General features: G+C 41.5%; 2 long non-coding RNA genes across 2 annotated transcripts in view; both read left to right on the top strand.

The window, feature by feature from the left end:
* Positions 1-6,741, top strand: part of LOC117074873 — a 21,569-nt gene extending 14,828 nt beyond the window's left edge. Inside the window, exons 4-5 of the long non-coding RNA XR_004433743.1 lie at positions 5,124-5,207; positions 5,842-6,741. This is a non-coding gene — a long non-coding RNA (uncharacterized LOC117074873). The remainder of the gene's footprint in view (positions 1-5,123; positions 5,208-5,841) is intronic.
* Positions 6,742-14,477: 7,736 nt separating this feature from the next.
* LOC117075188 lies at positions 14,478-49,007 on the top strand. Its single transcript, XR_004433875.1, has 3 exons — positions 14,478-14,613; positions 48,150-48,338; positions 48,787-49,007. It is a non-coding gene; the product is annotated as an uncharacterized LOC117075188 (long non-coding RNA).
* Positions 49,008-72,089: the final 23,082 nt, after the last annotated feature.

Here is a 72,089-nt window from a genome sequence, read left to right as displayed (position 1 = left end):
CCTGAGTTTATGTTAATGAGGTGACTCACAGTGAGCCCCTACATAATTTCAGGATGGGGGCTGGTCATGCTGGAAAGGTCAACTGTGTGATTAGAGAGTTGGTGCTTTGAGCCATGTGATATTGGTCTAACCTCCGGGAGGGATTGGGAGATGGAGTTTAACCACTTGGCCAATGATTCAATCAGTGATGCCTACATCATGAAACCCCAGTGAAAAGGCTGGACACCAAAGTGCAGATGATCTTTCTGATTGGTGAACATGTCAATGTGATGGGAGGGTGAACCAACCTGAGTCCATGGGGAGAAGGCATGGAAGTTCCACTGGACCCTCCCAGACCTTGCCCTGGGTATTTTTTTCGCTTGGCTGGCTCTGATTTATACCTTTTATGTAAAACTTTTATCCTAAGCATAGCACTTTACTGAGTTCTGTGAGTCATTCTAGTGAATTACTGAATTTGAGGGGGCTGTGGGAACCCCCAAATTTACAGCCAGATGTGTAGGTGGTCTGAAGACCCCTGAACTTGTGGCTGGTGGCTGAAGTGAGGTAGTCTTTTGGAGGCTGTGCCCTTCATCTGTGAAGTCTGCACTGACTCTGGGTGATTAGTGTCAGAATCACATTGCAGTACTGTGCCTCCCCAGGGGAAAGCATGTGGACTCAGTCACGGAGCAAGTGCCGTAGACGAGACCTGGTTATACAATGTAGAAAACCGAGAGTCACAGGAGATTGGAGGCATAGCTGATTGTATTATTTAGAAAGAGTGTTTCTAGGTTTTTGGGTAGCATGGCAGCAAGGAGTTTTTTGTTTGTTTGTTTGTTTTTTTATAAGCAGAAATAGTGCTCACTTTATGCCTGGTCATACTTTCCTTTCACAGTTTTTGTGCTTCTGGGTTCTTGAATTTGTCCCCTGAAAATTCTAGAATACTACATATTTTCAGGCTAAAAAATATGACTTTTTCTTTTGTCCCTTAGAAAAGGCAGAGAACAGCCCTTGGGGATAATAATGACGCCATTTCTGCTGTGGTTGCTTGTAGTTAAAATTGTGTCAGCCATTTTGACCCCTGATGAGATTTATGGTGGCTTAGATCTCTGTTGGAGAAATGAGTTTCAGGCAACAGACAGGAGGGAAAAGGTCTCAGACTTAGAGCATACTATTTTAGTGAAATGGGGAGAAAATTCACCTGAGCCTTTGTTTCTTTTTTTTAATTTTTTTAGCTGTAGAATCTGACTGTCCCCATTCTACTCTCCTTGTCTGCTGCCAGTGTCACCAAGTTCCCTCACAGGGGACACTGGGTGGTTCCACATTTAACACTAAGAGCTCCCGTGACGTGCTGACCTCTGGCTACGTGACAGGTTTCCTAGCCAGCCCCTTCCAGACCCTTGCTTTGTTCCTCCTTCTAACCTTCTCAAATCAGAAGTATCTCTGTTTCACAGATGATGAAACAGCAGCTTAGAGAAACTGAGTCGCATTGTCAGTGGTACCTGCTTAGAATGCCACAGTGATCGTAGATGAGGCCTGCCCAACTTCTAGCAGAGTGACTCTTAGGGATGGGGCAGGCATTATATCTGGTGCTGGAGAAAAATGATGACAAAGACCCTGTTCTTATCCCTCCAAAAAGCTTACAGTGATATCAGAGGGACTGACCTTTATCTTTTGATCAAAGTGTAAGTTTGGAGTAACCATCAGTAGAATGAAGACTTTAATTAAATACATAGCCTGTTGCTAAGTCAGGTAAAGAGATCACCAGAGAGGGTCCCCAACAGCATCTTAGTTTAGAGGCAGCTTGCCTCTATCTCTTGAACCTTTTGATCTTTGTATTGCAGCACCTAGCACGATGCTTTCCACATAGTGTGTATTCAATAAATATTTCTTGAATAAGAGAGTGGATGCCTAAAGCCTAGTGTTTCCATATTTGAATCCAAGCAAGCCATTTCCTGTCTCTGAGAGGAACAGGTACCCATGCGCAGAAGCACAATTCTCAAGGAAAATTTGTTTTGGAAGGATTCGGCTCCCAAATGGTATTACTTAGTGTTTCGTTCCTTTTTTACAAAAATACTTAAAGTTTTTCAAAGTCCAAATTGGCTGTTCATTTGTGTAACTAAGTGACACATCGTTTTTTGTTTTAACCTCCTGAAAAACAGTAGTCAAGTGGGTGGGGCTTGCTTGAAAAAGGAATATGTGGACTCAGAGATTACAAGCTTTTGTTATGTAAGAATTTATAAGATTTACCATGGTTTCTGGTAAATGCTGGCACATGTTTGTTTGGCCCCAGGCTCTGTAAAAGCACTGAGCTGCTTCCTGTCTGATGTTGCTGTCCTTTTTTTTTGGCAAGGGAACAAGACATAGTCAAGTCCTGCAGGGCTGGGGCAGAGCAGAGGTAGGTGAGTGCAGGGGAAGGTACCAGCACCCACTCTCTTCACCCCATTTCTTTAGTTTGTATCTGCACTTAGAAACTCTTTGAAAGCATGTTGAAGTCTCTTGATTGCATGGTGAGTCAAAACTCTGAGGGTGGACCCTTGTGGGCATTTTCCTCCCTGTTCATTGCCACCCCCATACCCAAGATCACAGGATGGAGCTCAGATACGGGGTGCTAAATTATTGCTACTGACTAACTGCAACATCTGCCACAAGTGCCAGACACTCCATAGGGCAAGTTTGTGACTATAAACTTATTTAACCTCTACTGGAACACTGTGAGGGAAGTATTGTTATCCCCACGTTATAGACAGCAAAACTGAGACTCAGGGAAGCTGAGTGACAATGTCTAGCTAGTAAGCATCTGGACTGCATAATCATCCCAGTCTCCTGACTTTCTGTTAGGGACTCATTCCACAACCGAGAATGTGACCTATTTGGCCTGGGGCAAAACAGTGGGACACTGACTGGGAGGGAAAAACAGCAGGACTCTGACTGGGAGAGTGTCCTGCAAAACAGCGGGACACTCTCCTTGGAATGGACCCATGAGGCATGAAGGGATGCACTGATGCACAGGTGTGAGGGTTCAGAGGTCTCTAGATAGGCTGTGGAGGTGAGGAAAGGCCTGAGCTGACTCTGCGGTGCAAAGAGGTGGCAGCCAGGCCTGCTGGATGCTGAGCCTGCCTCATTCCATTCTGGGAGACTAAGTAGAGAAGCCTGGAGGCTTCTTCCCTCCATTTGGAGTTTGAAGAAAACTCAGAGTAAACAGCACATGAAACCTAGCTGAACTTGTCATTATAAGCCCATAAAAGGTGAAGAAACAGTTGAAGGATGGGGAAGAGAGAAATCAAGGGACTCTTGGTGTAGTCTTGTTGACCGCTGGCTCCTTATTTATCCGTGTCGTGTCTTCCATTTGTCAGGCTATAACGATAGTAGCTTTTATGAGTAAGCAATTTTTTAATGAACTTGTTCCAAATGTGGATTCCATTCTTGGAACTCTCTGTGCTCTGAAGCAGCTTTATAATTATTGCCTTCGGTGGAATAGCCAGGCTGTATCAGGCTTTTATGTAAGCAATTTCACTCGGTTTGCCTCTTCCTCTTTCAGCTTCAAACAAGTCAGATGAAGGGGTGGAAATATACAATAATAATAGCTTTTTAAAAGAGTGCTTATTATACGTTAGGCATTGTCCTAGGTGTTACGCATTTATCTTTTGTATTTTATCCTGACATTCCCCAGGACTGATGTATTTTACTGCCCCCATTTTACAGATGAGGAAACTGTGGCTCAGAGAAGCTGAATAGTGTCTAAAGTTCCTCAGTGAGTGAGTGATGGGAACAGGATCTGAACACAGGTCTGTCTGGCCACACAGCCTGTACTCTGATGCCTCTGCTGTACAGAGTGGACTAGAAGGGCTGTTCGTGCCAGTGTATTCCAGGTCAAGCTGGGAGTAGGAAGAGGAGCTCAGGACACTCATTAATGCTGTGAAGTCATTTGCCATGTTGGCCCATGCAAGAGATGCTGTAATTAAGTGCTGATGGCTCAGTAATTATAGATAATTTTATGGTCTTTTGCTTTCATAAAGAGAAATAGAAAAGTTTACAGAGCTCCCTAAACTTGTTGTTGCCCATAATAATGCTACCTCCTGTCTCAGCCAGTGACTGTACCATTTATCCCCAAACTCAAAATTTTTTCATAGGGTAAATTGGCCTCATCTTTGCGACATGGACTGTTACCATCCTATTCAAAACCCAGATTCCTTCCCAGCTAGATTGAGGCTGCTTATGAGTCCCTGCTTCCAGGACTGTCCCCTTTCTCTCCATCCTGCGTGATGTTCACAAGTACACAGGGCCAACATGCTATTCTATCAGACCCATCTGCTACTGGAGCAATGCAGGCCACAGAATGGCTGAGACCAGCTCTGGAGTCAATTGCAAGCTCAGATTTCCACTTCTGTACTTGCTCACTGTATGACTTTGGGCCAGTTATGTAACCTCTTTGAACCTCAGTTTCTTCATCAGTAAAATGGGAATAATAATTAGAAGGATGTCTATTAGATAGGGTTATTGTGAGAGTTAAATAAAATGGTGGATGTAAAAATCATTGGCTCAATAAATTCTAGCTATTGTTATTCTCTCAGCTCTTACCTGAACTCTTCAGTTAAGAATTGGGAACCACTGTCAGCTGGCTCTTAGTACCTCGCCTAATTGTAACTGATGTTCAGGGTGTACCAATAGTTAGGCTGTCTTGAGGACTCTGTCTCTTCATGCATTGTCATTTGCAACGTCTCCTTATGGAGTAAGCGTGTAAATTAGCAAAGTTTGCTTTGGAGAAGGCTCCTCTGTGTCCCATTCCTCATATATTTTCCTTGGTGCACTGGCTCTCTTCTTGTACCGGTTGCCCTCCTGCTGACCCCTGGCCCCTCAAAGTTCCCCAAGGAACACCCAGGCGCCCAGGGCCTTACCTCTTAATTAAGACAGAGCCAGGTCCTGTGCAGAGATGGGGATATTTGCTTGGTTTTGACCCAGGAGTGGGTTTGTTTTTCTCTAATTAGTTGGAAAATCGAACTTGATCTATGAAGAAGGCAGATTTACAACTTGAGTGGGTACATGACTGCCTGAGCTTTGTTGTAATAAAAGGTAAAATTACTCCTGTGGGGGATTGGGTGGGCATTGAGCTGGTTTCTAATGGCTGTGTTCTCTCTCATTTTCAGGGCCTGAGTGAAACCATCCAGAATGATCAAATAGTCCCTCCTAGTGAATAAGTTTGGGGAGCCGAAGAGGAAGACGATTGAAGGGTTTGCTTTTTCTTTCCTTTCACTGAGACATGATAATATCCCTCTATACATGGAAACTTGAGCTATTTTGGCTAGTTTTCAATGAAAGGTCATGTAGATAACATATCCTCAGGACAGATGGCTACCAATGTGGCCTCCACCCCACCCAGGGGGAAAGACTATTTCTCTCCACCTTTTTTTCCAGCTTTCCTTTTGCTGCTGTTGATTTACTTTTGTTCTGTTTTGCTGCACCATTCTCTCTGCTTCCCTTCTGCTCTTTGACTCTTGCTACCTATTTTTATATTTTTCTGTGTCTCTTCCTCACTCTTTCTTCCTCTCTTTCTCTTCCCTCCACATCCTGTTTGCCACTGCATCTCATTCTCTGTCTTATTTGCTTCCCTTCCCCTCGGGATCTTATTTTTGGCACTCCTCTACTTCCTTCTCCCCCTCTGATTCTGGTTCATAATATCTTGAAAGAGCATTTGATAACGTTTGCCTGACCCTGCCTGACACTGGGCAAGTAATTCTCCTCGGGCAGCGTTTGCTGTGGTCTGTGTGTGATTGATGAAAGCTGCTCAATTTGCTCTTCAAAGCTCTGTTTATGGAGAGCTTGGATGCATTTCCTCAGGATTTTACTTCCTTTTTTTCCCTCCAGAAACAAGTCCAAATTATAGGATAAAACTGGAACACTTCCCATTTGTTCATCATCTTCACAGACCCCTTAATGCTTGCAATAGAAGGACCAGATTGTACGTGTTCACCTTTTAAAAAACTGTTCTTCTTGGAGTCCTCGTGCCAGAGATTTTAACCCACAAAAGAAGTTATTTGGGTGACCTTTAATTTGAGTACGACCACTTTCAGCCCTAAAGAAGACATTTAGATTTGGACTCTGGGTACCAAAATGGAAGAAAAATGCTAATGCTATTAATACTAGAATCTGAGTACCTGTGGTATCCTGGCTACTCAGGAGAAGTTCATCATAAAATGAAAGACATAAAATCAGAAGAATTGTCTGTATTTTCTGTTTCTGGAAAGAACAGTGGTTCAAGTGTTTTTTCCAGTATTAACTATACTGGATCCCACATGAGAAGATGAGACATATTTTTCACCTAGCTCAGGTTTCCTGTAGAGCTGTTCCTATTTTTCAACTCAAGAGAGGACTTATGCACCTGCACTAGGTGCTTTACACATTCAACTGCTTGAAAAAGGGGTAGACTAAGTAATCTGCAGAAGTTCCTTCTAGTTCCTAGATTCTCTGATTCTGAGGATCTAATGCTTTAAGTGTGATAAATATATTGCAATGAAAGGATTACCAAGTTTCATGCTAGAATTCCTGAATTTAAATGCAGATTTGGACAATTATGACTTAAATTATCTTCAGTAAAGTTTTACAAATAGTTTCAGGTTTTGTTCAACAGCTTTAATGAGGGATAATTTACATATCAAAAAATTCAGTCATTGTATGAGTATAGTTCAATGATTTTTAGTAAATTTATAATTGTGCGACTATCACCATAATCCAGTGTTACAACATTTTTAATAAAATTTTTGACCTATTTTCATCATCTTAAAATTAAACTCATGTAGTGAATTGATTGCAAAAACGGCCGTAATTCTTCAACCTATGGTGGCATAAGTTGGTTGCGCCTTCCACTGAGAGATGGAATTGATTTTCCCAGCCCTTGAATCTGGGACTGGCCTTGTGACTTGCTTTAGCCAAAAAAGTGTGGTCCAAGTGACGGTGTGCCAGTTCTAAGCCTTGCATCAAAAGGTCTTGCATGTTTCCATTTGCTCTTTGAAACCCTGCTCTCTTCACCATGAGTGTAAGTATAGCCTGCTGGAAAAAAAAAAAAAAATCATGTGAAGAGAGGCCCCAATCATTCCAGCTGCTCCATGTTAGGCCATCTTAGATCAGCTTCCCCCACCTTCCCTCCAGCTGACCACAGATACATCAACACCCCTCATGAAGACTGGCTGAGCCCCATGCAGATAAGCAGAATTGGCCAGCCAACATGTAGACCCACAAGAAAAAATAGAAGGTTATTGTCTTAATCTACTAAGCTTTTGGGTGGTTTATAAAATGTCATCATTGTGGCAATCAATAACTGATACAGAATGGCCATAGGGATCAACTTTTTTTTAAAGTCATGAAAACATCTAACATTCTGACTACGTCGCACAGTATGCCCTCACTACATTTAAAAAACATTCAATTTAATAAACATATATAGAGGCCTTCATATATGAAAAGAACTTTGGAGTTGTGAGGGATGTGGAATTGAAACAGAAATGATATAAACCCTTAAGGAGTCAGTTCCAGTGGGAAAAAATAGATACTTACACAGAGAGCTATAATATAGGACAATCTGTCCATCTATTACAATATTTATGTTGAAGTGGTCCCTCCATTGTCTGCAAATAACCATGTTCTTCTTTTCTTGGTATTTCAGTTTGTTCCAAAATGTGTTCAAGGAATATGGTTTATTGAAAAACTCCCCAAACAGCACATTGACAGAAATTAAGTTTTATTGGTATGTCCAAGTACAGTGTTTGCATTTGTAGAAAATAGTCTTTATGGCAGCTTGGCCATGTGAAATGTTTTATGAGCCAGGGAAACAGAAAAGCAGACATGAATTTAGAGCCAGGGTTGGGAGGAGAATAAAAAGAGGAGAAAGAGAGGTGGGTGGGAAAGTCTTGATTTCTAAAATAAGCAGAAATTTTAATTTCAAGAATGCCTAACAAATAGAACATTGCCTTAGCAGCTTGTTTGTGCTCAGCTCCAAAATATTCTAGAGGTTTAGGTGGCTGGGATTGGGCTGTGGGAAGAGGAAGAAAGAGTGGGGGTTTTGGCAAACAGGACCTTGGGCAGCAGAAGTCTTGTGGTTGGTTGATCTTAAGCAGGTTCTCTGAATTCCTTCATCCTCTCCAGAAGCCGCCCATCTGGGGAGTTTGAGAGCACAACACCGGGCCCTGGTTTGGAAGACAGGGGCCCTACTTCTAGTCCTAACTTTGACACTGAAGAACTATTGCTGTGTGACCATGGACCGGTCACTTTTCCTTTCTGGAGGCTGACCTAGGTGATTTCTAAGGTCTCTTCTGCTTCAAATAGTCTGTAAGTTCACGCCCAATGCACCCACCACATTAGAGGAGGAGACTAAAATCAGAGTGAACCAAAGTAGATAAGAAGGCCTCTGACAACACACGTGGGACTGTAAAACATGGAGCTGTTCGGAAAACCAAGACACAGGTTAATGGGTAAGCCCCGCAGATGTGGACCCACCCTCCACTTCTCCACTGAAGGTCTGGAGTCTGACCATGCCTGTCCCAAGGACTCCAGAGGTCTTGGATGCTCCCTACCTGTGACCTGCCCACTGGGCCTATCGAGTGCACCCTCCCTCTCCTCCTAGAACAAGGTGTTAAAGGATTTTCTTAAAATGAACTTGAGTTTTAATGAGTGGTTGTTTAAACAAAGTCAAATATTCTTAGAAGTATGATGGGAAGGGTGAGGTGAGAAGGTGTTTTTTTTTTTTCTCCAAGCAGTGGAAATAACAGAAAGGCAAAGAGTAAATAAAGAGATCTCTCTGCAGCAAGGAACTCCCTGAAGCTAGATGTAAACCAACACTCCCAGGCTGACTAGGCTCTTTTTAAAATGACAACTGTGGATGATCTCAGGGCAGTTTTGGGGATCCGTTTTGGGGAGACAAAATCCTTGTCATCACCTAAGAAAAACCCCTGGGAGGTGGTGAGGGAAGAAGCAAGAAGTGGCAAAAGCCCCTGCCAGGATCTGAGTCACCAGAAGGTGACCTCCCGTCCCCTGCTGGGAGGAATAAATTCCTGACTGCAAGTCTTCAAATCCTGTCCACCAGCATTTCTCCAAGGAGCCTACGTGAAATAGACAGATGTTCTACTATGAAGTTGTTTGGCTTCCAACCATGGGAAGGGCTTCTGAAAGGAGGAGGCTCCTGTCCCCTATTTGATTAGGATAGCAATAAAGAGAGGCTGTGTGCGTCCCCAGTGTCCACTGCAAGGCTGTGCTGCCAGAGGCTAGGCCAGGGATCCTTCGTGAAATGTGATTACACGAAGTTCCCTTTTCACCTCAAAAAAGCAAACACTACAGATGCTCCTCAATTTATGACAGGGTAAGCTGAAAATATTATAGATTGAAAATGCATTTAATACACCTCACCTGCCGAACATCATCTCTTAGCCTAACGTGTCTTAAACATACTTGAACAACGTTTGTGCAACGTACAAGAACATAGCCCACAATTGGGTAAAATCATCTAACACAAAGCCCATTTTATAACGAAGTGTTGAATAGCTCAGTAATTTATTGAATACTGAACTGAAAGTGAAAAACAGAATGGTACGCGGATATCTGAAGTATGGTTTCTACTGAACACACGTTGCTTACATGTCACTATAAAGTCAAAAAATTGTAAGTCAAACCATTATAAGTTGTGAACTGTCTGTATAAATAGCACTGTTCAGATCATTGTTTGTCTTCCATAGTGTCACAGTCTGGTCTGTGCATTTCTCTCTCTCCTTTTTCCGACACAGGTCACTCTCCAACACCACCAATCTCCATCTCTGGATCAGTGAAGCCCTGAAAGTCAGTACAGTTTGCACCTACTTAGGGGCATAAAACATAAAAATAACTTTTTTTTCTTTTTTTTTTGACTCACAGATTTCATGGGCCAGGGATTTGAACAGGGCATGTCAGGGACTGCTTACCTCTGCTTCACAACATCTGAGCCTCAACTAGGAAGACTCCAAGGTTCTAGGGAATTCAAGGCTGTGGGGGAGTGGGATTATGAAAGGTTGATTAATTCACAAGTCGGTCAGGTAGTGCTGGCTCTGGGGTGGGACTCAGCTGTGACCTTCAGCACTCTTACACATGCTTGCTCCAGACACCTGAGCTTCCTTTCATTGTGGTTTCAAGGCAGCTGAATTTCTTACACCGTGGCTTGGGGTTCAGAGCTCCAAGCCATCAGAGATATTGGTCTCTGGATTTAGAGACAATGACTAAAGGCAGGAGCTTGAACCAGGTGATCACCCAAGATTCTTTCCAAAATGAACAGTCCATGAAGAGGACACAGTGCCTCTTAACCTTAAAGAAGGCTGAATCTTCCTGACATCCATGGGGACAGGGATGTTGATGACAGGTTCTCTCAAGAGTCAGCTTCTAACATTTGCAGGAGCAATAAGTAAGCTCTGTGGATCCTGTTCTCAAATGTTCCAGAGAACAAGATGGAGGTTGCAAGGTCTTTTATGAGTTGGCTTTGGAAGTCATGGAACATCAATTCTGTCACTTTCTTTTGATTATAAGTAAGTCAGAAGCTTGCTCAAATACAAGAGGAAATGATATAGGCCTTCCCTCTCTCTCTCTCTTTTTTTTTTTTTTTTTTTTGAGACCGAGTCTCACTCTGTTGCCTGGGCTGGAGTGCAATAATGTGATCTCAGCTCACTGCAACCTCCACCTCCGGGGTTCAAGTGATTCTCCTGCCTCAGCAGCCTGAGTAGATGGGATTATAGGCACGCACTACCATGCCTGGCTAATTTTTTGTATTTTTAATGGAGACGGGGTTTCATCATGTTGGCCAGGCTGGTCTCGAACCCCTGACCTCATGATTCACTCACCTCAGCTTCCCAAAGTGCTGGGATTACAGGCGTGAACCACTGCACCCAGCCGGCCTTCCCTCTCTATAAGAGGATTGTCAAATAATTTGCAGACATGTGGCATTTTTATTTAAATTTTTTTATCTTAATATAGTTTAGTTTTTTGGAAAGTTGTAGATTCATAGCTAAATTGAATGGAAAGTGTAGAGATTTCCCCTCTACTCCCTGCCTTCACACATACATGGCCTCCCCTGTCCCGTCCAGCGGGATTGTTAACACAGACCTTGGAGGAGGGGGTGGGAATTTAGAGAGACAAGAGACACAAGAAATGGAGACAAGACAGTATCCTGATCAAGTTTCGTTTATTGAGGGCGTTGGTACAGCTTATATAGGATGGTAAGAAAGAGGAAGTGCGGCAGAGCAGGTGGGGAGGAGAATAATGAGAGACGTCACCAGGCGCATGCTCGGTAGACTTAGTCTTTCCCTGGCGCGGGAAGTTATCTACACGCACGTGGGAAAAGTTTGCGCGAGCGGGAAAAGTTGATGATGAAGAACTAGGAAGTGCGCCATCTTGTCTCCGCAATGCGGAGCTTAAGCAACAGAGGCCGCGGCAATCTCCGGGCCTCACGGCTCAGGACACTCCCCATTATCAACATCCCCCACAGAGGGGCCCATTTGTTACAACTGATAAACCTACACTAACACATCCTTATCACTAAAAGTTACACTGTGGTTAATTCTTGGTATTGTACAGTCTATGGGTTTGGACAAAAGTATAATGACAGGTATCTACCATTATAGTATCATAAAAGTAGTTCACTGCCCTAAAAGCCCTCTGTGTTCTGCATATTTATATTTTAAAACCCTCACAGTAGCCCACATTGCCTAACCCAAACTAGGCCCTGCCATCACTCTCTGTTGATTTCTCTATAAGGAGCTCCCTCTCCTCCACCTCTCAGATCCTAGGAAACTTTGGAGATGAGCATGGGGAAGTTGCTAAAGTGCTTCTTGGTTCTTTGGCCAAGGTTGAGGTTAAAAGTAGCTGGTCTTCTGGGGGAAGTCCTCCTTTTCTTTGCTTTTCCCCCATCCCTGCCTCTCCACCCCACACTACCACTTGTGATTGTACCAACGTTCTGCTTTGCTTGACTCTTTGGTGAGTTCCCGGGAGTGGTTTCCTATCATTTTGTGTGTCCTTGCAGAATAAATTAAATGCTAAGGATCTGTATACAGGCTCAACACAGATATCTTCCTTGGTCATATCTCCATGCCAAGCTCTTGTCTCACCATACTTAACTGAAACGGTTTCTCCTTCATGGTGTGACTTGGGGAGAAAGACTGTCAAATATGTTCTAGAAACATCGGCCTGTCATGCCTAGGATGGCACCTGGCAATAGGAACTTGCTTTCTTAATGATTGTTGAATAAATTAACCCTGGATTAGATGTGCTCTGGATGACTCATGGGCTCTGATTCAACGTGATTCACCAGAGGATTTACAGTCATTTGACCATGGAGAGCCCTGTATATCTCCAGAGGGAAATGAGCAGTGTCTATGTGTTAAGGTGGTGGTGGGGAATGTGGATGTGTGGTTTTGGGATAGGGGATGGGTGTGGATGGTCCTGTGGTGTGGTATGGTGAGTCAGGGCCAGCAGCAGTACTTGCCAACATGCTTATTACCTGGCCTTCTGGTAATGTGCCTCTGCTTCCACATCTCCAGAATTTGGAAACTTTACTGGACACAGTAAAGTGTCCTCCAAGTGTCAGGCCACTTGTTGAGTTTCCAGGAGGCTCAGATCACTGCTGCTTCCTTTTTTCCTCCCTAAGGTGTCTGCATAAATCACCAGAAATTCTCTGGATAAGCTGACCTCACTTGAAGAGACCTATGTGTAAAAGAGAAGGTCTAGGTTTGTAGGGTCAATGGGAGAAATCATCAGAATAACCACGTTAGTAATATGCTGGCTAGAGATGCTGGATTCCCAGGAAAACACAGAAATGATACGCTCATGTGTTTCTCATTTACAAAAAGAGAGAAAAAGAGAAAGGAAGAAAGGAAGGAAGGAAGAAAGGAGAAAAAGGAAGAAAGGGAAAAAGGAAGGAAGAAAGGAAAAAAAGAGAAAAAAAGACTTCCAGGCTTCCTTGCAGCAAGGGAGCACTTGTTGGGACAATACTTCCATGAAGGAAAGGGTCTGCACACTGACAGCAAGAGTCTTCATTGCTCTGAAATAAGCTTGCTCCTTTTGTGCTTTTTTCTTCATTTTCTGTGCAAATCCACAGCCCTAGGTGAACTGACTCTCTTGCCTATGTGTCAGCATTGTGGAAGGCCTTTACATATGTCACCTTCTCATATCAATGATATCTCTAAGAAATACGGACTGCTATTTCCAATTAATAGATGAGAAAACTGGGGCTCAGAGAAGTGAATTAAATTGCCCAGAACACACAGCTAATAAACAGACGAACCAGATTGTTTATTCATACAATAAACATACAAGGCTATGTAGTAAGCTATGGAGAGGGACAAAATGAATAACATGAGTTAGTTCTACAGAAAGTTTACAGCCTAGGTGAGAAAGATGGGTAATTATATAACAATATGGTAAAGTGCATAGGTAGAGCTACACAGAAGGCCTTGGGGGAAAGCATCAAGAGAGGCATCTAATGCAAAGGAGGAGGTCAGTGGACACTTCCTGGAGGAGGTGATGTTTGAGCTGAGTGTTAAGGATAAGTAGCAATTAGCTCAGTGAAGAGAGGCTGTGGAGTGGGAGAGGACATTCCAGAAACATTAGGCACATGTTTTTGGAATGGAATGCGATAGGCACCAAGCCTACACATACCAAGAAGATACAGTCCTTTAACTGTCTCTTTTAGTAAAAAAAAAAAAAAAAAAAAAAAAAAAAAAAGTAATTGTCAATACTCATTAAAAAGATAATTAAATAATATTTTAAATGGTAAGTCATGGAATGAAAATATGGCAAAGTATGTGGAACCATAAGCAGTTCTATGTTGCACTGTGGCTAGTCTTACTGGGGTTTATCCGACTTGAAAATACACAAGCTCTTCCCACTGTGCCTCTTCTCCTCAACAAACTGATTTTGGGGGGCTTAGCACATGTAGTATTTTATGCAGACCTTGGGCTCCCATTTCTCATTCTTTAAAAGTCCCTTACGGAATTAGCAGAGCCTGGAAAATTTTACTGGAACTTACTTCTATGTTGTAACTTAGGAGGGGCTCAGCCCTCAGAGTTCCCTCTGGGGTTAAAGGGGATCAGGAGGTACCTGTCCCAAAGGCCCTTGGTTACCTGAGAGAAAGTCAATTTGTTTCGTAAAGCTCCGTGGCTGCCTCACAGCGTTTTGGAAGCAGTAGGCCAGAGATCACCAGGAAACAATGGTGCCTGGGTTCGCTGCCACAAGCAAGGTGTGATGAGTCAGAATGAAGCAACAGTTACACACACCAACAGGTCTAGTTGGCAACAGGTAAAGATATTACCTCAGTGAAAAACCAGAGCTGAAAACAGGTAAGGTCTAACTGTGCCAGAGATCTGCTGTGCTCCTTCTTTTTTAAATGGCTATGATGACAGTGGGGGTGGGGAGCAGGGGGTTGGGAGGTATACAATACATGCATTTAAGTTTCCAGCCACTAAGTAAACAGATCTTGTTCCTAAAGGATACTCTTTCCATGGGCCATACTGTTTTGAATTCCTTCCTTTAATAAGTCTTCTCATGGGGTCACTTGGAGAGGACTGGAAGATGGAGACTCTTGGGATCCATCAGGAGATAGCTTATCCCACAACCCAGGCCTAATGCAAACAGGTAAAGTTTCTGCCCTGCTGGGAAGGATAACTATGACCAGATTAAAGGGGCCCTTAAAAGAAATTCCTTCTTGTATTGGACCTGGAATCATAAAACTAGGAGGTGGAAGTGACTTTTGTCATTTTACAGGTCAGGAAACTGATTAAATAGGGAAATGATTTGCCCATGGTGGGAAGTAAATTCAACATAGAACCAGGATAAAACCCATCTCTTGACTCCAAACCCAGTGCCTTGGTCTGCTTTCCTTGTTGCTCTCTGCCCGTTGTCACAAAGTTTCAAATACTATTTATTTAATTATCTTTTCAATGAGTATTGCTAATTACTTTTTTTTTTAACTAAAAAAAGACAGTTAAAGGATTATATCTTATTGGGTATTTGTAGGCTTGTCGCCTATTACATTGTCTAATACAGAATTGATACTAAACGTTTCAATTGAATTGATACTGACGTTTTTACGTCCCTACAATATTTCTACCCATGAATCTGCACATAGAGATCCCATTGGGAGCTGAGCCTTGGTGGATCATTTTGATTTAGGTGGGACCTTATGTCTAACAAATCTTTCTGTCCATTATCTTGCCCAGCCCCCATTCGAATATAGCTATATTTTCAGGGTTATTTTTGCATTCATAATTCTTGACAAGAAAATCCTCCCATCTAATCTTTGCTTGATTTCTTTGTTTCAGGAGATTATCTAGCATGTCTAATAGAGCAACAAGTCATGTCCTGTGGCTCCAGGCCTGGTATTCCATAGCATACCAAAATCAACCACAAGCCTTTGCCTCCAACCTCACCCATATCAAGGGCAGAGATGAGGCTGACCCCTAGGGAGGTGGAATTTATAACCAAATGATCATGCTCTTTCTGGGTTTCTGCAGGGTTCCCCAGAAAGGTAGCATTCTTGGGTTATGGGGTACAGAGAACTCTGAGATTAATTTTCAGTGATGCAAAGCCAGTGTAGAACTACGAAAAAATTGCTCACCTGAGGGTTACTGGAATATTGGTAAAATATTACTTCTTGCTGAAGAAGCACAGGGAACTTCACCCAAAATATGGCTCTCTGGTATAATGGGTATTTTAAATTAAAGGTCTTTTGAGATCAACAGATGCTGGAGGAGACTTTTACCCTATCTACGTAAAGACCAGACGGACCCACTAAGGAGAACAATTGTTTTACCCTCTCTACTCGCTTCTGTCTCTCAGTCCTTTACTTCTGCCATAGAGAAGGATGAAGCTGTTCTCTGAAATTCCCTTATCTGCCTAAGATCTATACCTACCAAAGACGAAAACAATTACTTCTGATCCCTCCTCTGAATTTTCATTAACTGAACTCATGTCGCAGGAAGAAAGACAGAAGTCTGTCAACCAACATGGGCAGACTTTTGTCACAAACTACTCTCTGCTCTGTGGGCCCAACAGACTTTCTCCCAGGCCATTGTATATTCTTCACAGCTGTTGAATTGCCCTGAAAATTATTTACTAATCCCCCTAAAATCATCCACAATGTCCCCGTCCCATTCCCTCAAGAAGCAGGTGTACAAACATCTGTATCCCATTGGGATACTGGGAACTCACCCTGTGATTCTCGCATGAATGTGAACAAATATCCATGCCTTTTCTCTTATTAATCTGTCTTTCATGAGTTGATTTTTCAGTGAAACTTCCAGTGGCGAAGGGAAAACTACATAGCTATTTAATTTACTCACCTGGGATAGAAAAGAAAATCCTAGCAGATGATTTAGGTCAGTGGTATCCAAACTTTTTAGTCAGGAGAGCACATTTTAATCTGAAAACAAGTATAGTCCTGTAGATAAAAATACATTTAGGAATGCATTGGTAGAGCAAATGCTTAATAGCAGACAGAGACTACTACCTTTAAAGGAATTTGAGTTCCATTAATCATAACCTTATCTATGTAATATTCCAAATCTGAGTTATTGCTTTCACTCTGTGTTTCTGCAGCTCTCTCTGCCTGTTTTACCACTGGACTGGAACCTCCATGAAGGCAGAGCAGTTTGACTTATTCCCTATTATATGCTCGGCACCTACCACAGTTTTTGGCACAAAGCAGTACTTTATGTGTATTTGTAGAATGAATGAATAAAACCATTAGAAGTATTAGAATATATGTGTGTGAATCATGCTATTTCATCAACCTATAAGCACTGATTCATGCAAATACAGTGCTCCCATAGGATCGCAGGGTCCACAGATTAGAAACCACGCATTTAGATTTATATCCTTGTCCCAATATTTTGTTCCATTTTCCTCATAGGGAGCTTATGGGTCAGTAGATCACAGACATTGGTCTCTGGATTTACAGACAATGACTAAAGGCAGGAACTCGAACCAGATGATCTCCCAAGGTTCTTTCCAAAATGAACAGTCCACGAAGAGGACACAGTGCCTCTTAACCTTAAAGAAGGCTGAACCTTCCTGACATCCATGGGGACAGGGATGTTGATGACAGGTTCTCTCAAGAGCCTGCTTCTAACGTTTGCAGGAGCAATAAGTAAGCTAATCTCTGGCAGCCTCTAGGCGGTCTAGTTGCTATTTCGACCCCAAATGGACCTGCAAAGGTACTTTGCCTATTTCCTCTGTCAACCTATTTGTGCAGAGTGTTGATAACTGAAGTGACACACAGTAAATACTCTTTGTCTTGCAAGACATTTGCTGGCAGTGGAGATAAGGAGGGAAATGCAGGAGTCGAAAGAAAGAATGCTTAGCTTAAACTGTGTGCATGTATATGTGCCTCTCAGTGTGTGTGTTCACGTTTAAATGATGACCTCTCTCTTCCCTCTTCTCGCAACAGCTCCTTCTCTTGATTCTCCTGCGCTTGAATTTCTGCACTCTTCAAAGATAGAATGGCATTCCAGGTGTGAACAAATCAGGGAGGTTTCCTGTTTAAGATTCAGAAATTCATAGCCCTGAGGAAGTGAGTAAAAGAGAAGAGGAGAGAGAAAGAGAGATGAAAAACAGAATCTCTGCCACCTGCTATTTAGTGATTAGCTTCCAGATAAGGAAGGCAAAGATGCATTCCAGGAGCTCGGGACTTGCCCAGACAGAACTCAGAGCAAAGGAGGGCTTGCAGAAAGGTGAAGCCAGAAATTACAGGAGGTGGCTGGGCTACCGAAAGTACCATCTATAAATTTTCTTTCCAAGCTCCTCCATTTCATGAAGCTCTTAAAATTGTCAGTTCCTCGCTTCACTCTCTTATTGATCCTGCCTCACCTGGTTTGGGGTATGTAAAAGATTCTTATAAAGACTAGCTCTTCCACTAGCCATGTAACCCTGGGCAAACCACTTACCTTCTTAGATACAGGCCTAGTGGCTGCTATCTCATGTGTTTAAATAGCTTCATCCAAATCCGTATGAAAAGAAGCCAACAACATCAACACACATACAAACAAAAAAATAGCATAATTCTGGGAAGAAGCCCTGATGTGAGTTTGCAGGTGAGCAGCCTCTGCTCTAGTTCTTACTTGCATACATGCCAGGCCGTTTGACTCACCCACAACGAAAAGCAAGTGCTTATTCATGCTTATTCATTCACTTACAGAGGAGCAGGCTGCTCAATTTTGGTGTTTTCCCTTCTCAGTGGAAAGGAGTGAAAATAATTTCTGCACAGCCTCTCCTTCTGTTAAATATGTTACCGGAAAGGAGTCACGATCCAGACCCCAAGAGAGGGTTCTTGGATTTTGTGCAAGAAAAAATTCAGAGTGAGTCCACAGTGCAAAGTGAAAGCATGTTTATTAAGAAAGTAAAGAAATAAAGAATGGCTCCTCCATAAAGAGAGAAGCCCTGAGGGCTGTTGGTTGCCCATTTTTATGGTTATTTCTTGATGATATGCTAAACAAGGGGTGGATTATTCTTGCCTCCCCTTTTTAGACCATATAGGGTAATATAGGGTAACTTCTTGACATTGCCATGACATTTGTAAACTGTCATGGTGTTGGTGGGAGTGGAGCAGTGAGCATGACTACAGGTCACTCTCATGGCCATCTTGGTTTTTGGCTGACTCCTTTACTGCAACCTGCAACCTGTTTTATCTGTAAGGTCTTGATGAACTGTATCTTGTGCCGACCTCCTATCTCATCCTGTGACTTAGATACCTCAACCTGTCTGGGAATAGAGCCAGCAGGTTTCAGCCTTATTTTACCCAGCTCCTATTCAAGATGGAGTTGCTCTGGTTCACACACCTCTGACACTTCTGCATGTGGCACCTGTGGCTGCAAACATAACCCCAGATTCTGAGCAGAGGGGCAGGAGGCTGTGTACTTTTCAGGATTGTATGGCCTCTTCCCTCGTTAGCCTTTCTTGCTGTCTTTGTTCTTACGACTGAAAATGTCTTGTCCTTGACAACCACGATGTGTTCAATTTTTCAACACCATGAGGTCAGCACATTGCCTTCTAGCCTCTAGAGCAGGTAAAAGCCTTGACAGATACAAGATCAAATTACTAATTCACTCTGATTATCATTTTGCATTGTCGCCTATAAAAAAATCAGTGTGGAGCCATGAACAGTTATGCTAGGGTAGAAAATAAATACCCTGCTGATTAAAAACTGGAAGTCACTAGCTTTGAAATTTCTCCAAAAATAGAGACCCAGATGTCATGTAAACTGCAATCAAAATGGGCTGTAAAACTCAAACTGTAGACATTGCCTTGTAAAGCGTTCACAGATGTAGCAGCAGAAGAAATTCTCGCAGCTTAGAAAAGCAAGACTTCTGCTTTTTTTTTTCTTTCTGTCTCTCTTTTTGTTTTTGAGGGGGATGGTAGACAAGATGAACACCAAACTGTTCATTTCAATATGCAATTTGCCTCAAAGAATTCTGACTTAATATATTTTCTCACCAACCTAAATCCAATTCAAAAAACATTTATTGAAACCCGAACAATCTACTTTTGGTTGACAAGTGCTAATAGGTGCAATGTTACCCCTGTCAACTTATAAGATCACCTACTGAGCTTGGAGTCAAACAGGAAAAAGGAAATTGAACTGGAGTTTGAATGTGTATCTTCTAAATTCTCAGCCATAGCTGAATGTGTATCGTGCTCAATGAGAAACAAATTGCATTGCTGGTTTTTCTTTATTTAAAAAAAAAAAAAAAACTAAAATTAAAGCTGGAGCATGTTCACATCTTAATGTTGGATCTACTTCTAATGCAGATGAGATATATCTGTATGAAAAAACAAATGAGGCTGGGTTCCGTGGCTCAGGCCTATACTCCCAGCACTTCGGGAGGCTGAGGTGGGTGGATTACTTGAGGTCAGGAGTTTGAGACCAGTCTGAGCAACATGGAGAAACCCCGCCTCTACTAAAAATACAAAATTAGCCAGACATGGTTGCATGCTCCTGTAATCCCATCTACTCGGGAGGCTGAGGCAGGAGAATCGCTTGAACCCGGGAGGCAGAGGTTGCAGTGAGCTGAGACTGTGCCATTGCACTCTAGCCTGGGCAACAAGAGTGAAACTCTGCCTCAAAAAGAAAATTAAAAAAAGAGAAAAAAGAAAAAGAAAAAACAAATGACACCAGAGAATCTTTTTCAACACCTCTTTGCTTCTTGGATTAACCATGTATTTCCAATGAAAAATAACAAATAAAACTGGTTTTTGACCCTGTTTTATATTTCTACGGAGACCAGCCCTCTACTGTCTTGAGTTCCACAGATAGGTGGATTTCTCTGAGAAACTTAACAACACCATGTCATTTTTAGTTTAAGAGCTTTTGTCAGGAGTATCTAATAGGTAGCAGGCAATAGCAGAGTGTGAGTGAGTGTATATGGGTGTGTACACTCCCTTATGTGCACGTGTATATTATCAAAGATCATGTACCACTACTGGACCAAAATTCAACACCGCCTTTTGGATAAATCAGACAATGTAGCCAAATGGTTAGTCCAATATTATCTCCTTTCACTCTTGCTTTGTAGTTAACTAGGAGAATGTGGCCATTAATTGTTAACATTCTAGACCTCATTGGCCATCAGAGTTCATATCAAAGATCATCTCCTTCCTTCCTCTCTGTGCAGACAACTTCTGCTGTATCTGTAAGGCACAACCAGAGGTCAATTGCTTTTCAGTTCACTCACTCATTCTCATATACAGTAAGAAATAATGAAGTACCAACCCTGTACCAGGCAGTCCTCTAGGAGCCCGAGATACTACAGAGAATAAGACAGAGAGGCTCCTAACCTCATGGGGCTTACATTCTGGTGTGAGAAGACAAACAATAAACAAAATAATCGCAAATAGGTCTTACACCTTAGGTCTCAGTAACTACCATGGAAATTGAAAAAACAAAGTGACATGATAATCAATGGATGTGCATATGTGGGGAGCTCTTTGGGTGGGGATATCAGAGAAGCACTCTCAGAGAAGGTGATGTGTGAAGACAGCCAGGCAGTAAGGGTGGGGTGACATGCACACTGTTGCACCCAGAAAAAACAGTAAAGGGCTAGCAGCTCTCAAGGTCAAGTTTTGCATACTCAAGTGAGCTGGCCCCACACCACATTCCTACAGAGGAGATTTTCTTTTCTTGACTCATTTGTAAACCAAGTGGGAAGTTGCACTCTGAAAGGGATGAATGTGAGGATCCGAAGCACTTTATTAAGGAAAACTAAACGTTGCTCTTAGATATGAGGAATTTGCTGGAGAAGTTGAAAAACTTAAGGGCTCTGGTCCCATCTTTGCCAATAGCAGGTAATGTACCACTGGGAAGCCCCTTCTCCTCTCTGACTTCAGTTTCCTCTTGAAATGAGTATGTTGGATATCTAATTCTCTTCCAGTGCAAAAAATCTCTGAGCTTTCTAAAAACAGAAGCTAGAGCTGCATATTCCTGCTTGAGAACACACTGTTAACATGGACTCACTCACTAGGACGTTCAAAGCCATCCTGTGCATAAAAACAGCATATGCACTGGAGTGACACTTGATCAACTTCTCCTAGAGTCCAAAGGAGCCATGTTCAGACACTTGATCTCTTTTAACCTCCTCAATTTGGTCTGTGCTATGACTTTAGTCAGTCGGGAGCGCTTTCAACAGGCAACCAATGGAGAGTTTCATGGATAGGCCAGCTCTCCCAGTGCACACCAAAATGAGGCATCTTGTCCATATGCAACTATGTGAGAAGTGGCAGGTCTGAGGGCAGAGATAGATCAGACAGGGGTCCCAGGGTCTCAACCTTCAATAGTGGAAGAGCCCTCCTAACAAAAGTCTGTGGTTAAAGACAGCCCTTTACTATGATCCCCTGGCTTCCTGGCATGAAAGCAGCTTTCTTTGAATCCTGCATAATGGGCAGATAATCTCACAGCCATTTCCTCCTCTGTTGGGTCTGTTGCATGATGTTCTATCAGTACAGAGAGACATTCCAAAGCTCAGAAAAGGTATAGGACAAAGGGCTGTCATTTGTATATGTATTTTGAGCATCTTTGCTAGGTGGAAGAGGGATCTAGAGAGACACACAGTGAATCAGAAATAGTCCTTGATCTCAAAGACATCCCCCCAGCCTAGATTCACATGCAGATACCTACCATTAACACAAGTCAGAGAGAGAGAGGAGGAGTGGACACAATGACAAGGGTGATGGTGGTGAATGAATTGACATTTGGAATTGGTCCTTGGGAATGATTGGGACTTCACAGGTCAGAGGCAGAGAATGAATATTCCTGCTAAGGGAACAGAATGAGTGAAAGCCGGGCACAGCATAGAGCTTCCGGGAAGAACATCAATTTATACAGACTCCAAGAGGAGAGATCCTCAGAGGTTTAAATCTAACCCCTAAGTGCATGACACAAAGGAAGCCAGAGCCCTTTGAAATGCAGCTACTTTTGTCCCTGGTGTCCCTGGAGTTTCCAGATTTTATTCCAGGAGAATCATAGCACCTTCCTCCCTTCTGCATCCCCAACCACGCATACAAGGAACCTACAAGGAGGGCAGGGCTATGGCTTTCAGTCACCAAACTTGCCTCATTTCTGATCAGGGAAATATATATATATATTTGAGATGGAGTCTCACTCTGCAGCCCAGGCTGGAGTACAGTGGCACGATCTCAGCTCACTTGCAACCTCTGCCTCTCAGGTTCAAGAGGTTTTCCCACCTCAGCCCCCTGAGTAGCTGGGATTATAGGCATGCACCACTACGCTCGGCTAATTTTTGTATTTTTAGTAGAGATGGAGTTTCACCATGTTGGCCAGGCAGGTCTTGAACTCCTGGCCTCAAGTAATCTGCCCGCCTCAGACTTCCAAAGAGCTGAGATGACAGGCATGAACCACCGCAACTGGTCAGGGAAATATTTTAAAATTGTATCCATTTTGGAGTTCTGATCGTTGTTTCAGAGTTGGAAATCAACTTTAGTCTCAGGATTCTTTATTGTTCCTCTGCTGCAATTTCTTTTCTGTTATTTTTTCCTTTTTGAAGGCAGGGTCTCACTCTGTCACTGAAGCTGGAGTGCAGTGGTGCTATCATAACTCACTGTCATCTCGAACTCCTGGGCTCAGGTGATCCTCCCTCCTCATCCTCCCAAGTAGCTGGGATTATAGGCACATGACACCATGTCCAGCTAGTTTTAAAATTTTTTGTAGAGACTAGCCCTCACTCTGTTGGTTAGGCTGGTGTTGAACTCCTGGCCTCAAGTGATTCTCCCACCTGGGCCTCCTAAAGTGCTGGGATTACAGACTTGCGCCGCGGGGATTTCTAAATGCCATTTCAACTTTTCTTTCCTCCATCCAGCCATGCTTCTTTGTTGCAGACACAAGTATTTGGAAACTTCCTTTATCCTGTCTCATTTTTGTACCTGGGGCTTCTACAAAGACTGTCAGAGGTCTCGTCACTCTTTATCATCCAGATGTCTCCAAGAAACAAAGCCACACACTTGCCAACAACCATCCTGATCTGATCCTTTGCATATCAGGAAGGCTTTGTCCCAACTGAATTCTACCTTGTCATTCCCATGAATACATTTTTTTCATCTTAGCTCTGTGCCAACCAATTGTTCATATTTACTCTCAATATGTATTTGATGATCACATGGAATTTCACTGCCTAGTTATGTTCTGGTCTACTTAATTTGTCATCTCTATATTCCTTCTCTTGACAGTGGCAGTGTTGCCAGGTAAACAAAGTTCTCTTTTGTTATCACACTTGTGGCCAAATAGTAGCAATAATGGTAATAAGAAATAAGTTGTATCAGGTAAGGTGTTTTATTTTTTTGTTTTTGTTTTTGTTATTATTTATTTATTTATTGTTTTTGAGACAGGGTCTCATTCTGGAGTACAGTAGCATGATCATAGCTCATTGTAGTCTCAGACTCCTAGGTTCAGTGATAACCCCACCTCAACCTCCTGAGTAGCTAGGATTATAGGCGTGTGCCACCAAACCCAACTATTATTATTATTATTATTATTATCATTTTGTATAGAGAAGGGTCTCTCTCTGCTGCCCAGGCTGATCTCAAACTCCTGACCTCAAGCAATCCTCCTGTCTCGGCCTCCCAAAGTGCTGGAATGACAGCCATAAGCCATGGTACCCAGCCTCTTATAGGGCTTTAATAGAGGACCATCACTTCCTTAATACTCAAGCCAACCTGTGAAGCAAATTATCCCATTTTACAAATGAAAAAAACTGAGGCTTAGAGAGATGAAGTGACTTGTTTAAGGTCACTCTAGTAGTAACAGACAGGCAGGGCTCAAACTCTGGACTATTAGATAGAGCTGGTGGATATGAAGTATGCTTTGAATTCTGTGCTGGTCCCCCTGTGCTTCCCAGAGATGCTCTAAACTGGAGGCTCAAACACCAGCGGATTTTAGAATTACCTGGGGTCCTTTTTAAAATGCAGAATCTTCCCACCCCATACCCAGGACAATCTGATTTTGATGTAATAGGGCCCTAAAGTTTGCATCATTTACCCAGACCCTTGATTTTATTAATGCAGGAGCTTGTGATGCGAAATTGACAAGCAAAATGGAGAAGCCTAAGAATACCTTATTTGTATTTACTGTTCATTGTATGTAACTGTGAGTTCATTCAGGGAAGGATAGTTTGTATTCTGCTTTAGTTCTTATAAAATATCACTATAATCTTATTTTAAATGACTGCATTTCTGGAAGAGACCATTTTATCCCAAAGAGAATTTCGTTTCTGATCATTTCAGATGGATCTTTTATTTTAATTCTCCCTTCTTCTCTTCTTTTGATATGACATCATAATCCTCTTCACATCTAGCTTTTGTGTTTTATTGGTGTTTTTTTATGGAATATTGCCAGGCTTAGCATTAATGATGGAGATTTCAGAATTATATTCTAAATGAGAGTAAAATTCAAATAAGGTTTCAAATGGAAAATATGTCTATAAGTATATGAAAATATCTCCTTTTTTATGCAGCTTTTCTTTCTTTTTATTTTTTTCTTTTTTCAGAAGGAAATGCTGGTTTAGGTAGGTATGTTAGGGGGTGAATTTTACTGTTATACATACCATCTTAAGAAATATTCAGATAAATCCTGCTTGTCAGAACTCCAAAGAGGTCAGAGCACTGGATAAAAAATGAGACCAGCTTTGATTTCCTTATGTAAATGTTTTCTCTAGATGTATCTATTACGACAAATGTAATGGTTCTAATAACCACTCCAGACCCATCTAATTCAATTTAATTCCCCATGATCAAAAAATGCAAAACAACTATTTGAAAGACAGAGATTAGCTCTCTTTCTACTACTAAAGGAAATGAGAAAGGTATTAAAGAGATGGAATCTCAGACAGAGCTTCAATATTGATCTCATCTCCCTTAAGTTTGATCTTATGTAAAGTAAGTATACTGAGTGAGGTTTGGTGTAAACTTTCTTTTGTAAGGTCTAAAGAAACTGGAGCAAGCCATCCATATTCATCCCCTCTTTAGCAAGCATATTCCTTCCTACCACTTTCAAATATTTGGATCAATGCAAAGATTTAAGATCAATTTTCTTCCAGATTGCAGATCATTGCCTCATAGCCACATTATCTCACAAGCTGTGTGGTTTACATTCTTGCACACTGAGCTGTCATATTTCACATAAATACCTTCTTTCCATGGGACAAAATATAAACTGTCTCTTTCTACCTAACCCTGTCTTGAGTAACAAAAGAAGCTGAGTTTTGGAAAATGAATTTCAAGCCCAGTCCAGTGGAAAATGTCCTTTGGTCATGTACACTCCTGCACTTGCTGGTACTCTCCTTTCATCCCTTGCCTGGCCCTTAATCCACATTGCATCCTTTATGGGATACTTTTCATCCATCCCTTTCACTTGTTGACTCTGTCCATCCTCGGTGAGCTGGTATAGGAGCTTGTGTATTTGCATTTCCTTTGGGAGCAGCATTCTTTAAGGAGAGCAGGAAATTCAGTGTCAGTTAAAGAATGCTTTTGGTGTGCAGAAACTCTTCTGAGCTCTGGGAGCACACAGAAGAATGAGATGGGTTCTCCTTCTCTTTAAAATGATTGCCTCTAGTTAGAGGCAATGGGCCTAACAAGAACAATAGCTCTGGTGCATCAAGTATTTGTTTCGTGCCACCTTCCCAAACGCAATTAGTTTTCATCTTCACAATAGTCCTGTGAGTTAGATGCTGTTTTTCCCATTTTTCAGATGAGAAGATTTGGGCTCCCAGTTGCCCCGGCCCTCAGTGGGTATGTGTCAAAGCCAACATTTGAATCCTGGTCAGTCTGACATCAACACCTCTTCACTATATGATACGCTGGTTGAAAATATAAATAATAATCGATGACTGAGGCACAGAAAAGATCAACAGAAAAAGAAATTCATCTCCCGGGTCAGAAGGATTAAAGTAGAAGCTGGAAGGCTTTACCCATTCCGGTGTGGCAGTGCCTCCTCTTTTAATGACTTCCCTTGCAGGCAAAATTCTCCGGAAGAATGCTGTTGACATCCTTCAATGCATCATAAATAATGTCACAGGTGCTCAACTACCAGACTCAGTCACACTCCTCTGGAAGCTTTGCAAAAGTCTTCGAACTTAACCCCCTCTCAACCAACGATTCTTCTCATTCTTTGCTCCCCACTATGAGCTCAGTATCATTTGCTCATAGTTTCTAGGTGCTTTGTAAGTGCTCTTAAATTTTTTTTTGGCTTTTTGTTTTTTTGAGATGGAGTCTCTCTCTGTTGCCCAGGCTGGAAGTTCGGTGGCATGATCTCGGCTCACTGCAACCTCTGCCTCCCAGGTTCAAGTGATTCTCTTACCTCAGCCTCCTGAGTAGCTGGGATTACAGGCACGTGCCATCATGCCTGGCTAAATTTTGTATTTTTAGAAAACATGGGGTTTCACTATGTTGGCCAGGCTGGTCTCAAATCCCTGACTTCAAGTAATCCACCCGCTTCATCCTCCCAAAGTTCTGGGATTACAGGCGTGAGCCACCGTGCCCAGCCAAATATTTCTAAAGCAATTATTAGTTCAAATGAGTGCTACCCGCACAGATTCAGGATCTGCTGCTTCTGTGTTGTTACTGTCTAACAATTCTGCAAACTTTTTGCTTGCCTTTTTGTTTTTTGTTGGGAAAGAAAGGTCACCTAAACTTTAGGTTCCTCTAAGGCTGGACTGTGTTTTATTTGTTTCTGTATCCTTGGCCCCAGGTCAATAGGTCCCAGAACACATGTTCATAAAGGTTTGATGGACTAAACCAAATGTGGAGCCAATTGTCCTAAGCTCTGTGACAGGGAAATATAGACCCTCAAATCAATTTAGTCAGCAAAGACTGAAGTGTGGGGATCAATTAAGGTAAGTATAGCTGTAACTCTAACACAAGGCAGAACAAGGTAAACCATCAAAACAGGGTACCAAATGCCAGGGAAGTTCAGAGGTTGGAGAGATCTTATTCGGTGATCTAGAAGGGGGTATCAGAGGGCTTTAGATACCCACCAAACTGACAACAAGATCACAGCTGTTATAACTTGGCACCTTGGTACCAGTTTGTTGTTTTCAATAGTCACAATAGTCATAGCGGGAAGTACAGCATAAAGAAACTTTTTACTTTATACTTTCCAAGTTTGACTGCATTTTTTAAGCAATAAAATTCATTATTCTTGCTACTAAAACAAAAAGGAAAGGACTTCATGGTGAAGGTGGCATATGACTGGGTTTGGAAAACTCTGTGGATAGGCTAAGGGGTGGGGAGGATTATTTCAGACTGAGGACCCAGCACAAAGGAAAGCACAGAGACAGGCAAGCCTTGAAAAGGTTCAGGGAGCTGGAATCAGAAAGGTGAGCTGGAGTGCTGGATGTGGGCAGGGGCAGCAGCAGGGAAGGCCAAGAGGGAAGGTCAGGCCAAGTTGTGTGGGTAAAGATGCTGTCACTGAATTCATTTGGATGAGGGAGCCTCTGGGTCTTCTGAACTGAGCAAGGCACAATCATGGTTGGGCTTGAGAGGAGTCCTTCTGGACGCTGCTCAGACTTGGATATGCACTGACATTGTCCTTCTTCCTTCCTGAGCCTGATGGCTTGTGGCTCCTAAATCCCAAGGGCTGATTCTATTCCATGTACCAGCCCATTCAGTGCTACAACCCAAAGGAGTGACTCGTGCTGGGTTTTCCAAGAAATATGATGGGAGGAGAAGGGAGATGATAGGCACCTTCACAGCACCCCTCAAATCACCTATAGGGGTTCCCCTGTCTTGCTGGTCATGGAAATGCAAGGTGAACATTGAGATTCCCTTGGGTTCATGTGTCATTCTTTGCTTCAGGAAAATAAAGCTTTCTTAAATATTTATATTCTTGCCTTCCTCTCCCATTCCTCTCTCCTCCATTTAAATATGTCTGAAATATAAACACATATGCACTTACATATTCAGCATGGCCACTTACTCATTCTACCCCCTCCTCTCCTATCCTGCTTCTGTTGGGAGCAATAAGGGCAAAAACTCAATTAATTTCTATGAAATTTCCATCTACTGCTTTAGTCAATAACAGACTTTTCATATGTTAGTGCTCTCAATCAGCCACCTCCTGTGGCTTTAATCATTTTCTAACATTTCAGTTTGCTGTCCAGTCTGAATGCCCTGCTTTGGTTTTTTATTATTTTTATTTTAACTCTGAAAGGAAAATTCATTACCTATACCTGGAGCCTGACCTCTTTGTTGATGCCCTTTTACATGTCAAAGTATTTCTTTGAGTAATCTGTTTGTTTTGACCACTAAAAGCTTTTTTGAGCAAAGAAAATCTGATAGCAACAGAAGGTCCCCAAGTGGGTATGATTCTATTTCTGGATAAGGTTCTGAAGATCTTTGTGATAAATGATCTCATGTGTCAACTTGGCTAGGCCATGGGACCCAGATATTTGGTCAAACATGTCTGCATATTGCTGTGAAGATTTTTTTTAAAGATGAGATTAACATTAAAATCAGTAGACTTTGAGTAAAGCAGATTGCCCCCTGTAATGTGGGTGGGCCTCATTCAACCAGCTGAAAACCTTCAGAAAAAGATAAACTTCCTTCAAGGAAGAGAGAACTCTGTAGGCAGTGGCAGGCTGCCTTCTACTCACACTGCAACATGAACAGTCCCCTGAATCTCCAGCCTGCTCTTCTACCTTGCAGATTTGGGATTTGCCAACCTCCTAATTACGTGAAGCAATTCCTTAAAATAAATATTTTTTCTCTCTCTGTGTCTGTGTATACATACATACACACACACACGTATACACATACACACACATATAAGTGTATATATAAACATATATACACACACAACCTATTGATTCTGTCTCTCTGGAGAACCATGACTAATTGACTAATACAATCTTCATGCCTATATTCTGTTACTCCAGAAAGATGACAATTTCTTATTTGATTCAGAAAATGCTTATTAGATATTCACTAAACCATTAAAACAGCTCTACCTTAAATTGACAGTATCCCTTCCACTTCCTCCATTTCCTGCCTAAAAACCTAAATACACGAGGACCCCAGTATTATCTACCTCTCATCTTGTTTCACATCTTTTTATTTTGCCATCCGCAGAGGATAGCACAACTTGGCAGCCACCTCTGATAGATCAGACTTTCACAGCTTTCAGGATCCCTGCCTTCTAGTCAAAACCCTGATGGCTTCTTCAAATCTCTCTCCCATGGGTCCTGTTTAGCAAGGCTTTGCACATCTTCATTTATCTCCTTTGAGCACTCTCCAAGTTCACTATTTGACTTTATTGGGATCTTCACTTCGATCACAGTGATAAATCTGATGGTATTACACTGTGTCCCTAGGATGAAGTCAAGTGTTGGGTATTGCCAAGACTTCTCATAGAAATGTATTCTTGGGTGTGGGGAGATACATCAACTTTAACTATAACAGTCATTACTGTTGACTGAGCACTACGTACATGCTAGACCCTGAAACAGATGATTTACACTCATTATCTCATTTTATCTTGTAGATTAGACAGGACAGACTAATTATCCCCCAATACTCACTCATACGTTTTGAGAAGAAATGGAACCATGGAACCTCTAGTCTTAGCTGGGCCCGTGGCCATCGGGAATACAAGCTAAATCTACCAGCCCCCTACTGCCTTGCATAGAGGTATGGCCATGTGACGAAGTTCTGGCCAGTAGAACGTAAGAGGAAGAGTTAAGTAGAACTTCTGAGAAGTGTTCTTAGAGGAGGGTGATGCATGCTTTGCCTTCCTGCTGGTGGGAGTTTGGACAAAGCGTCTGGAGCTTGCTACCATCTTGAGCACACATTGGAGAAAGATAGAAAGCCAGATAAAAGGAACCTGGATCCTCGAAGATTTGTTCAGTCCCCATACTCGTCCAGAACTTCTTGCATCCAGATTATTTTTACCCTCTTTAACGTTTTAAGTCACTCGGGGTTTTAGAGTTTTTATTATTCATAGCTGAATCAAATACTAATTGACCATTCCCATTTAAAAGAGGAAGAAAGCGAGGCTCAAAGAGGTTAAGTTACTTGCTTCACATTACATAAGTAGAAAGTTGTAAGTGGTGGGGCCTGGTTCTCTCTGATTCCACAGCCAAGTGTATGGCCCCTTCCTGCTATATCATACTTCCTGCTAGTGAGAGCCACCCTCTAAAGTGAACTTCTTGTCTTCTTTCCTGGTTTGACGATTCTTCTAAGCAAGTATAGTTTGGCTGAGTCGCTACTTCCTGGAGAGAGGTTTTGAGGCCCTTTCACTGTCTTGAAAGATGTACCAACCAATCTCTGTACCTGCTCTTCTACCTTGCAGATTTGGGATTTGCCAGCCTCCTAATTACATGAACTAATTCCTTAAAATAAATATTTTTTTTCTCTCTCTCTGTATATACATACATACACACACACATATACACACACACACATATAAGTGTATATATAAATGTATATACATACACAACTTATTGATTCTGTCCCTTCAGGGATCTGGATACACTTATTCCATAGCCACCCAATATGTTTGCTAAGTAGCTCCTTCTTAAACTGCAGAGTAGGGTGGGTGTCTTGCATACCTTGTCAGACCACTAAGCCTGCCTGTCCAAACAACTCTACTCTGCTGTGACTATATTCCTCTGGCGTGTTGGTACATATGCTTCTCCCACTGGCGCTTGAGGCCCCAGCATGTCTGAGAAATTGAATGGCAGCAAGTTTTTTTGCCAAGACCAAAGCAAACATCCCTGAAAAAAAAAAAACAAACAAAAAAACCAAAACAGCCTCATTGCACAGCGTCCTGGCTTTTGTGTGGATCTTCCGCCAGGGAATTCCAAAAACTTTCTTCAGATGCAGAGACCCTAAAGGTCCTTCAAATGCTGAACGTCATTCTGTGCCACAGTCAAAATTACAATCCCAGCAGAGAAAAATGTGCCTGCTTTTCGCTTGTGTGGAATTACAGGGATCCCATATACTGGCTTTGATCCAGTTTACTATGTGATCTTGAAGAGAGACATCATGGTGTGTTGAAAGAGCACAGGGTTGAGATTCTGAAAGCCTGGCTACTGGCTACTACACTGACACTACGTAGTTCAGTCCCAGGCAAGTCACTTAACCTCCCTGAGCATCTCAGCTGTGAGTATTCATTCATTCACCCTGCCCCCACCCACATCCATTCATCCATCTATCCATCCAATTCAATATTTATTAAAGGTGCATTTTTTTAGGCTTGGGGCACACAAAGGTGAACAAGATATGACTTCCCTGCTGAAAGAGATCCCCTGCTACCTGTTAGGTGGTAGCAAATGCAAAATTGTTAATAGATGTGATGGTACTTGAGAAAGCATAAGCTTGTACATACAGTCAAAGGGTTATTTTTAAGTCACAACTTTGGAAACCTCAATTTCTCCTTCCCTTAGGTGGGATCCCCTAATTGTGCACCAGGGACTCAATGGAGAAATAGGCATAGAATTCATGAACTGGGCTATGGAGATTCCTAGCAACTGCTACATCACAGATGGGGCATTTAATAGTTAATGTGACCCATCCTAGGAAAGCCGTGTACTGAGAAGAACCTTGAAACTCTCTGTCTTCAGAGACCCTACCCAAGTTCAGTATCTAATGGGAGCCACAGGTCACAGAATCCTTATCCTTATGATTGGAAGATGTCTTGGTCAGTCAGGAGAGAACTTTCAATGTTTTATTGAAAGCATTTTGCAGTGGGAAATCCTTTCTCTTTTTTTTTTTTTTTTTTTGCCAGTGCCAGCATAATTTAACTATGATTTAATAGCTTCTTTCATTTACTTGTTAAATTATGCCTCTCCATCACCTTCCCTTTGGGTTTTCCCGCCTTTTGGTCCTACAACCTTCCATTATTTATTAATGCTCCATAATACATGATCGAGGTAGGCAGAAAGCAGCCATTTCACAGTGATTTAGGAGACTCCTGGCAGTGAAACAACAGGAACAGGAGCATACGCTCTGAGAGTCTCCCCTGTATTTGCCTTTTTGGAACAGAGTCAGATAGTTCTTAGCCATATGAGTCCTCCCCTCCCCTTCCCATCCCACCCTCCTGGCCATTTTCCTGCCCTGAGCAAATTCAAAATACTTGGCTCAAAAGGACTGGTGAGTCACAGCTCATGTTTTTTTCCAAGTTCCAACTGCTAGGACGAGCCTGCTCCTCAAAGTTGTGCTTAACCTAAAGAGACGCTAAGAGGTAATTTGACTTTCCCTCCCAGGCAGGAGCCTTGTGTGAGATTAGACTTCAGATATTTAATAGTTTGAATCTTGAGGGAATCAATTGTTGAAAGGAAGCCTGAAACAAACTAGGGAGATACTCCTTGCTGTCCTTTTCTTGGGACAGCTTGGCTTGTTTTGACTCAAGGAATGACAGTTATAGGGATGGAGTTAGGATGAGTAGTTCTAGAGTACAGATGGGAAAACAGACGTGTTTCATGACTTACTAAAAAGTATAGATTGGGCCACATCTGCAACTTCATCACAGTTCTGTTTCTCCCAGGCATCAGTGAGGGGCATGTTCATTTGCTGCCCATCTAGGTTTCCTTTGCCTTATCCCTTCCCTTGTGCTTCGGACTAGACCTATTCAGTGACTCAGTGGATGAAGTAGGGAGGCTCTACAGATGTCAGGTCAGAGGGACACCTGGAAAAGTGCAGTGACCAACCCATACAGTTGAAAAGTGGGAGAGCCAGAATTAGAACTAAGCTTCCTTTTTGACTGTAAGCTTTTACTGAGTAGGTTATTATTTTTATATATTTTAAAGATATATTTTATATATTTTTATATCTTTTACAGATAATATATATTCAAGCTCTCAGCAGAGTGTCTGGCATTTAATGCATGCTTGCCTTCCTTTTACTACAGACCACCTAAGTGATACAGTGCTCAATAGGAAGAGTAGTGTTCTATATGGCCAGATCCCTGGAATGAGACTTGGGCCTCATCCTGGTTATCCACTTACTCGTTGGGGAAACTTGGAGGGGCTGCTTTGCTTCCCTGAGCCTCAATCTTCTTATCTGTAAAATCAGAAGATTGAGTTACATGGCCTCTGAGATATTTTCTTGCTGTAACTTTGTTCCTGAAACTGCTTTAGGTTGAGAGTAACTTAGAGCATAGAGCAGGACTCTAGAGTCTGGGGAATGAGTTACCCAAGTGGAGTAAGACAGTCATGACAAGGGCAAAATGCTTGGGGATCTATGATTGTTGTATTGAGTGATGGCCAAATCAAACAGAAGGATTTCTTATGCTTTTTGGGCAGCACAGCCTCTTACTCCCTCTCTCTAGGTCCTAGACAGTATTTGGCAGATACTGCATCATGTCCCCATTGGTTCCCTTTCCAGCTTTTGGAGGAACATGACTACACTAAAGGCTGGGCATGCTTGCCATTCCTCCTTCATCCCTGACTACACTCACCTGCTTCATCCCTCCAGATGGTAGCAAGAGCTTTGGAGCCTAGGCATTGCCCACTGGAGACATGTCCTGATGTTCCCTAGGGGCCTGGGCAGCCATTCTCCATCTGGTGCTTTAGGCTTAAAGTCCAAGCACAGGAGAGAAAATCTGATATAAAACAACAGCTGGAATAGAAATTCTGGTCCCTCTATTTCTCCATGATATTACTTCCTACCCCCAGCAGTGCCTTGAGAGAGGGTAGCAAATGGAATAAATCAGTCCAGAGGCTGGAGCTTTGAGTATCTCCTGTTCACCCACAGTGCTATCTTCTGCAGCAAGCCTGACTTTGTGATGACCTCTGCAATTTCTCCATTTGCATTTCTGCAGTGCCCCGGGTTTGCAATGACACACTCCATTCCTCCAGAAGTTTTCATTCCTGTGGCGCCAAGGCTGGGGAACATCAGAGGGCCAGGCCGTTCTGTAACTAATGTAAATGTGTAATCTGCCTAAGCCTTGACTAATGCATTCCTTGCATTATTAAACACAGATTAAATATATATGGATATTTAAATGTAATGGGTTATTTTCCTAAATCTAGCTATGCTTGATGTTCCTTTGACTTATGCCTTTTCATTGCTCATAATTGTCTCAGAGATCATGAATTACAGGCAGAAAGGAGCTGGAGCTTCCTCAGCACCAAAGACTTTGCTATCCCATTACATTTGCCCAAGAGATGCAGCAGTAGTTTTCCCGCCCAGAAAATTACTGCTGGGGTTCTTCCCAGGGGGATGTATTTTTTTTTTCCCTTCCTAGACAGAGCTTATTTCTCACCAATGATTCAAAAGCTAAGCCACCCAGAGCCTGGCAGATTTTTCAGTTTGTTTCTATTCTACAGGAAGGCTTTTATGTCTGGGGCAAGTTACTGAATAACAAATTCAGACAGAGTCTGTGCCTTCATGCTGGTGGTACCTTCACTCACTCTCCACCAGCTGTACAGACAGTTACTTGTCCTCTACAGGTGCTTGGAGAGCCCCAGTGAATTCTGACTGATTTCCTTTTTTAATCATGCAGTTAATTGACAACATTTCTGCTCAATACCCCAGCCCAATGACAGGGAAACCAAAACTATCCATGACAATGGTATGTGTGAAGCAAAGCCAATCTAAAGCACTTCACATTTGCATGCCTCAGTTTCCCTTTCTCTAAGAGGTAGGGTGCAGGATTGATTCAGATTCTCTCCTAAGATTTTTTAGGTTTTCCCATGGTTCTCTATGCTTCTGAGGAACCAGAAGGGGCAATACAGTCAGACACTGTTCACCTAGCATCATTTGCTCTATTACCGTTAAAATATGTTCCTCCTTGAGTCTTGGTTACAGGTTTTTCATCCACGTCAATCAGTCAATTGATCAGGAGGTGCTGCCTTTGTATCCTGTCTTTATCTGTATCAGTATACTAGAATTTAAGCCACTGTTGTTCAGGAGCCAGCTCTTACCACCTAGCAAGAGCTGACTATACACATGTCTTCCCATCTCCTCTCTCAGTGATATCTTCTTGGTATCTAAAAATCAACCATTGTGGGAATATTTGCACCATGGAAACTGGCCAAAGCTAGAAAGCAGAACTTTTTTCCCTTGAAAAATTGGTTGTTAAAATTTACCAGCACATCACTGCTGTAAGCTCCCTGAGGATGCTGATTAGTTCCTATAGCTCTCTTTCTGTATTATGAAACACGTGTTGGGGTGTATGGGAAGCTTTTGTAGATGAACACAGAGGACATGTCAAGTCACAGATCTTTCCCAGTTCAACTGTAAATATGTTATAATCTCCATTAAGTGCCACAGTCTTTCAAACTTACCTCCTTTCTATAGTATTATACTTCTTCTTTTTTTTTTTTTTTTTTCTGTGAGACGGAGTTTTGCTCTGTCACCAGGCTGGAGTGCAGTAGTGTGATCTTGTCTCACTGCAACCTCTGACTCCCTGGTTCAAGCGATTCTCCTGCCTCAGCCTCCTGAGTAGCTGGGATTACAGGCATGTGCCATCCTGCCTGGATAAATTTTGTATTTTTACTAGAGATGGGGTTTCACCATGTTGGACAGGATGGTCTCCATCTCCTGACCTCATGGTCTGCCTCGGCCTCCCAAAGTGCTGGAATTACAGGTGTGAGCCACTGTGCCTGGCCTACAGCATTATACTCTTGATGTTATTTTTTTCTCACTGTGGGGATATGCTTGATCTTACCATCATCCATTCCTTCATGAGTAGATTCTCCCTCTCCTAGGTGTGTTCATCAGAACTTTCTGAATTAGGAATCAAATGAGTTAAGACAGGAAACTTGTTTTCCATCTTCCCCTGGACTCAGGACAATTATTGATAATCTCCTTCTTCCAACAGGAGAGTTACCAGAGCAAGGTGACCTAAGGCTTGTATGGGAGGAAAGAAAGGAGCAGATTTTGGGATTTTTGGATGAGGAAGAGCAATGCTTGGCTGGACTGACTTGAGCAGACAGCCCACTTGTCAGCTGGACTCATGAAAACCCCCAAAAAGGAAGGGAAACAACCGAGTTCAGTGGTCACAATGTGCAACATTTACTGTCTGTCATACAATCAGCAGCATATGGAATCTCATATATCTTGGGCCTCCTGACATGGACATTCCTCATAATAGCTTGATTTTGGTTGTCTTCTGTAAATGCCTAGTATGGAGCTTGAAGCATAATAGGCCTTCAATAAACATTTATTGAATTAGTGAATAGTTTTATTTACCATCTACAGGTCTCAGGGTTTGGAAAATGAGTGCAGGTTGTGGTTGGAGAGTGGGGAAGGTGTTGAGGGGGCTTGTCCTTTTCCTGAACCCTGCTTTATTCTTTACGCTGTAGTCAAAGTGGTTATCAGGCCCCTCAAAGGAAAGGAGGTAATTCTTAAGATGTGAAGATGCAGGCACAGAAGAAAGGTTAAGAAATGAGGGCCATCAGGCCTTTGTGAGTTGTCAGTCCTCACTCTAAGGGGCCTTTCAATAAAATGTCTCTGCAGCTCAGGTAAGCAGGGAGTTAAGGTCTGAAGAGAACGGAATTTTCCTTGTGGTCGTACAGACTTGTTTTAACCACAGGAATGAACACAAGATTCAACTTGTCCCCTAAGCTATTGTCTGGAACTCCTTTCCCTCCAGCCACCGGTAGCTGAGGTTTTAATGTGACATTTTTCTAAGTATTAGGATTGCTCTCTGGCCTCCTCGTTATAGCTTTTTTGCTTCCCTCCTCCCAGGCTCTCACTTCCCTATCCTTCAAATGCTCTCCTCCTGTCTACCAGGCAGGGGAAGACATACAGGTTTATTTATTCTTTAAAAAATTGTGTGTCTCCTCTCCTTCCTGAACTCTCATCCTGAAACTCCTCCTTGAAACCACAAAGCATCACCCTTACCCCTTCCCAAATCCCAAAGCCCGGTGCAAAGACATCTGAAGGATGATAAGCTAACTTCATACACTATTTGAGCCATCCTAGCAAGGGTTTCAACAGCCTTATCAATACAACCAAAAATATGGGCATATTTTCTTTCAATTAGTTATTGGCCCCAAGCATTAAAGACCTTTGGAGCCTTAGTCAGAGGTTTTATTTTGTGAATTTTTGCTTTAGATTTTCTAGTATCTCTGTGGCTTCCTCTAAGGTCTCTAACCAATCCCAGCCCATCTTCATCCATTTGTCTTTAATGTAGAGGAGCTCAGAAAAAGTTACCCCCAAATTTATTGACCAATTGGGGTGGGAGGAGGTGATGGATTATTTTATGGATCCTCTCCCTTGATTGCCTTGATATTCCCGCTGCATCTTTGTCACCTTTCTGCCTGGTTTCTGAGTTCTCTCTGTGTCCGAGGATGACAAATCGCAGTAGAAAGTCAGCATGCCTTGGAACATCAAGCAACCCGAAAGCTCAGTGCTCACTTCTCCCTGCCAATATTGCAACGGAAAAGGCTTACTGCAGACAATTTTTTAAATTTTCTTTTAAAGCAGCATTAGAGAGATTGAAACAGATTTCTTTCCGAGGCATTACCCTTTGATGAGGTACAAAAAAGGTTAAACAAAAAGCCAAACTTTGGTTTCAAATGTAAGACATCTTTATTCTAATTATAATCATAATGATCTAATGTGTTTGGGATTTAATTATTTGGAATTAGAATAGAAAAAGACATCCTGTAATTACCATTGAACTTATCTTGAGACATAAATCTAATAATTAAACACTTTCAGATTGTATTCAGTGAGTAATTAAAATAGAAAAAAAATACTGTGGATTCCTTTCCACCTCTGTAAGGAAGTTTCTAAAATTATCAATGGATTTCAGTGGAAATATCTAGAAATTATTGTGTATAAAATATAATTATTAACAAAATTATAATTTCAGTTATTTACAGTCTTTTCCCTTGGCAATCAGGTGAGAAATGACGGAGTTAGGAGTTGGATCTGAATGAAAAATATTTCCTTCCTGAAAGATAGCTCCCTGAGCTCAAGTTTCATTTTTATTGTCAGCAAGGAAAGAGAAGTAGGTACTGTGCAATTTTTATGGGAACTGAGTTCTGTTCTCTGATCAGTTTTTGGCAAAAAATAGCAGCCCATATGCTTTCCCCTTTTGGAAGTGGAACATGGGAGTGAGGTTTGTCAGGAGCAGATGCTGCAGCATTCAAGGGAAAGGTCTTGGGAGACAGCAGGCTTCAGGGAATTCAGCTTTGTCCGTGAGGCTAGGCCGCAAATGTCAACAAACCCGATTCATCAGCTTGGGGTGGGGAAGGGGAGGTGCTGGCCAGTGTGGGGACAGTGTCTGCTCAGATGGCATATTCTCTTGGAGCTGAGGTGTACCCCTGCTGCTTCTTGCTCACTCCCATAGGGAACAGAAGTCAGGGTATTGACATTGTTAGGCAGGCAGATCAGAAAGAGGAAAGGAATGAGGGCTTGAGCCAGGCTCATTCTTCAGGTGCATGGCTTATCTAACCGAGTTTGAGTGGGTCAAGTTTTTTCTCCCCAAGTATCGGAAGCCCTTTGACATTCTATGACTATTAAGCCCCACTATAAAATGCTGCTTCCCTGGTGATAGGCAGTCCATTCAATTAAAAAACACCACAGATGAATGCTACCTGAGAACTCAGATTCACAGACAGAAATTTAGACTAGGTCCATGGTGAGGAGGGAGCTGTCAAGGGAGGTGGGAGAGTGCCTATCAGTAACAGCAATAATAGTAATAGTAAAAGCTTCTAGGCACTTTACTCATGCCTTCCTCATTTAACGTTTATACTGATCCTATAAGGTAAGTGTTGTCTCTGTTCTGAAGAAGAGGTAACGAAGACCCAGGAGGCTGAGCACTTAGCCCAAAGGCACAAGTGCTGTTAAAGCAGAGGCCAGATTTGCTACTCACCACTGCAGTACATAGCAGGGTTCTCACATAGGGTATTTCTGGGGTCACACATAGGGCTTTAAAAAACAAAGATTTTGGCCAGGCACACTGGCTCATGCCTGTAATCCCAACACTTTGGGAGGGTGAGGTGGGTGGATCACCTGAGGAGTTCAAGACCAGCCTGACCAACATGGTGAAACCCTGTTTTTACTAAAAATACACACACACACACAAAATTAGCCAGGCATGGTGTTGGGCACCTATAATCCCAGCTTCTTGGGAGGCTGAGGCAGGAGAATCGCTTGAACCCAGGAGGGGGAGGTTGCAATGAACTGAGATCACACCACTTACTCCAGCCTCGGCAACAGAGCCAGACTCTGTCTCAAAATAAATAAATAAATAATTAAAGACAAAGATTTTGCATCTTATCCCAAAGATACTGGGGACTCATTAAAGGCAGTGTGACAAAGAAGTTAGAATTTGATTTTTGGAGTCACACAACCTGGATTAGTTTATTATGTGTTAAAGCTTGGCTAATCATTAAACCTCCTTGAATCTGAATTCTTATCTATGGAATGGGTATAATTAATGCACTGGCATCGTGTGGTTATGGGAAAGAGGTAATATACATAAAATACTTTTGGTGGTGCCTGGCACCCAGTACATGCTCAATGAATTCAAACTATTAATAATTACTTTATGTTAGTATTGTGTTATACCTGGAAGAATAATGGTAATGTAAATAAATGAAGTGAACCTCATAGAATGAAGGAAAAATAGCAGATGAAGGAAAAATATCACAAGCAGATATGGATGTGATATTGTGTTATCCTGGTCTTACTTCCTTTTCTTGCTCCCTAAACTGTAGAAATTACTTAAGATTCTGTCATTGGTCTTCTTTTATATTTTGGACATCTCATCCATCCACATAATTCCCATTGACTAATTTATGTGTATAAACTCCAAAGTTTTATCTTTGAGCCAACCATTTTCCTAACCTCTACTGCTTCTAATTCCCACTGGATTATTTCTTCTCCTGGGATCTCCATCCCAGCATGTCAAACAGTGGTTCTCTAAGGGTTCATGTTTTCTTTAATGCCCCCACCATACCACCATACTCCAAGTTCTCTTTAACATCTCCATCCATTTCATCCATTTCCTCACATCCAGTCAAGTTGTAATTTGGATAATTTGTTGTAATTTTATTGACTCCAGAATTAAGTCTGGTTTTTTGCTGTTTTGTTTTTTCAACATGGATGATTGTATTTCCTTCTTACCTGGTTAGTGAATACTCTCTAAACTTTATCCAATCACTAAGTTGATCTTTCTCAAATAATTCTAATGATATCAATTTATGCTTAGAGATCTTTAGTTTCTGAAGCTTTAAAATTTAAAAACAATTATATTTTGTTAACAGTTGTGTTGAAACCTATTTCCTTTTCTCTGGACACAGTCTGATTTTTCCTTCTTTATGTTTGGCTTACAGAGTTCCCTCAATCAACCCTGTCCTTCCCACAAGCTTTACCTGGTAGACTTTACCCCTTAAGAGGCTTAACGCTCTCGCTTCCATTAACTTTTCCTGATCACTCCAGGTTTATAAGACCTCTTTTTCCTGAAGCATTTTGTGTTCCTTTTCTGACAGTGATATTGTCTTGTGCTATGGTTTTAACTAGTTAATATAAGCACATGGAAGCTAGAGACCTTCTCTTACTCATCTCATGCATTATCTTAATTAATCCACAAAGCAACACCATTCTGTAAGGTAGTGTCTTTTCATCTTCTAGATGTAGAAGCTGAAGCTCAAAGCTGTTAAGTCAATATCCCCCAAATTCTAGTTGTACCAAGGATTAGGTGGAATAATCAGTTTAAACCCAAGTTCATTTGGTTCGAAAGCCACTAAACAATACTAGTGTAAGTGGGCTTGAGAGGAGGAAGATGGAGAAGAGATGAAAAAGTTGGAGAAATGTTGAGTAAGGCTTTAAGTTAGAGGGAGATTTTGAGTTGGAGCTTGAAAATTACAATCTTATGGAGTGGGTGCATAGGAAGGCATGCTGGGCAGAGGGAACGGCATAAACAAAGGTGTGGAAGCAGGCCTTCAATAACCACCTGTTGGAAAAATGAACTAAAAAGGAGGTCCACTTTCCTACTTAATGAGGGATGTCCTTGGTAATGGGGCTTTGTCCCCAGTGGACAACCACATTTGCAGACCTAGGCAGGGAGGAAGTTAATTCTGTATACAATTCTTCTATTCAGTGGAAAGTTCTGGGACTCAGACTTTCAGAAAAATAGAAGTACTTTCATTTCTAAATCTAGGTTTTTGCAGTGCAGCAAAACCTGTTTGGTAAGCAGAGTCCCCTCCATGCCAGTCTAGCTTTCCTTCACCAGCCCAGACTCAGCAGAAAACACATGCTGAGTGAGTCCACAGCTACCCCTCCAGGTGAGACAAGAACAAAGAAATGTCTGCCCCCGAGCAGCGGGCAGTAGTCCACAGGTCATTTGCAGTTACTTCTTTAAGTTCCACTTTCCTAAACCCTTGACTCTCCCATTTTCCTATTGGCCTTAGCCTAGAGCTGCACAGCCAGAGCCAAGAACTCCACGGGCCTGGACCTCATCTCATAGAATCTCTGCCCACACCTCAGTGATCCAAAGAGCTGGGGAAATAAATGACCCGGAAAATTAAAATAAACTGTTCCACTATGAAAAGCACAAGCTGGGTCATATTTATCACAACTGCATAGAAAGAGGTGGTAGGACCTTTCTCTCTGAAGGTTCCTTACTCTGTTTAAAAAGCACAATGAATTAGGACCTCGCTCATAACCCCAGTTAAAGACACCACTGCCAAGGCTTTGCACATAGCCACACGATATGCTGGTTATTTAGAACCTGTTGTCAACCTCGCAGGGAGTTGCATCTTCATGTTTCAAGTGGCTGCTTTAAAATAATCCTTGTAGCAAATGGACCAACATATATTTTGGGCAAAACAATCAAGATGGATGACTAACCCCAGCAGAGATTATTTCTATAATGTTAGTGAGTGAGGCTCATGATACCATGATGCCATAATACTAAGCATAAAACTCAAGGCAGACACTTTAAATAAAAAGATTGGCAGACTTAACTACAGGAAAAATAGAAACCCTGTGCAATACAAACTCAATAAAAATTTTAAAACGCCGAAGTGAGAAAATTGTTTGCAGAAAGTATGACAGAGGGTTAACATACAGATTTATTAAAAATGAAGAAAAATATAAGCACTTTAATATAGAGAGGACATAAAGTGGTAAGTAACAAAAGAACTATAAGTAGAAAATAGATATATGAAAAATGTCCAACCTTACTGTCTATCAAAGAAATACAAATTAAAACAAAGATGGAATTTCAATTATTTATCAGTTTGTTAAAGGACTGAACGTTTGATTCTGTCCAGGGTTCTGAGCTCCTGGGGTAGTAGTTCCCAGCTCTGAAGAAGAGCGTGTGAATTGGCTCAAGTTTTCTGTAGGGAACTTTGGCCATTGATATTGAAAACCTTAAAAGGAGCCACAGCTACTGGCACAGCAAGTACGTTTCTGGAAACTCACTTTCAGAAAATATCAGACAAATGTACAAATACGCATGAGCAGGGTTGTTGATAACAGCATTATTTGAGTGTACAGGAAACTGTAAACCTACATGTTCAAAAATTTTCATACAGTATTATAGTAGAACACTGTACAGTCATTAAAATGCTGATACATAAGGTTATATCTATTGATGTGGAAGGATGATCATATTATATTATAAAGTGAGAAAAGTGCATTGGAGAATATTTAGTCGGGTTTTCTTTTTTAAAGAACAAACTGGAGCTATTTTGAAGGTGGTTATTTTCTGTAGTCTGTAATTTTTACCTTTTCTGTGTCTTCTAATTTTTCTATAGTGAACATAGATTATTTGTTTTAAAAAACAAATGACACACTTAATAGGCAGAATAATGGCCCCTTCTCCAAAATGTCCTCACCTTAATTACTAAAACCTGTGAATATGTGAGGTGACGTGGCAAAAGGAGCTTTGAAAATGTGGTTAAGTTAAAGAGCCTGAGATGGAGAGATGATCCTGGTTCATCTGGGTGGGCTTATAAGTGGTTATAAGGACCACTTATAAGGACAGTGGTCCTTATAAGAAGGAGTTAGGAGGGTCAGAGTCATAGAGATTTACACTGCTAGATGTTACCCTGCTAATTTTGAAGATGGAGGGAGAGGCCACCAGCCTAGGAATGCAGGGAGCTTTCAGCAGCTAAAAACAGCTAGGAAGCAAATTCTCCCCTAGAGCCTCCAGAATGCAACAGAGCCCTGCTGACACCTTGATTTTAGCCTGGTGAGACATCTTCTTCTTTTTTAAAAAATACTTATGTTCTAGGACGTGCAGGTTTGTTACATAGGTATGCAAATACCATGGTGGTTTCCTGCACCCATCAACCTGTCATCTACATTAGGTATTTCTCCTAATGCTATCCCTTCCCTAGCCCCCCACACCTCAATAGGACTGGGTGTGTAATATGCCCCTCCCTGTGTCTGTGTGTTCTCGTTGTTCAACAACCACTTATGAGTGATAACATGTGGTATTTGGTTTTCTGTTCTTGTGTTAATTTGCTGAGAATGATGGCTTCCAGCTTCATCCACATCCCTGCAAAGGACATGAACTCATCCTTTTTTTTTAATGGCTGCATAGTATTCCATGGTAAAGAGGGAATCCTCCCTAACTCATTTTATGAGGCCAGCATCATCCTGATACCAAAACCTGGCAGAGACACAACAAAAAAAGTAAATTTTAGGCCAATATCCCTGATGAACATTGATGCGAAAATTCTAGATAAAATACTGACAAACCAAATCCAGCAGCACATCAAAAAGGTTATCGACCACGATCAAGTTGGCTTCATCCCTGGGATGCAAGGCTGGCTCAACATACACAAATCAATAAACGTGATCCATCACGTAAACAGAGCCAATGACAAAAACCACATGATTATATCAACAGAAGCAGAAAAGGCCTTTGAGAAAATTCAACAGCTTTTCATGCTAAAAACTTTCAATAAACTAGGTATTGATGGAATGTATCTCAAAATAATAAGAGCTATTTATGACAAACCCACAGCCAATATCATACTGAATAGGCAAAAACTGGAAGCATTCCCTTTGAAAACCGGTACAAGACAAGGATGCCCTCTCTCACCACTCCCAGTGAGACTTCTGACCTAAGAACTGTAAGGGAATAAATTTGTATGACTAAGTTTGTGGCAATTTGTTACAGCAGCAGTAGAAAATAAGCACAACATGTTTCTCAGGACTGTAAAATCACTGCCCTCTCTCAGGTTCTGCTGAGTGGAGGAGGAGCAGGACATGGAAGAGCTTTTGGTTTAGGGACAATCTTTCTTAGGCCACAGTTAGTTAAAGTTGGGGAATGTGCATAATCAGTAGTAGACTGAGAGATCCTCCTTATGAAGAATCACTACTCCTTAAAGTTGGTTTCAAGAATATTTTTAGTTGTTTAATTGTTTCCTTCTCTTTAAACTCGGGAATGCTAGGGATCTGTGCTTACTTTGTTCATTCCTATATCCCTAGCACTTACGACCAAGCCCGGGAGATAGTCAGCCCACAGTCACTTGTTTTTGAATAGACAGATCAAATTCCAAGAGCCACAGGCTACTCTCTGAAGCTGACCTTCCACCTGATGCAGAAACTCAGGGCTAATTTTCTAATTTTCTTCTCTTCTTTTTGTGCAGGTGGTGTAGAGTTTAAAGCAATTGTCTTCTTTCCTTCACTCGGATGGTTTTTCCTTCTAGATTTCAGAAGCCTAGAATTGATGTTTCAGCACTTGGACACCCACTCACCCACATTTAAGAGAACCATGGCGCTGAAGTGGTAGTTTAATACTTGGTCTGTGGAGATATGCACACAAGTCTCTGTAGGATCCTGTTTTCAAAAGTTTCAAGAGTGCCATTGGCTGGTGTCTACAAAGAAGAGTTGCAGGATCTCAGAACAGAACTGAGCCCTGACTCAAGTGTAAGAAAGAGGTTGTCCATTGTCTTCTAGGCTCAAGTGTCCCTAGAGTCCTTTGACTACCTCCTTTCACAAAATCTGGGACCCTTGGAGGCATCTGGAGAGGATAGAGTGGCACTAGTTGTTTTGGTGTCTCTCCAAAGAATGTTGCCAGTTCCCTGTGGAATCCACCAAGGCCTTGTGGGGCTCCCAGTGGTGTCCTGTAGCAGAAAGGAGTCAAATGCCTACTCCCAGACACAGCATCACTCACTCATCTTGGTTTAAATCTTAAAGGGATAGGAGAAGAAAGAACTTTCTTGCAGATATGCTTCTTTACCACTGAAAGGAAGCAGCCTTCCTCAGAAAGTGACAACCTCCTTGTTCAAGAAGTAGAACTGAGGCAGGGTCTGAAAGAGCCTTAGGAAGAAGACTCTGGTTCTGGAGGGAGCTGGATTCTATTCTCTCCCAACTCTGAATCACGTGACCCCATAATCCTTAGATATAAGTTGAGTCAAGCAGGCTTGCAGCAAACTGTGATCACAAATAGTTAATGGAGGAAATGGTCTTGGCCAGTGCAGATAAAATTAAAGAGCTTGAAGAACACATAATGAGAGGGAGGAAAAGAAAGACTAGTTGGTAGAATAAAACCCTGCCCTAAATCTACAGAAATCTTAAATCCACAAAGGTACAGGATTATAAAACTCATCCATAAGTAACAAGGTGATCAACATAGATTTCCTTCAGCTGTGCAAGAGAGCAGGCGGATAGCTATGCCCTCTGTAGCTTCTTCCAACATGAATTTGCTGCTTCTTTTCCTGCTCCAGTTTGTCCTCATTTAAATGAAGCTGGTTATCTTTGCACCCCCTGGTTTTGCCTCTGTGCTCCTACACCAAGGAGTTGCCCATCCCTGCTAAACACAGGCACAATCCAGGCGGGAGAAGCAGGGGATTAACATTTGCATGTTGTGTCTTTGTTCCAAGAGCTGTGCAAGGGGTTTCAGCATTTATAGTCTGATGTAATTAAAAGTCATTCTCCACACCCTCTTCTCTTCATCCCCAGAAGGGATTCAGGGAAGGAAGGGCATGAAACTCATCATTGGCTTCTTGCCTGTCAGCAGCTCACAGAGCTGTGGGAGGACAGGGACCTTTTCTGGGAATTGCATTGGGCAGCACACCTCACCAGGAGTTTCTTGTTTTTGTTATTTTAAAATAAAATCGTGGGGCTAGGCACGATGGCTCATGCCTGTAATCCCAGCACTTTAGGAGGGTGAGGCAGGCAGATCACTTGAGGTCAGGAGTTCGAGAACAGCCTGGTCAACATGGCGAAACCCCATCTTTACTAAAAATACAAAAATTAGCCAAGTGTGGTGTTACATGCCTGTAATCCCAGCTACTCAGGAAGCTGAGGCAGGAGAATCACTTGAATCCGGGAGGTAGAGGTTGCAGTGAGCCAAGACTATGCCACTGCACTCCAGCTTGGGCAACAGAGCAAGACTCCACCTCAAAAAAATAAAAATAAAACTAAAATAAAATAAAAAAACAAAATCTTGGTACTAAGGTGTGAGAGATTCTGGTCACGGTTTGCCTCTGACTCTTCTACATAAATTCAGCAGCCCAAGGCTGCTACTTTACATGGACATAACTAAAGACTAGTGCTTGTAGTGGGCTGATCCCCAGAGGCAACCAGATACAAATATCCCCAATGTTTTCTCTTCTATGGCCTTCCTCTGCTTTCCTGTCTACCTACTGTAGTGGCCAGTAAAGGCACCAAGCTAATGTTAAAAAGTCCTCCCCCCCACCACACACACACGCAAAAACCCTCACATTGGATCCATAATTCAAAAAGAAAACCAAACAAGGTTTAACTACTGTCTACAAAACATGCCAACTAACTCAAAAGCAACTCAACTCTTAGTTACAGGTAAATTTATTTAGTGTGGGATGTGGGTGCATTTTAGTATCTTTGAAGTAATGCGGGATGTGACCTCTAAAATAAGCTTGCCTGAGGCCCAGGAAAGCTTTGCAGCGTTCTTGTATGTGGCTTCTGGGAAGGCTCCAGCCCCTACAGAAGTAGCTAGGCCTTCAGCGGTTTCCCCTGCACCTGCATCTGAACACTGGGTGGCAGCACGGACCTTCCTAAGCCTTCTCCTGCGGCTGAGTTTAAACCTGAGCAATTCCACCTTAAGAAAGGCCATGCACAGAACCATGCAAAAAGTGCAATAATTCTTGGATGTGGCTAATCTCTATAATTCACCCGATTGCAGATACAAGTGACAGCTGCAATAGGGGTGATGTTCTCTCATTCGCTGTGTCACCGGGATGCCATTTCGAATCTTCCCGAGATTAGAAAAAGGATTACAATTGCCCCCAGGGCCTTGCCGTGTAATTTTTATCAGTCTTGATCTGTGAGTTCCCCTGGGCAGCACGTGTGCCTGTGAATGTGTGTGTGTGTGCGCGCGTGCGCATGTGCTCACACGTGTGTGAACAGGTCCGTGGTGAGATATGAGGCTCTTGTGGACCACACAGAGGTTGTTTCAGAGGATGAATTTCCAGATTCATCCCCAACTCCAAGACTCTTGCCTTCTCACTTGTTCACTCCTTCAGATTCAGTGGTGCAGCGCCAGCTTCGTATCCACACAATCTGTGCAGTTGTACATGGCCTGGTGTTCAGCAGGTCCCTATCTTTCATTTCATATTCTGCTGTCACTGTCTTGAAATTCTTAATAATTTTTGAACAAGGAGTCCTGCATATTTACTTTGTACTGGGATCCATATATGTTATATAGCTGGTCTTACTGTGTAAAATTATGGCCAGAGGTAAAGTTCTCTCTAAGATGTCATTCTGTTCTTTCTCAGCGTCATCTCAATGACTGGCTTGTCTTAGACTTGAGAATGGAAAAAACATGGACTTTTGGTCAGATGTACTTGGATGTTGGTCGGGAGCCTGCTACTTACTGCCCATGTGACCTAGAGCACATTTGTTAACCTCTGCAAGACTGCCTCGTCCTTTAGAAGAATACAATCATCCTTTCCTCATAAGATGTGGTGAGTATGAAATGCTAGGATCCATGCAAAATGCCTAGCACACAGTAGGTATTCAACAAACATTCCTTTCTTTGCCCCCATCTCTCCTGGAAATTGGCGTCAACTCTTTCTACATTATCTCCCCTGTCCAGAGTACCCAGCCTTAGTTGGAGTTAAAGCTTGGTTTTATTTACAGTGAAGCAGGTTTAGAGCAAATGTTCAGTCTCCAACCCATCTCGCTGTGAGTTGAAAACAGTTTCTTATTCTGTTCAGGTCTCTGTGTTGAGCGAGATGCATGACCAAACTGTGGTTATGATTTCTGCACCACGGGAAAAACTGGCTTTACAGAGCCACCTACTGTTTGGGGAACCTCTAAAGAGAGCTTCTGATTGAAATGCCATCTTCAAGGAATTTCCCTTGTACTAATTAGCCTAATATGTTGCACTTGTATAATGTGTTTTTCTCCTAGGATCTGTGGATACTTGGCAAACAGCCATTAATCATGCCCTCTTACCTTGATGTCAGATGACTGCAGTTGACACATTCATCTCCCTGCCTGGATAGTGAGTTGGAGGGCTCTGGGTCCGAGGCCTGCCTCTGCTCACCATTTTTGTGTGGTCTTGAACAACTTTTCTGGACCTCAGTTACTTTATGTATAAATTGAGGTTAATAAATTATGTTTGGAAATTGTTTCTATGACTAAATCCTATGAAGATGAGATAGCCTCTAAATAGAACACTCTTTATAAAGTAGAAATAATTCCACAATGCAAAGGATGATGACAATATTACATTTTGACAATGAAGTTCAGGTTTAAATTCCAGTACTATATTGAGCATTATGCTTTTGTAGGCATTGAAATTTCCTCTTGCAAGGACTAGGATTGGATATCCAAGAGGCAAGTGGAAAATTTCTTTGACCACTAAGATGTTACTTGGCTTTAAGATAGTGTTCTGCAAACAGTCCATTTGCCCAGCACTAACAAAAAAATGAGTACACACTGGAGGCTTCATGAATTCTCACTGGGCCTTTTCAGGACATCCTTAGGTTCAAGTGACTCTGTGTCATCCCACCTATCTACCAGGAAGGTCAGGCAAACTAGGGTCACCGCTTGTAACTTGAAGCATTGCCCTGTCTTCTCATCTTGACAGTAAGCTCCTTGAGGGAAGGTCGGGGGTAAAGTAGGTATCTGCCATCGCATACTGAACATAGTCTCTGCATCAGTAGACCCTCAACAATGACTGCAATGTGAAAGGGGATGGCTGAGTTAGTCCACCACTGTCGACTTCAAAGGTTCTTTAAAAAGCTCAGCAGCTGTGTAAGAAGAAAACCATCCGGTAGTGTGTCTGTGGCCTGAGCTAAAGTCTCCCATTCAAGAACATCTTTCCTGTACCAGGCTGATGCTGACTTAGCCCTTAATCTGCAAGGTTCTTCCTTGATAAATGCAGTTACTTTTGGTGATTTGGTTAGTCTGATGAAGGATTTTGGTGATTGGTGTGGGAAACTTTATCAAAATCATACCCCACATCTTTCAAAAAGGCCAAAGTGCTATTATCCTATGAAAAATCAGAAGGCCTTTCAATATGAGCTTTGAGAGAATAAGGCTGTAGTTATGAAGTAGCTGGAGATTCTCCCTATTGAACTACAGATATGATCTCAGACTACTTTGTCATTTAATTCATTATGCTAAGTGTATTTATATGAATTTCTACTGATATATTCTTGCATGACTATATGCTTCTTAACATTTTTGAGCCTATCCCTTTCTACCAGCTTGCAGAGTTCTTCCTATAGACATCAGACAGGAGTGAAACTGATATTATACATTACTGATCGTTAAAGATCGATACTCTCTCTCATTTAATGAAAGGAGATAGCTACCTACAACATTGATTAAAAGATGAATTTAGTGTGTGTTGTGTGAGTTATAGGAAGAATGGGGGATAGACCTTAAGCCATCTGTCCCTGACTAATCAATCTGTTATGATAATTAAGGCCACAGTTTTATTTTATTTTATTTTATTTATTTTAAGTTGGCCCCTGGAAGGGAAGCAAAACCTGGAATCTCTTGGAGTTAAATGGCCTCTGAAGCAAAAGGTCAATTTCTTTTAGCCCCAGATCATGAACCCCCTTTGGCATAACACTCACTCCTCATCCTAATTGTCTTCCTTCCTGATAGGAGGCGGCTGACCTTGACTTGATCCAGGGCACTTTAACTCTGGTAGAGATGGGGATGATTATGCCATTGAAACTTTTTGCTGGGGAGAGGGAGTCATAAGGAATCTTTATTTTGGGCTAAGGTTTTTCTGAAAACTATAAAGCTAATGATCCCTAAAGACAGCTTGACTTCACCCCAGGCTTTGAATAATCTACTTCTGTTGTTTAAAAAAGGAGCCACAGTAAGTCATTTAGTCCATTCCTCTGTCTCTGTGCTGTATTTTGTATAAAAAGTTCCAGAAAGATGGAGTAATAACAATCCCCATGCTTGATAGCACTTTAGTGTTTACCAAGCATTTTACATACATCATTTCATTTATTACTTTCCACAAATACTTCAAATTAGTTATTACTATCTCCATTTTACAAAGCAAATTGAAGGTCAGAGAGGTTGCAGCATGCTGAAAGTCAGGCTGCTTGTAAGAGCCAGTGCCTGGGCATGGACCTTATCTAATGTCCTTTCTACAACATGACTGCACCAGACTGTCTGGTGGATTTAGGCTCTTTCCAGGCAAAAAATTTCCACCACTTCCTATTAGGTCCCCTGGCCCTCAGAGATGCCTAACATCGATTTCTTCTTCTGTACCTAAACCCATAACTTGTTCTCTTACCTAATTCAAATAGGTTTCCAATCTTTAAATAATAATCTTAGACCAGCCTCAAGTTCAGAGGAGCTGTTTTCCTAGTCCCATCTTCTCAATGCTGACTACTTCAAGCTGCTTTAGCTCTTTCTTCTCCTGCTTTGGAGTCAATCAATTCTGCTACTGGACAAGTCATTTAACTGGCATATAGTTTGTCGCCTGCAACAGGAGGATGATGCCACCTCTCTTACAGGATGATGATGAGAAAATTAGAAAATGCATGTAAAGTGCACATATGAAATGCACAATAAATTAATATGCTGTACTTACATTTTTTTTCCCTGATCCTACATTTCCTTTACCTTCCTCTCTGGCTTTCTTGTTGTCCTTGAAGATAACCAGAGAAATGACACACTCCCCATTTAAGTGTGTAAATTGATAGCCTGGCACTTTTCTAGGAAAGGGACTCTATTTGGACAAACTTCTCCGAACAAATCATGGAGAGAATCCTGGAAATACTTGAGGGGCTCCTCAGAGGTTAGCAGTCTCTCTGCTGACTCAGTGCCTTGTATTCTTGTATCATCCACATGCACCAATTATGGGCCTAAAACATAGCCAGGAGGCATCACCTAACAGCATTTGATTTATTAGTTTTATTAAACACAGATGCCTTTAATGTGGAGTTGTTTGTAGCTTGTGCTGGATTTCTAGCTACTTTATCGCATCTATTGGCCAATGTATGAATTATCTTCAAAGGACACGGCTTTTGCTTTTTATCACACTTTCTCTCCAACTACCAAGGAAGAGGTCACTTGGGAGACACATCCTTTCATGGCAAGAAAGTAGCCTCGTAGATCAAACGTGTGTTTGTTCTGGAATGGCAAAGCAGCCAGGCCAGGCCTAGAGGAGGGGCTGGCATCGCTCAGAAATGCTCATCAATCACTCACCAAATGGGACTCATGGAAAAAGGCTTTGTTGGGGGATGAGTCTCAGGAATCAATTTAGTGGAGGGAGGGAGTGTGGTGCAGTAGGAGGTGCATCCGCTCTGGGACCAGATCAGGTTTCAATTCCTGTATTTGCAACATACTAGTTTTGTGTTTTTAAGGCAAATTATTGAACCTGTCTGAGCTCAGAAACTGTATCTATAAACTGGGGTTCATACTGGCTTCCTGCTAGCATCTTTGTAAGCACCGATGAGATCATCAACCAGTATGCATTCCCTTCCCCTTCCCTTGATAATTACAGCCTCAGCTGAGGGTCTAATGTTGAGGGAGGTGGAGAGTGAAAGGGATGTTGGTGGGAGGGCCAGGAGTCTTTGTTTCACTGCAGTTTGATGATTGTATTGTGCCGAGTCCTTAAAAAGATAAAAAGCCTTTCCTGCAACTTGTATTAATACTCACCACATATTTCATTCTTCCATTTCCCCTATTATGTTCTAAGTTGCATGAAAAGAGTGCCCTGTTTTTATTCATCTCTGACTTTCCTGCAACACCTGTCACACAGGGCAGGTGGTCAGAAAATGTTTTTGAGACAAAGTCAAATGGACTTTTTTTCCACCTCTGTGATTACGGTATTTTGCTTAGCTTCTGTCTGGCCCAGCAGACTTAGGAGGAAGGTTCTAAGGGTGTTGGCCGCTGGTATTAGCTTTTGAATTATAGGCAATAGCTTTGTATTCTGAGGGAGAAAAGTCAAAAACCACTGAATGGTGACTAAAGAGACCAAGGGTCCTGGCCTCATATGAGTGGGCATGAGTTCTGGTTTCGCATGAACTTGGGAAAGCTATGTTAGCTCTCTGAACCTCAATTTGCTCACCCATAAAATGGGGATAATAATGGTATCTACTTTACAGGGTTGTGGTGCAGATTAAATGAGTTGCTATCTTTAAAACCTTAGAATAGTGCTTGGCTGTAGTGAATCCTTTTTGTGTTTGTTTATGTCACTACTACTATTATTTCTAACTAGTTGTATGATGGGTAGAGCAAGGTGAGCAAGGCTGAACTCTGAGAGCTATACTATTCTGTGGGCTTTGATGAGCTCAATGGAATAAGAAGGAACAAGAAAGGCAAGACAAGGCATAACTTGTGAGTGAGTGGCCTGAATCTCAGTCAATCTTCTCTGGTGCTGGGCTCTGAACCGGGGTGGGAGTGAGTTCATGATGGATTTGGGGTGTCCAAGGGAGAGAATACAGTCATGGGTTCTTAGTTTCTGTTTCTGATTGGACCAGTAAAGTCTCTTCCTCATCCCTCTTTTCCACTTATCACTAGAGGCAGAAACTAAAAGCCATGGCTTCAGGCTGCTAAAAGCCTAAAACAAAACAAAACAAAATAGAACAACAACAACAAAATAAGATGAGTTGGACAAGCATGATTTAAATCTTGGATGATAATATTTGTCCAGGTAGTTGCTTTTCCTTTGGGTTGGAGGCTGACCCAAGCAGAGTCAATCCTGCGATACTCTTAGCAGATAGCTCTTCTGGCTTACAGAAAGCTAATCGCATAAACACAAGGAAAAATTCCAACCCCCCAAAATTGGAAATAAAATTCAAAGTTGAGAGTCGAGGTGGGAGCTCCTATCTCAGGAATTTTTAACTCAAAGAGTTAAAAATCTGGAGGCTGAGGCTTAAACTTGTGGCAGGAATTATTCAGGTTTTGTTATTATTCCAAATAGTCTTTTACCTTCAGGGGAAAATGGAGCTGCAATAGAAGTGTGAGCTTAGCTGTCATTTCTGGCCTTTAGCACACTCTGTCATCAAATACTTAATACTTTGGTAAATATGACTCGGTGGTATTGGGTGGTGGGGGCAGGTGGGGTTCACAAAGCTTCTTGCTTCGAGCAGCAACTGTCTTCTGGATGGATAAACCCTCAAAGGAATAGCAGAATTTGATACCTACCATAGAGCTATGGAATGCAGCCCTAGGAGAAACACCTACCATAGAGAGCAGTACTTAAAACTTTTGTGGGGTGGGGTAAGAAGGTGGGGACAGAAATAAAGCAATTTATTGCTGGCAAAGGAATGTTTTTCTTCCATCAAAAGTAGGATTTATTGTCTGTCTAATGCGTGACATATCCAGATTGGAAGAGTGGTATTTTGCTGAAGATGCTTTTGCCTGGTGAATCCACTCAGGACACAAAATTATTTAAAATAGTAAAATAAACATTGTGTCTTCTTTACAAAGAATACATGCTATTGAAGAAAAGTCATGCATGAAAACATAAGGAAAAATTAAAGCTTTTCATCATCTGACCATCCAAGATAACCAACTAGCATTTTGTTACAATTTTAGGTGTTTTCTGTAATTTTTAAACATAGTCCAAAATGGCACATTAACATTTTAATTCTAACTTTTAACTATGAAGCATAAGCATCTTCATGTTGCTAGAAATGTTCATAAAGTGATGATGATGACATTATAATATTCTATTTCTGTGCTTGAATTTGCTAAACTATAATAATGCTGGTAAACATTTCATGTCACTTCCTATGTGCCAGATACTGTTCTAAGTGTTTGACACTTTAATGTATGTCTAAGTGTTTGACATACATTAACTCATTTGATTCCCAAAACCACGTTGTAAGGCTTGTACTGTTAATATTCCCCATATTACAGAGAAATAAATTGAGAGGTTAAGTAATTGCCAGTGGTCACTTGATTGTTGAGTGATGGGGTCAAGATCTGAACAAAGATGCATAGTGCTCTATGGACGATTCATAGCCCGTCTATGCTATTCAGTCACTGTACTACTGTAGACCCTCAGATTATGGCTAATTTTTTAAGTGAATAAAACTTTTTTGAAGGATGTGTTCTCTTTCCCTTACAAGTGACAACTTGGGGCACTGGGTCCAGATTGACCCTTGGGGTTGGGTGTAGAGATGACAGGGTGCTGAGTCTGAGAGATAATTTGGGGAACAAATCTCAGCACAACACTCCAACTATGGTGGCAGAGTCAGAATTAGAACCCTTATTTTCTGATTCTTTCCTAGTCTGTTTCTTTCTAATGAAGAAAAGCAATGTAATCTTTTGAAAGATCAATGTCTAGGATGAGCTTTTGTGGGCAGAAACTATGGCTTATTAATTATTGAGTATTTTCTCCCTATTTCCATATTTATAGTCTTACTTAGCAAATATCGAGGTTTTTAAACAGCTTTTTAAGTATTGGGAAGGGATTTCACATCCTTCTCTTTGCCTTGTACCATGGCAGTAGGACGATTTATCTGACTGGGAGACTGGATGATAGGCAGGGGCACAAGGATGGACTGACCCCTTGCAGGCCTTCTCAGCCCTCTGCCGCTGCCCTTCAGCAAGAAGGTCTAGTTGTCCATCTGTCTCTTGGGCCTTGAGATCTTTAACTCAGGAAGACATGAGGCAGTCAGCTCTTCAACTCCCTCTTCCCCCATCTGAACCCTATGGACTGAGTATGAAAGAAAGCTGTAAGGAGCTGTATTTTGACCACAAGTCTAAGATTCTCCAATCTTGTTTCACCAACAAATAAATTTATACTTGGATTTCCTTATACTTCTAGGGCCTATTTCTCAACTGGTTTAGAATCCTTAGAGAGAGGCATATGATTAAAAGTTCTTTTTAAACTCAGCCTTGATCTTTATGCGTTAGAGACAAAAAGCATTATGTTGGTGAAAAAGTAGTTTTGCCATTACGTTTAATGGCAAAACCCACAACTACTTTTGCACCAACCTAATATTAATGGGAGAGTCACAGTTCCCCTTTCCCCCCAGACCCCAAACACTTAAAAGAATACAGTCTTGGCATGCTCAGCTTCTCCCGCCTCTCATTCTCTAGGAAGGTTTCTACCTTGTGAGATATATTACTGAGGCCCAATTCTTGGACTTCTGTGACACAGAATTCTGACAGTGAGTGGTGAGAGACCAGAAGGAGAAGCAAGGATGAAGGGGTTGCATATAAAAGGACAGATTTACTCATGGGAGGAATGAAAGAATAGAGACAGAAGAATAGAAGAAGAAGGAGAAAAGTCAAGAGCTCACCCAGACAACCAGAATGTCTTCTTGAGGAAAGGATTCAGATCAGCTAGGGCATGCGGGAGACAGTTAGAATCAGAGGAATTTTTACTGGGGGCTGTGAATTGGGTTCCTTTGACATTTTTATTGAAAGAGACTCTGATAAACATTAAAATTCTCAAAAAACCTAAAGAGACTGGGTTTCTTTGAACATGAATCTAGTTGAAGACTGGGCCATTTACTTACTGGGTTATATACCTCACCCCAAATGTTAAATCTAACTTGATAGATGTGATCAAATGGGAAATGGAAGAAATGCCCCAAAGTATCCTGAATCCTGGGATGGGTAGGTGTGGATATATTCAAGGGCTGGGGTCAATCCTACTTTGAACCTATGCTGTTTTATCCTAAAACTGGGCACCTGGGGAGACACCCTCAATGTCTCCCTGGTGTCCACTTGTATGAGATACTGAGGATACATTGGGAGAGATTATGTCCTACAGAAAGAAGAAAGAGGAGTATAAGCTTGGTCTGGGACAATACCTCAATGAGGAAGAAAGGGAAAATTCTGATACCTATTCCTCAGGGTCCAGATTCTACAATAAATTCAATACAAGAAGGGGTGTAACAGAAAGCTCTGCTTCACTGGTTGTCACCAGCACCAGGCAACTTCAGAGAGTCCTGGAGCACTGCAACCAGCTTTGGCAGAGAGATGGTGTGAGATCTGAGGCCTCTTCCCGAGGATCTGCACCTCAGTCTCAGGTGTCTCTGGCTGCAGCAGTTGTCAGAGAGGAGCTCAGAGAATCAGCAGACACCACCTGCAGTTAGAGAGATGTTTGTGATCACATGAGGACAGAGGCACAAAAACTCTGTTCTGTGACTGCCGTAGAACAGGCTAATGGAGTGTGAGCAACACAGCTTACTGTTTTGTTTGTTTGTTTGTTTGTTTTTGAGACAGAGTCTCACTCTGTCGCCCAGGCTGGAGTGCAGTGGCGTGATCTTGGCTCACTGCAACCTCCACCTCCCAGGTTCAAACGATTCTCATGCCTCAGCCTCCCGAGTAGCTGGGATTACAGGCACAAGCCACCACGCCCGGCTGATTTTTGTATTTTTGTAGAGATGGGGTTTCACCATGTTGGCCAGGCTGGTCTCAAACTCCTGACCTCAAGTGATCCACCTGTCTCGGCCTCCGAAAGTGCTGGGATTACAGGCATGAGCCACTGCTCCTGGCCTCACGGCTTACTTTTATTTTTGTTTTACCTCTGCACACAGGTCAGATATGCCTTATGTTATCTCACTGGGATGAAGGAGGGAGAAGCTTTCAAATAGGTGTCAGCTGTACAGCAAAAAGTTTTGAAGAAGTTTGGCAGGAACCCCAGTTAGCAGTTCCATCTGAGTTCCTGACATCAGGTTGGTGATATTTGGATTCTAGGCCTAGGCAGATGGACCATTTACCACATGTCTGTTTTTCCTGGCTCTTGTTTTCCAACAGCACTTGCTAGCTTGGATCAGGCTATTAATGGATCTGACTCCTAGGCACTCAGCACTTTACACAGATAGGCATCCTTACACATGCGGTTTCTGGTTATTGTAAGGACATGGAGGAGTAGAGGAATGAAGTCCTTCTTCTCTAGTCAAGTACGGTACCTAAAGCAGGCTTGGCTTTGCATTGGTGCTGCTGGCACGGATCTTCACAAGACTCTCAGTGCTACATGGACACTTGGCAGCACATTCTGTGGCAGTGTGGGGTGGTAAATAATCAAAGATCCCAGCCCTCACCTTTAGAAGCTGGATTTCAAAGTGGGAAATCCAGTGGGAGAGAGGAGGGTGGTCACTGAAAGGTTTTGAGTTCATCTCCAAAACCACAAGGCAACAAATTTAAATACAGATGGTACACACTGGCTGCTAGGGGGACCACACTGAGTAAAAGTGCACTTTGTTCCGAAGAGTTAGCGGCATGGTTTAGAAGAGAAACAAAGACACACATGTACAAGTTAAATCTCCATGAGAACTTCCAGAACAGACAGCGCTGACAGCAGGCTCCATGGCTCTCTCTGTTTGTCTCGTGCTGACATTGGGTCCTAGATTGTTGAGGCCAAACCTGGCTTCGCAAGGTTATCCTCTTGTCAGACCATGTGCACAAGCAATATGTCTGCATTTGGGTTGGGCAATTATGGACACTATACTCATATGTCCCTAGGCAAGTACCCAGCTGTCCTAAGGTATCATTTCCATATAAGGAACAACAGAAAGTTGAATAAAAATGCAAATCTAGCTGATTTACTGGGTTCTTGATGTTACTGCTGACAACAGTTGCCCAGTGGTCACATCGTTCAGGAGGCAGGGCTCAGCTCTCTTTAATGTATGCGGTTGGAACTTGCTGGAAATCAGTTCCTTTGTGCTGTGGTCTTGAGATTCCGTTTTCCTCCAAGGCTCAGATCAGAAGGGGGAGGGGGTATTAAACTTCATCCCAACTCTTTGCTCACACAAAATAATTACAAGATATCTGTGCTTTTAAATCAGGAATATCAGAGCATGGGGTAAAGGAGATTGTGAGAATTTCCTAGCTTAGACTACTTGAAATGTCTGGTGAAGAGTTTCAGATTCTGAAATAGAGAGGAGTTGACACTTTGCTTAGGTTCGGTGGAAATGTAGCCTTCTGGGCTTCTGGAAAAAAGTCTCAGGATCTTACAAGCAGACTTTATATCAACATTTGGAGTTGTGAGAATGAATCAGACAAACACGGACCAAACGTTCCTGGAAAAGCAGAGGGACTGAAAATGAAACTGCAAAGTGTTTTGGCAGTTTGGGATTTTGGAATAATATTAGCACTCTCCCACCCCAAACACCACCACATAATTGACTGTCTGTATCTGGCTAGTATTTGTTTGTTTCAGATACAAGTGATTTTGAAGCCTATTATGTGACACACTTCCCTTGAAATGCTTCCTCCCCCAACGCCCGCTTTTTTTTTTTTTTTTTTTAATTTGTGAAGGGTGTATCAGATACAGAGTTCAGTCCATTTGGAGAGTGATTCTGGTTTTATATCTTTTCAGACACCTGCCGCCAAATCAGAGCTCCCAAGAAAGGGGCCTGTGCTGTAATACACACAAAGCCTCATTTCCTGGCTTTGGTACCAGGGCCCCAGAAGTGAAGGAATCAGGAAATTCAAGAGAGGCTGCCTTCTTAAATCAGATATCCATTCCAAGCTTTCCTGCTCAGATGGGTGGGTTATTGATTTTTCCCCTTGCCAGAAGATGACTTGTAATCTGGGAACCAGAGGAAACTGTATTTACTTTAACATCTGCACTTAATGCAATTGTGAGTCAGAGCCTGATGGGCTTATTGTCTCCTTTATTCTAAGAGGGCCAGTGTCAGACCAATCTAATGTTGGGTGGAAGTGATCAAGCTGCTCCATTAGCTGGATAAATTGCACAAAGGCAGCCTCATATTAAGTTCCCTAGAGCAGGAGGGAAGACTCGAGAAGGTCTGAGAAGGAAGATGTCAGGTTGTACAGGAAACAGACTCTCAGTGAATCTTGAGAGTCGGGCACATGCTGCCTTCTTCTACCTCTGCAATGGGAGACTGTTGACTCAATTAGATTGCTCAGTGGTCTGATGATGCAGCTATCACAGCTAGCGTTCCTGAGTCCCGTGGCTGGGCGAAAGGTGGTGGAGGCGGGGAGGACCATAGGAATTTATCTGAGTTTCCTGTTTTATTTTTCTCTCACCTTCTTTTCCACCTTCTCTACTTTTCTGTTAGGAAACTGAGGGCACCATCTCCAACTTTCTCAGCTCCTTTGCTGTCTCCACCTGCCTTTTTGGACCTGTATAGATTTCTCTTTTCCATTTGGAAATCACACATTATTGCTATCTACACATTGTCACCAAAACCAATTTGTGCAAACTAACAGGCTTATCACCAGCGCCGCTGAAATGAGATTAAAACTGCTTCCAATGAAACAGATAAAAACCAGATGAATGAAGCCCGCTAATAAGACATTAAAGATAATGACGAGAATGATTAACTAGCATGATATATTGAGTAGTTATGAGACGTTGGATGCCCAGGATCAGTAAACTAATAAAAAAGAATCTACCTTTAATTCCTTTCAGTCAGCGAGATATAATCACATCAACATTATGACTTTTTGGTTATTTATCTGTGAGAGCAATATCACACCTTTCCACCAAATTGTTCAAAGCTTATTAGTGAGAAGAAAAGAGAGAGTGAGAGAAAGACAGAGAGAGAGAGAGAGAGACTGAGAGAGATTGCCTTGGGAGGGGGAATCTCTTCTCATTTCAGCTATTTAAAAATAAAAAGGAATGCGGGTACCCTGCTTGCATTTACACACTGATTATGCAGACAGTCTCTCGTTTACGTTTCATCTCTGAGAGTGGCCTATTCATAGCCAGACTGTTTTACATTACACAATCAGTCAGTTATCACATGATCAAGTCACATCAAGACAATCTGAAAATTACATTTCTACTGGGCAATATCTTGAGGTTGGCCAGGGCCACCACCACCCTGGAGGCTGGAGCTCTTTTCACAGTTGCGGGGATCCCTTCTGGTTATCCTTCAGCTGGATTGAGGAAGCAGCATGAAAGAAAGCTTCACTTATCATTCACTTAGGATTTCTCAGACCTTACTGTGTGACAGAGCCAGGGCTATGCTCCAGGAATACAGGCAAACAGAAACTTGGTTTGGCCCTTGAGGAGTCCACTGTGGTGGTGCAGGGGAAAGTAAGGGAAAAAGGGGAAGACAAGCAAACAAAGGTGATAACAAGTAAACAAATCCATGTGACAAATGACTGTGTTACTACATAGGGCCATGGGTGCCTAGAAGAGGGAATAACTCACTGGAGAAGTCACAGAGGGCTTTCCAAAAGAGGAATCCTTTGAAGCAGGTATGAAAGGAAGAGTGGGATTTTGCTAGAGAGAGAGAAAAAGGTCAGGGCAGAGATGAAGTATGTGAACAAACAGCCATGAAAGGGACAACTGTGTTGCGGGAAGAAACACTTGGCGGGGAAGAGCAGCCTGGGAGACCCTGGCAAAGGAGTCTGGGGACAGTCAGGAAGGACCCTGCATTTCATGCGGAAGTTTTCACGTTTTATCCTAAAAGCTGAGCCGATCCATTAATACTTTGTGAGGATAGCTACAGGATCAAACCTGTGCTTTGAAAATAGAACTTTGGTGAAGCAGTGGAGAACGGATTAAAGGCAGAAGAGAATCGTGTCTGAAAAAGTCTGCCAGGACCATGATGTAGTGAGAAAAACACAGACAGGGCCAAGACAGGTATGCATCGGTACCTGAACTCAGCTGCTAACTAGCCTTGCCATCTTGAGTAAAATCATCTCCTGAACTGCAGTTTTTCCTCCTGTAAATCCAGGATAGTAATACCTGCTTCCTGAGGTTACTGGAAAGATTAAAAATAATGTAAAACAAGGCCCAGGTGTCCAACATATGATAAGCACATCACACACAGTAATAATAATTCTCAATTAAGCACTGTGGTGGAAGGGGAGGAAGGGACGGAATCGGGGTCAGTGGTAGCAGGGCGTGTATGTTTATGTCTGCATGTGTTCATCACTGTTAGGAAAACTGGTGAATAAAATGATACAAAATATGATGTTATGTTGAGAACAGAAGGGAATCTGGAATACAAAATACTTGTTCAGATATTTGAGCCTTTGATGTACTTTGTCGAATAAAATTGCATGAGTTAGACATGTTTGCAACATAGGAGAGAGCCAGCAAGTTATAAATAACACCCACTTCACCTATCTCACAGGGCAGCTTCAAGGACTCAAAACTGATTGTGAGATTTCTTGATTACTGAGAATGTCAGCTCCATGAGGATGACAACATGTTTACTATTGTATTCCTCATGCCCAGAACTCATGAAAATAAGTATTTATTGAATGAATGAGTGCAAAAATGGTGGAAAGGTTAATTCAACTATGAGCCAATACAGTCAAAAATACAGTTTCAGTCTTTCTCTCCATTCCCCTCACCAACTACGATTTTTACTCATGACTTTCAAAACGTAACAAAAATTACTGAATCCCTCTAAATATCGCTGGCTTCTGTATGCCACGTGTATAGAATGAGGTACTTAGTATATAGTGGTGAATGAATAATACAGACATGGTCTTGTCCTGAGCTTACAGTGAACATGGGCAATTGAGTCTCATGAAGGCTTTCAAATGTGTGAGTATCTTTCCCTCTCTGCCCTGTACATCACTATCATTCAAGGTGAGATTTAAATAAAGAATAGATGTGCAAAGATACTAGGTAGAAGGCTGTGTGATGGATGAAGGAGGATGCATCCTGGGGTCGCATACATTTGGGTTTGCCATCTCACTCCATTGCTTACTATATGGGAGAGTTTGAACCAGCTACTGAGCCTCTCTAAGCTGAAATGTCCTCATCTTAAAAATGAATATTTTCAGTAGAAATTAGTAAAATTAGGTATGCAAATCATTCGATGCATAATAGACTCTTAATATTATTTTTTCCTTACCAGTAGATTTCCTTGTAGACAAGACTGATAGCTAAGGAAAGACAATTGTGTTTGAAAGAACTTAAAGCTTTGCTGTCCACAGGTTGCTCCTCCTGTCCCTACAATATGTTAGAGAAGGCAATCAACTTATTCAAAAAGTAGAAAATCTACTTTCATATCCTCTACTACCTCTTGAAAATGTTTATCTTTTCTGCGGTTTATTAATATGCAATCAAGTCCAGATTCAGAAGTGTACATATTTTCAGATATGGCAGTCCTCTTAAAAATTGACAGATAGGATATGCTCCAATAAAGAGAAAAATCTAAAAACAGTATGTCTAAAATCAGTTGTCTGCTTAATAAAACAATCCCGCTGTTTAAGATACCAAATAAAAGGACTTGGAAATGCTAATTCCATAATTTTTACACTGATTGTTAAGTTTTACAAACATGTTTGAAAAGCCATTATTTCCGTATGTAATAGAATTTTAAATGTATCGTTTTCAGTATTGGTTTAAAGTTCCCAATCAAGACTTTCTCCCAGCTTGAGGCAGTCCCACACCTGCCATCTGTCCTGTGCCTTCGCCCTCTATAGAGAAGGCAGATCCTCATAAATGTGTAATATGCGAATGAATTCCAATTTTTATAACCAATATGTCTGATTGAGAGAACACATTGAGAGATACTTAACATATCTATATTCTATGAATGACTTGATTTAAAAATACATTTATTTTTGCAAAAATCTGCATGGTTACAGAATATACATTTTATAAAGTGGGCACTGACTCCTGCAGTGAAGGCCTAATGCGTCCATAAAATTACATCCGCTATTGTGATGCCTGAAGAAGCTGCTCCCCTTCTTAAGAAACTGCTTCACTTCTAGTTCCCAAGATCTACTGTTTGGAAAAAGAGTTGAGGCTGATTTTTCTGGTGCACTATACCGATCTAAGAGTGGAAGTTGAAGTTGTAGGACAGGTCTAAATTGCATTCTCTCTTTAGTTTTTTTCTAGCTTGGAGTTTATATGTTTCTGTGAGTTAATGTTCTAAAATCTAGGATGAGGCTCCAGCTAGTGTCTGTTCCATTTTCTGGGAAGTCCCTAAATCATGACTGTTTCAGGATTATACAGCCACTGGGGGCAGGAGCTCTGAGATACAGGCTCTCCTTGTTACATTGAGAGAGAAATTGTCTACCACTTGGTCCATGAGAAACTAGACTTGCCCATAAAGTAGGGTAAAGTTGGTAAAGTGGAAGGGAGTACTAAAATAATATAGACTGTATAACTTTTGAGTCTATAGACTCAAACTTTTTGACTATATAACTTTTTGAGATATACATTTATTAACTTACAAATGGGTTTATGATATGCGAGAATATATGAATTAGTTCATATATTAATGATAAGGGAGAATATATGAATTAGTTCTATTCAACAATTACTTCCAGAAAAGGTGAATTTTTAAAAAAAAACAAGTAACATGTATCATATACATTAAAGTAAGATAAAATTTCTTGGCCGGGCGCGGTGGCTCAAGCCTGTAATCCCAGCACTTTGGGAGGCCGAGACGGGCGGATCACGAGGTCAGGAGATCGAGACCATCCTGGCTAATACGGCGAAACCCCGTCTCTACTAAAAAATACAAAAAACTAGCCGGGCGACGAGGCGGGCGCCTGTAGTCCCAGCTACTCGGGAGGCTGAGACAGGAGAATGGCGTGAACCCGGGAGGCGGAGCTTGCAGTGAGCTGAGAGCCGGCCACTGCACTCCAGCCTGGGCGGCAGAGCAAGACTCCGTCTCAAAAAAAAAAAAAAAAAAAAAAAATTTCTTTATATTGGTTCTGTGAACACAGAAAATAACATAGGTCAATCATCATTTTTGGTATATCTTTACATACATGAATGAGTGCAAATTTCATTTATTGATTGTATCAATCTCTAATACTATGATAAGTATTTTTCTAAAGAAGACTTTTTAATATGGCTTATTATTCAAACTTTTTTTTTATAAAGTTGACTGCAATCTCCCTCAAAGCTTCATTTTATGGTTAATAAATTTAGAATTGTTGATAACTTCGGCCAGGGGTGGTGGCTCACGCCTGTAATCCCAGCACTTTGGGAGGCCAAGGCAGGCGGATCACAAGATCAGGAGATCGAGACCATCCTGGCTAACATGGTGAAACCCCGTCTCTACTAAAAAATACAAAAAATTAGCCAGGCGTGGTGGCAGGTGCCTGTAGTCCCAGCTACTTGGGAGGCTGAGGCAGGAGAATGGCATGAACCCATGAGGCAGAACTTGCAGTGAGCCGAGATCGTGCCACTGCACTCCAGCCTGGGCGACAGAGCGAGACTCCAATCTCAAAAAAAAGAATTGTTGATAACTTCAACTGACTTTTCTTCATAGACAGTACTATTTCTAACTGAGAAAATTCCTCAGGTATTGGGGTAAGTGGTAAGCTCAGAGTGTATCTACTGATTGGAAGATATTCTTGAAACCATTTAAAAGTATTTAAATATATAAATATTTTATATCAAACATTTTCACATATACTATCTTTTTGCATCCATTTCTTCAAAAAATAATTTTATAAAACAAAACTTGTCAACAAATTATCTGCGGATTTGAAGGCTGCCTCAACATAGCTCTATTCCAGTACAGAATATAAGATTATCCAATAGTGAAAAAGGGAGCCCCATCACAAGATTCTTCCCAGAGGTCAACATATTCCAAAGTGTAATTATAGAATTTCAAAATTAAATGTTTTATGACTTTCATCTCCTATCATGTAGTTTGTTCAGTTCTTCCTTTGCTTTTATGGGATTGAATTTCATCATTTTTCTGGTGTCAACCTTTTCTTTCAGTAGTTACAATTTGCTATCCATTTCAAAAGTTGAAATTGTTTGGTGTTCCCTTAAATATTTTTTTTAGCGGAAGAGGTTTTATTTTATTTTATTTTTCAACTTTTATTTTAGGTGTAGGGGTACATGTGCAGATTTGCTCTATAGGTAAACTCATGTCATAGGGGTTTGTTGTACAGATTGTTTCATCACCCAGGTACTAAGCCTAGTACCCAAGTTATTTTTTCTGCTCCTCTCCCCCTTTCCTCCCTCCACCCTCAAGTAGGCCCCAGTGTCTGTTGTTCCCTTCTCTGTGTCCACGAGTTCTCACCATTTAGCTCCCACTTAGAAGTGAGAACATGCAGTATTTGGTTTTCCATTCCTGCATTAGTTTGCTAATGATAACGACCTCTAGCTCCATCCACGTTCCCATGAAAGACATGATCTTGTTCTTTTATATGGCTGCATAGTGTTCCATGGTGTACATGTACCACATTTTCTTTATCCAATCTGCCATTGACAGGCATTTGGGCTGATTTGCCTTTGCTGTTGTGAATAGTGCTACAATGAACATACTCGTACATGTGTCAAACATTTTGAATAAAAAATTGCAACTTCTTTCAAACAAAATTCAACATCAATTTGGAGGAGTCTTTTACAATAAGGTTCAATACCATTGTAAGATGCTTAGGTTGATCTACAAATTAGTTCTTTAAAAATGAAAACATTTTACAAATCTGATGATGAGTGTCTTAGTCTGTTGGGGCTGCCATAACAAAATGCAATAGACTGAGTGGCTTATAAACAATGGAAATTTATTTCTCACAGTTCTGAAGGCTGAGAAGTCCTAAATCAAAGTGTCAGCAGATTTGGCGTCTGGTGGAGGACTGTATTCTGGTTCCTAGATGAATGGCCACTTTTTTGCTATGTCCTCACATGGCAGAAGAGGTGAAGGACCTCTCTCTGGAATCTCTTATAAAGAAATTAATTCCATTTATAAGGGTTCTACTACCATAGCCTAATCACCCTCCAAAGGTCCTGCCTTCTAATACCATCACTTTGGGGTTAGAATTTCAACATATAAATTTTAGTGGGACATAAACATTCAGTCCTTTGTAGTAAAAAGAGAAAACATGCACTGCCTTATTGAAACTTAAAAAAAAAAAACATGAATGTTGTCTCAAAGATCTATAATTTAGCTGCTTTAAATACTGCTTCTATTTTGATAGGTAGATTATCAAAGCATGTTGTGGCACACTTTATGAATAATAGGTTACTACAACCAATTTTAACTAGAGTTCTGCTCCAGAGGTTTCTTAATTTTATTAGAGCATTGATCCAAATGAAAAGCCATGCTTCTCAGAGTTGATTATGAAACTTCTGCAGCTGTATATACTTGTTAAATTAACATCTTTGGAAATAGTCTTCTTAAAATAATTACTAACTTTTGAATTAAATGCTAGTGCTTCTTCAGAATATGTGTGCCTTCTGGTAGATTTCAGGTAGATGGCAAATGTGCACCAATAATTTGTACAATTTGCACTTCAGCATCAACTTTTTTAAGACATGAAAATTCAATATTTAATATTTCATTAAACGTTACACTTTTTGATATTATATCTTTGAAAAAGACAAAATAAAACAAAGCATTACTAAACAGTAAAGTACATACATAATTGTAGATTTAGATCATACATACTATAAATACCACACCCCTGAAAAAGAGTGTTCAAACGACTCTCTCTGTGGTCTATGTTATGACAGTAAGGTCTATATTGCCTGTTCATAGCTTACATATTCCAAAGGTGTGGTTTCTGACAATTCCTACTATCCTACTGAGTGGTGGCTTGATGACTTCCTGCAACTCACAGACTGTGGCTTTGGGCATTGTCCTGGTCACAGCACAGCTAGCTGCTGATACACCAAATGGCCAGGAGGGGCAGCAACAGTGAAACTTCTATCACTACCGCCTGAGATCAGGGGAGTTAGTGGTCCCTCGCCACCTATTACAAGCCTTCTTTTTATCAGGGAGTGCATGTTGTCCTTGAAAAGAAGGTGTTGGCACCATGTGTCTTGAAAGGGAAAGGAAAAATAGGTTGAGCTACCACTTATCATCTGTCAGATTAAACCATGTGTCAATCAGAACACTGTCTGCTACGTACTATTAGACAAGACCCTAGCAGAAGCTAGACGTACAAAGTGGGAATTACCAAACTCATCTTAGTATATTTTCAGGCTTTGCTAAAAAATGAAAATTCTGGATGAATGTTAAACTGTGCTGGATCTGGGATAATAGATATAAACTAGGAGTATTCCAAGCAAAGTAGGATGCATAGACACCCTAAAAATAGAGATTATTTTCAATTATGGGAGTTTAATAATTACTTAGTGTTGGTGATTAAATACAGAGTTAGAAATCTAAAGATGTATTTTATCTACCCAAATATATTAGGAGAAAAGTGCAAATATTAGACTAGTCATGATCAAATCCAATGGTTCTCAGTTTTTTATTGTGCTCAAGATACAGAGTTGAACACTAAACAAGCAAGCAAAGCAAAGATTGTTAGAGTACAGCAGAGTCTCCCGGTGTCTGTTCAGTTGTTATAGTTCAAACCCTATTCACCTGGTTGTCCTTTAGCACGGGGTTACTTTTGAGCTGAGTTGCTTCTTGTCCTGGCTATACTTGTGTTTTCTTAAATACCCATGCAACAATGTTCTCACACTTTGCGGTAAATATGTGATCTTTCTTTGGTGCCTGCTTGATTATGTGCTATGGCTCTTACCCATTACTCTCCTGCAGTTGATCTTCTGTCTTGCTTCTCTTATGCCAAAACTCCATCCGATGTGCATCTTCATAACATCATGTATACCCATTGTAGCAATACCTACTTTTATCCATTGATAAAACTTGCTGATATATAGCGACAAGAACCTGTAAGTTAGGCTGAAAAGATTGGATCAACCTCAATTCTCATTGCCCTGTCTCTATAGTCACATTTGAAGAAAATTTTTGTCACGGGCAGGGAACTTACACATATTCAGAGGGAATTTATCCTTTCTTAGATGTCTACTTAGCCTTCGGAGGTAAGGAAAACAGGAGAGGTAAAGCTGGTGTTATAATAGGTATCCTAAAAAAGACTTTCCTTATTCATGCTAATTCATCTCAGAATGTGAACACTAAGTTGGCATGCTGTATTATTATAGGTGGCAGCAATTTTAGGGGAGTTCTCCACAGCCTTATCTTTTATTAGTGCTTATACCAAAGTCCCATAGAAGTGAATATGTAAATCATTCATTATAACTCTCAACTTTTTTTTCCGAGTCACACTAAAATTGTATACAACTGAGGTCAAGCAATATATTGTCATAATTCTGTCACTTCATTCATTCTGTTTATTCATCATTTGACATTCAAGATGTATCAATTGTCTACCTAGCCCTTGGCATTCATTCGTTGTGCCAGTGCAGGAGATATAAATGTAAATAAAAACACAACTCCTGACTTCAGGGAATTTAGATTGGTGATAGATGCAAGGAGGAACCCAACATTTTTACAGCGTGCCCATTGCTAAAACCATAGAAGATATAAGGTACAAATGGAAGAAAATGCCTAGGCCTGTGGGAAGATTCCATTAGCTCTTCAAAGAGTGGATGAGTGCCTGAGTTGAGACTTTTGCCACAGTTAGTGGATTGGGAGTGGTAGATGGCAGGGCATTCCAAGCACAGTCAATATTCATGTGTGAAGTTTTTCGTACAGGCAGGTGGGAGCTACTTCTGAGGCTCTAGAATGCTATTTCCTCTACTCGGAACACTCAATCCCACCCCACCCCATGCCTTAATGTGGCTGATTCTATTTTGTTTCTCAGGTTACTTCCTCCAGTAGTTCTTCCATGACATACAAAGTCTGGTTTCTGTGCTTTTTTTTTTTTAATGTGCTTTCTTAGTGTCCTGAACTTCTAACAGTGTCCAAATAAATTCAAATTTCAAATGCTAATTTTACCCATAAATTCTAAATTCCTTGAGGATGGGACTAGAAGACCATTTTTGTTCACAGTTCCTGCCCTGCTACCTGGCATAGACTGTGGTAAATAATAAACTTTCAGTATTTATTACAAAAAAAGAATGAATAAATGAACATATGGAGTCAGTTCATGTAAATTGAAAGATAATTTCCCCCCAAAGCTGACCAAAGTCCTTTTAGAATGCTATCAGCCAGTGCTTTTTATTTTTTATAGCCCCCCTTTCTCATAAGACTTTGTGATATTCTCCAAAGGACATTTACAAGTATTTTTCTAATTTTGCAGAGGCTGGCAAATGGAGACTTTCTCCCTCATTAGGCATTATCAAAATGATAGTTGGAAAGTATACAAAACAATGAATACCTGGTGGCAAATGTATGGGAGTGGGCAGGTTCATCAGCTGAGAGATTACAGCACATTAGGCGGGATGAATGGAAGCACGTTCACAGAGGAAACAGTGGGGGAAGCGGTCCAGGCTTGAGCATTTGCTGGGTGAGGCTGCAGTGCAGGTAGGGTTGGCATGCTGATTAAAACCTGGACTCACTTACAGCTTGGTGTTGGTAAGGAGGGCAGAAGGAGAAAGAGTAATTGCAAACAGGTGAGTTAATCTATGATTCATCTGTGGAAGGCTTTGTTGGTTGCATCCACCTTCTCCTGTCCCGTCCTGTTCACAGAATGACTGGCAAACTCCCTAGGAAAACATCTAGATGTTCTTCTCTAAAGATGAATTTCTTGGAGTAACCAAGGCTTCTTAATTGGGAGTATTGGCCCAGAGTAGTCTTTCTTTTCCTGGTCCCTGTGGAGCTTTGCAGTCTGCGGTTGCTGACACTCCCATTCTGATTCCATGTAACCTACAGTGAAACTGCTAGTGGATAAGCCACCCTTGTACAAAGACACCAGTTCTCCCACCAAGAAAGAGGCCTGCTGGGAGTATTAGGCCTACAAACCCACAGTAGATAAACTCAACTCATCTACTCAGAATAATCAACCTACATCTCAATTCTTTAATATACATAAACAAGGATATCCAGAACTAAAGGAAACAACATCACGGATAAGAGTGGCCAAGATCACTGGGAACAAGTATTCAAAATAAAACTAGCTTCAAAAGTGCAAAATAAAACTAATTTTTAAAAAGAATGGCCAAGATAACAAAGAATAGCTGATCTTAGACAAAAGTGCCACTCTTGTAATCCCAGCACTTTGGGAGACAGAGGTGGGCAGACTGCTTAAGGCCAGGAGTTTGAGACCCGCCTGGGCAACATGACCAAGCTCTTTCTCTAAGAAAAATACAAAAATTACCTGGGCATGGTGGTGTGTGCCTGTGGTCCCAGCAACTTGGGAGGCTGAGGCATGAGAAACACTTGAACCAGGGAAGCAGAGGTTGCAGTGAACTGAGATGGGTGAGCTGAGATGGCGTCACTGAACTCCTGTGCTCTAGCTTGGGTGACTGAGAGAGACTCTGTCTCAAAGAAGAAAAAAAGAAAAAGGAAAAGATGTAACCACTTATGAACAAAAGAGATAAGTATACTCTGGGCAAGGAACAATCGGAGAACATGACTGAGCTCACAAAAATAAAAATATATGTAATTACTACAGCAAAGACTGCTAATGGTCACCAATTGAACACAAAATTTGTGTTCCTCCTTCCCAAGCATATAGTTATTATGGGGAAGCAGTTGTTAACCAGGAACTACATTTTACTGCCCCCTACTCCTCCCTATTGCATCCAGTGGGACCAAATGACTATTTTCACCAGAGGAATGTGAGCAGAAGAGACATGTGACATTTACATGTCAAGGCTGTTAAGAATAAGATTTTCATTGTCTTCTGGCAAGGGGATATGAGGCCTTGGAGGACGGCAGAGTCAGGAGGTAGAAAGAGTCCAAATCTCTGATTCTTCTGATGGGGAGGAGCTGTCTGCTAAACAGAGGAACCTGTGTTTGCTAGCATGCAGTTAGTGATTATTATGATGAGCCTCTGACATTTGGGGGTTTATTTATTACAGCAGCAGGTAGTGTTGCCCTAACTCATGTAACTGTTAATATTTAATTTTTTAAAAAATTAGTAGAATGATAGGAAGATGAGTTGAAAAAATTTTCTAGAATCTAGAACAATTAGGGAGATAAACAGAAAACTAGGGAATGTATAGATGACATAAGGAATTGATCCGGAAGCTCTGAACGCTAAAAAAGATTTCAGAAAGAGACAATACAGAAAATTGAGGAGAGAAAACTATCAAAGATGGAATAGAAAAAATTCTCCAGGGCTAAAGATTCAATTTGCAGATTGAAAGGGATTGATGAGGTCTGAATAGGGTAAAACAATGATAAATCCCAATTTAGAAAGTCAAAACTGCAGAAGATTAAGGTTAAAAAGAAGATCCTAAAAGTCAATGCAAGAAAAAGTAAGTTATACATAAGCAAAAAGAATTAAGCTGGCTTTGAATTTCTCAGCCGTATCACTGGATGCCAACAGGCAATGGAGAAATGACTTCAGTATTTTGAGGAAGAACATTTGTAACCTAGATTTTTAATTTAGACCTAGCCAACTGTTAATCAATGGTGAGAGTAAAACAGGAATATGTGTAGACATTCAAGAACTTAGAAAATTTGCTCGATGTCTCCTTCCTAAGGTATCTACTC

The sequence above is a fragment of the Trachypithecus francoisi genome, unplaced genomic scaffold, assembly GCF_009764315.1.
Source record: "Trachypithecus francoisi isolate TF-2019V2 unplaced genomic scaffold, Tfra_2.0 Lachesis_group5, whole genome shotgun sequence".
NCBI classification, from domain to species: domain Eukaryota; kingdom Metazoa; phylum Chordata; class Mammalia; order Primates; family Cercopithecidae; genus Trachypithecus; species Trachypithecus francoisi.
Note: the sequence above shows the minus strand (reverse complement) of the source record. Positions and strands in the feature narration are given on the sequence as shown.